We start from the raw sequence: 72,089 nt of genomic DNA on the forward strand, positions 1-72,089 counted from the left end.
TTCCACTTATTGACTTTTTTTCGGACCCACGCACTTTCTTTGTGTTGTTTTGCACTTCCGTGTTCCTTCCCTGCAAGTTTTGCACTTCTGTCTGCCTTCCCTGCAAGTTGCGATTATTTTAGTCCAATAAATATCATTTTTGTACAATACGTGCGCTCCAGCATCCATACATATAAGCTACCATGTTGTGCAAGTGCATTGTGCAGTTCACACATAAAAACAGTTGAAAATGGCCTTGCAAAGATCGCGATTCTCGAGAAAAGAACAGTTGAGGACAGCAATGCAAGTTGACAGTGTTGTGACGGACAGTGTGAATTGGCCTTTATGAATTCGTGTTATTTATTAAATAATTGTATGTTTCAAGTTTGTGAACTTGTAAACAGAATGACATACATACCTAGTGCGAAGTCAAGGGAACATTGTAATTTAAATCTTCAGTGCTAATCTTTCATACGGTCTTGTCATTTCATATAATCTGATTCAATTTCTTTTCAATTTATAACAAGTGTTACGATATGAGTAGCGCTGCTATTGACAACATCTCTATAGATACATCGAATAAATTGTGTATGCCTAAATACTTGCAGTTAAACATCAAGACTAATGAGTAGAAAAAGAATTGGGGACTAATAAACATGAAAAGAATTTCACTGGCACACTGGAAAGTTCACACAATCGATTTGGCATGGGTGCAAAATGTAATATATGCCATAAAGTAATCTACGGTTCCCAAGAAAAACGTTTCAAAACAAGTTTAATAACATGTATTTAATTTATGTTTTGCAAGTATTCATGGTGATACAGAAATCAACTGCAATTGCTGCTAACCATAGTACATTTTCCAGAGCAGAACTACTTGATATAGTGACGCACATTATATTAATTGCAATTGCTTGGCAAGTCTCTCGTGTGGAGGTGTCGAGGCGAGTGACCAATTGCAAGTGATATCGCAGCCAACGGATAGCTGTGGTCCTCCGCTCGTGTGTGGGGCCCTTTTAAGGGCGTCACTCGAGTGGCTCCATAGGAATTTGGGCGTCTCCCACGCAACTTCTATTACGCCATTTCACTACAGGCTACGACACCTCACTTTTGTTGCATGCAGGGGGATGAAAATCATATAGGGATTTCCTGTAATACAACTCATTTTGCTGCTAGGCCACTTGGAGCACTGCAAGCTTATCAGCCCTTCCTTATTTAGTTCTTATATTGATTTAAAGTTGTCCATATTTGTTTTAACCTTGTAGTAAAGAGAAAGTGATTTCGTTCCACTGTTTTTATGACTACGACTTCTTGTGTGTATTGTACTCTTTGAACTGCATTGTTGCTCGTATTCTGCCACTTTTTTTCTCACATCCGTAACTCTGTTAAGCATTCCACATTTGTTTTTGTTTCATATGTAACAGAATTTGATTTCGTCACATTATGTCTTGTGGAGTCAAGTATAATTTATCCCTGATGGCGTATCTGTGTGTCAACTGCAAGATTTAAATATTTTGTTCTAGTCTGCTTTATTTTTCTTCGCATCCACTTTCCCATACCCTCTCACACTTAAACAGGGTTCATTCACACAACAAAAGTGTCTCCACAGAGAGTGGGATAATGGAACTGCACTGCAGTTGCAAATGCGAAATGCAGATTTCAGTGGTGCAACTTAAGAGACGCAACTTTTGTCACGCCACTTGTATTTAACGCCACTTGTATTTAACGCCACTTGTATTAACGCCACTTGTATTAACATTTTGATGCGCCGGCCGCTACGGTCGCAGGTTCGAATCTTGCCTCGGGCATGGATGTGTGTGATGTCCTTAGGTTAGTTAAGTTTAACTAGTTCTAAGTTCTGGGGGACTGATGACCTCAGATGTTAAGTCCCATAGTGCTCAGAGCCTTTTTTGTTGCGCCACTTTCCAACCACCATTCTCCCTGGTGGCAGTATTTCGAAACACGAGCATTCTGTCGCAGATATAGTGCAGTAATTGCTGTTCTACGCCATTCGATTTCAATGTGTTTTTATTTTATTTGTACGAGCTGTAAATAAGTAGTTGCTACTATTAAAGTTACAATCCTCCTATTTACATGCCAGCAGTTGGTTAGTTTGCCATTGCAGATAGCATTTTCGTCTATTCGTGTTATTTCTTCTAGAAATGTATTTGTTTCCCTTGATTTATCCCTGTGCGTAATCTATTTTCTGATCCAATATTTGGATTTACTCTTCCCCATATTTAAATATTGTCACAGCTCTAAGACCATAACCATCACTATAACATTTATACCCGCCCACATGATATCAGTTGACGTCAAAGCGAAAGGTGTGCAACTATGTAAAATTTGCAGCAACCTGTGTGGACAGAATTGGCGAAGAGGCTTCTGAAAGGATTGGCATTCGGTTTTATTACTTCTTCACGGAATGAGTATGTAATTCTGCTTTGTATAGTGTTGCTTCTTTCCCAGAGTCTTCGTAGTCTTAATAACTAGAGCATTCTTCTCCACAAATTGTGTACGTGCAACAGTAGTTACACAAATTTGTTGGCACGTTAATAACAGATACTGCAAACTCTACATTTTAGCCGGAATAAATGTATTAGTATCATCTTACTCACTGCAATGAAAATTTCGTTGGCAATCATGAAAAGCGAGAAAATACGAAAAACGTATGCAAACGTATATAATGTATGAGTAGATCCCAAAACAATGATAAGATTAGGATCGAGTGTTATTGGCTATCGACGATTACATATCGATAGAGACTTCTTAATAACATCGATGACTTCTTATCGATATCGCGATTCTTTGTTAATTGTTAATTTTTGTAGTGTTTTCTTTTCTGTACACCCGCTACCAAGTACCAACCTTGCGATTGGCGTCCTTCATTATTTCTCGATGTGTTCAGATTCATTGTGAAACAATGAGCGCTGAAGCCAGTTCCTGATTTGTCTGAGCGTAACACACAACTCTTTCTCGAAGAAGAAAGGTTACCATAACCCAGTACCTGTATCGCCCACTGTCAATGTTGCTTGGTGTGAGATAAAATGAATCATGAGTTTGGTGGCTATTCTGCTTCAAGGAGGCGTGCCTCGTTTCTCCTGCAAAGTTGCTCAAATGCTCAGTCAATTGACTACCTTTTTCTGCCACCACTGGTGACAGATGCGTGTCTGTTTCTACAGGTTCACGTAAATGGGACTTGAAGTCTGCCAAGAAAAAAATGACTGTTCTTTAATATCTGAGAAAATTATCCATATGAAATATGCTAATAGTATACACGGCAGCTAACAACATTTGTATGCTACTAATAAAATTAAAAGACAATGTAATATACGAGTGGCTAGTAACACCAGCTCAAACATTAAAGACGTTATTAAGACTTTGACAGAAACCGCGGTTTTGTGGAAATTGTTTTAACGAATAACAAACAGAGAAATGAATGCAGGATCATTAAGGCTGGGATGCGTTACAACCTACAACCACGAATGGGCATCATTTTAGTTGATCGTCAGTAAACGACAAATGCTGCACACTTTCCACCTCAAGGTCATACAATGAATTTGCGCGCTACGGAGGTAGATATTAACTAGACTGACAGTAATCTAAGTAGCCTGAAGGCCTCGCTCTTGCGTAATTGAACGAGTTTGGTAGGTTTCTAGTACGACAAAAAAAGTGAAATTAGTGGGCGTCTGCCATTCAACTGTGAACAGCATTATCCTGTACGAAATCAGTCTGTTATCTTTCTTATAAATTTTAGCAATAAAAACAGTCAAATGAGGTCGGTGCTGATTACTGGTTGTAGCAGAGGCATTGGTCTCGAGCTGGTAAAGCAACTGACTGCCCACAAATCAGCCCCAGAATTCATAATTGCAACATGTCGCAAACCGGAGGAAGCAAGGGTAATGTTCCACAATGTTTTATCATAGTAATTTTAAAAGATGTAGCAAGGAAATCGCAATAGGCGTAGCTACAGAAACATGTCTCTACGTGAACTATAAAAATTGTAATTTTTCCCCCTTCTGTGTATAATCATGGGATGTATCTCTTTCTCTTTCAGGCTCTTCAAGAACTGTCTAAGAAACATAAATCTATCCACGTGTTAAAGTTAGGTAGGTGATCTAAAAACGTACCTGCACGTCTATAATTTCCGCTTCTTCTATCTCCCAGTTAACCGCGGAACACCAATTTCCGGGGAAGGGGGGGGGGGGGGGCGGGCGGCGGCGGCGGAAGAGTCGCATTATTACCAAACCATCGTACCACAAATTTTACTCCACATATTATTAAAAGGAATCATAACTTGTAGTTTGTGCATTAATTATTTGCTTTTATAAAGTCTCCTGTGGTATGTCACATGCAAAATAAACTGTTTAGCTACTTATATCGACACACAAATTGGTAACAATTGCAGTCATATATTTTACAAGAGTTAGTAATCTGTGGTCAATCAACTTTACACAAAATGCTCGTTAACGTACCAATAAAATAATAGAAACATATTAATGTACAAGGACTAGGCAACAAAATGTGTGAGCTGGAAGTATTTTTTAACTGGAACCTTAAGGAGGTTTCTGTGCTGTTCATTAGTGAGCACTGGATTCAGGACACTCAGATTTGTGCAGCAAATATACCAGACTTTGATTTAATAAGTAGATTTTGCAGGGAAACTTATAAATGTGGAGGTGTATGCATCTATGTTAGAATTAATGTTAAATCTAAGGAGGTAAAACTTAGCAAGGTGAAGTGCGCAGAAAAATAATTTGAATGTTGTATTTGCAAACTTACACACTGTCAAACTATCATTGCTTGCATCTATAGGTCCCCATCAGGTGACTTTACCCAATTCTTATATTATATAGATGATCTTTGAAATGAATTGAGAGGCAGGTCAAAATGCACAATAGTTCTTGGTGACTTTAACATTAATTTTAACAAAAGCATTAAGAACAAGGTACAATTATTAAATCTGTTTAACACATACAACATGCAACCTACAGTGCAGGAAATTACCAGATTTGGGGATGGGTCTGAAACAACACTTCATCAGATATTTACCAACAAACAGAGCTATGAGTACAATGTTGAAGTAATAGATACAGGCTTTTCTGACCATATGGCTTTAAAAATGATGATAAGTAATGAGAACAATAAGAAATACACAGTCACTGAAAAATATGCAAACAACATAAGGGTATTTAATAGTATGCTAAAAAGGGTGCAGTGGGGCATAGAACAAACTGATGATGCAGACAGAGAGTATGACAGTTTTCTCACTGATATTAAAAATTGCTACGGTGTAGCATTCCTGTTAAAAAGAATTAAAGGCAGTGAGAAGACAAACACATGGGTAACATAAGGGATTAAAAAATTAGCAACCACCCTTAGAAACCTAAGCTAAAATAAATACAACAATAAAACCATACTATAGGAAATATAGAAGGGTCTATAGGAAAGTTTTACAGCCAGCAAAAAGGGTAACCAGTGATTCATACATTAATAATGGAAGCAATAAATCAAAATCGATTTGGAAGCTTATAAACAATAGCTTAGGAAAATGTAAAACCAAGACCCATAATTTCAAAATTAAAAGTGAGAGTAAAGTGATAGAAGATGGTCAACAGGTAGCCAATATATTCAATGAACATTATGTGAACATAGCACTAAACCTAATTAAAAGTCTGTGCAATTCAAACAACAAAAACATAAAAGTACCAACTTGTGAAAAGACAGTGTTTCTGTATCCAGTAACAGAATGTGAAGTTACAAATGCTATTAATAAACTACAAAAGAAAATGTCTTGTGGGACTGATGGAATTCCAGACAAGGTAATCAAACATAGTTCTACCCGTATAGATACTCACCTAACTGACATTATTAATACTTCTTTCAGGACAGGGGTGTTCCCATCAAAACTAAAACTCTCCATAATAAAGATAGTACAACTGACATAAATAATTATAGGCCTGTGTCATTACTGTCAGGTTTCTCTAAAGTAACTGAAAGACTAATGTATGAAAGGCGGGCTGACTCACTGAATAAAAATAAAATACTGACTAATGCTCAAGATGGGTTTAGAAAGAATAGATCAAAAGAAACAGCAGTCTTCCAATTCATGAAAATGGTTCTAAATGCCTTGGACAAGAACGAATTAAGCTGTGGAATGTTCTTAGCTTTATCTAAAGCATTTGATTTAATCAGCCATGACTTATTGCTTATGAAATTAGAATGTTATGGGGTCCGGGGACTTGCCTTCAAATGGTTCAAGTCTTATCTCTCTGACAGACAACAGAAAGTACAAATACGTCACAAAGGCAAAGAGTATCTTTCAGATTTCAAAAAAACTAGCTATGGAGTGCCCCAGGATTCCGTGTTAGGCCCTCTGTTGTTCTTGGTGTACATAAACGATTTCCCAAACCATCTGACAGTTGCAGAAACGGTGATGTTCACTGATGACACTAGGATTTTTATAATGGATGATCTGCAGCAGAGTGTCTCTAGGTCAATAAATGTGGCAGGAAAATGGTTTAGTGATAATGCTTTGATCATAAATAAGGATAAAACAGTATTGATGAGTTTCAGTAATATTAAAAGTAAAGCTAGAAGAAGAGTAAAAGCTGAGTTAGGGAACTGTGTTATTGCACAAGCTCCTTGCACAAAATTCCTCGGTATATCGGTGGCTGAGCACTTGAGATGGGAAAAGCATGTAGAAATTTTGAGTAAAAAAGTAAGTAAATGCTGCTATGTGCTAAGAATGCTTCTGGAATGTTGAAACACTGAATCATTGCTGTGTGCCTATTAAGCTTACATAAACAGTTTGCTAAGATATGGTGTGATCTTCTGGGGAAATACAGGTACGGCAAAACAAGCTTTCAAACTTCAAAAAAGACTATTAGAATAATGAAAGGGGTACCTTGCAGAGTGTCATGAAGGGAAATATTTAAAGAATTCAAAATAATGACTCTTCCTAGCTTATACATTTATGAATGTGTATGATTTCTGAAAACTCACCAGGAATTTTCAACATTAAATAATCAGATTCGTAACCATGAAACAAGGAACAGGGATGATTTTCACTGAGACACCCACAAAGGAGCTTATACCAAAAAAGTGTAAACTACCAACCCAAAATACTTTTTAGTGCATTGCTTTCTACAATAAAGAAAATTAAAGAATGTCATAAATTCAAGGTAGGTCTTAAACAGTTTTTACAAACACACAGTTTTTATAGCATTGAAGAATATCTGAATATGGAAAATTAATATTATTTATATATACTGATATAAAATATTTGTATTTATTATTCACATTTTGAAACAAATTAAAGGTAAGAAGCTATATAGTAATTGACTACATCCATACAATGTATATTGTTAACGGATGAATAAAGAGGCTGATTGTTTGATTGATTGTAGTATGAAAGGAAGCAGAATGTTAACAGAACTAGTTACAGTAAAAGTAACGAAGATCCTGCGTTTAGAACAGTTTTCCCTTGGGGAAAAATGTTGATTTACAGTAATGAGCCTGTATAAAAGGCTTATGCTATTCCTGCTACCAACCACAACTATCAGCAAAGAGTAGGGCACAAATCATTTTTCGTTATCATTATTAGTATACAAACAGCATAGTGAACGCATTATTGTGGCCAAAATAGAAACGAAGCCCACACCTACTACAGTAGTACAAGTTTATATGCCAACTAGCTCTGCAGATGATGAAGAAATTGATGAAATGTAGGGTGAAATAAAATAAATAATTCAGGTAGTGAAGGGAGATGAAAGTTTAATAGTTGCGGGTGACTGGAATTTGAGAGTAAGAAAAGGGAGAGAAGGAAACATAGTAGGTGAATAATGATCGGGGGTAAGAAATTAAAGAGGAAGCCGTCTGGTAGAATTTTGCACAGAGCATAACTTAATCATAGCTAACACTTGGTTCAAGAATCATAAAACAAGGTTGTACACATGGAAGAATCCTGGAGATACTAGAAGGTATCAGATAGATTATATAATGGTAAGACAGATTTAGGAACCAGGTTTTAAATTGTAAGACATTTCCAGGGGCAGATGTGGACTCTGACCACAATCTATTGGTTATGAACTGTAGATTAAATCTGAAGAAACTGCAAAAAAGTGGGAATTTAAGGAGATGGGACCTGGATAAACTGAAAGAACCAGAGATTGTACAGAGCTTCAGGGAGAGCATAAGGGAACAATTGTCTTGAATGGGGGAAAGAAATACAGCAGAAGAAGATTGGATAGCTCTGAGGGATGAAGTAGTGAAGGCAGCAGAGGATCAAGTAGGTAGAAAGACGAGGGCTAATAGAAATCCTTGGGTAACAGAAGAAATATTGAATTTAATTGATGAAAGGAGAAACTATAAAAATGCAGTAAATGAAGCAGGCAAAAAGGAATGCAAACGTCTCAAAAATGAGATCGACAGGAAGTGCAAAATGGCTAAGCGGGGATGGCTAAAGGACAAATGTAAGGCTGTAGAGGCTTATCTCACTAGGGGTAAGGTAGATACTGCCTACAGGAAAATTAAAGAGACCTTTGGAGAAAAGAGAAACACTTGCATAAATATCAAGAGCTCACATGGAAACCCAGTTCTAAGCAAAGAAGGAAAAGCAGAAAGGTGGAACGAGTATATAAAGGGTCTATACAAGGTTGATGTATTTGAGAACAATATTATGGAAATGGAAGAGGATGTAGATGAAGAAATGAGAGATATAATACTGCATGAAGAGTTTGTCAGAGCACTGAAAGACCTGAGTCGAAACAAGGCCCTGGAGTAGACAATACTCCATAAGAACTACTGACGGCCGTGGGAGAGCCAGTCCTGACAAAACTGTACCATCTGGTGGGCAAGAAGTATGAGACAGGCGAAGTACCCTCAGACTTCAAGAAGAATGTAATAATTCCAATCCCAAAGAAAGCAGGTGTTGACAGATGTGAAAATTACCGAACTACCATTTTAATAAGTCACAGCTGCAAAATACTAACACGAATTCTTTACAGACGAATGGAAAAACTGGTAGAAGCCGACCTCAGAGAAGATCAGTTTGGATTACGTAGAAATGTTGGAACACGTGAGGCAATACTGACCCTACGACTTATCTTAGAAGAAAGATTAAGGAAAGGCAAACCTCCATTTCTAGCATTTCTAGACTTAGAGAAAGCTTTTGACAGTGTTGGCTGGCATATTCTCTTTCAAATTGTAAAGGTGGCAGGGGTAAAATACAGGGAGCAAAAGGCTATTTACAATTTGTACTGAAACTAGATGGCAGTTATAAGAGTCGAGGTGTATGAAAGGGAAGCGGCTGTTGGGAAGGGAGTGAGACAGGGGTGTAGCCTCTCCCCGATGCTATTCAATCTGTATATCGAGCAAGCAGTAAAGGAAACAAAAGAAAAATTCGAGGTAGGTATTAAAATCCATGGAGAACAAATAAAAACTTTGAGGTTCGCTGATGAGATTGTAATTCTGTCAGAGACAGCAAAGGACTTGGAAGAGCAGTTGAACGGAATGGATCAGTAACTTCAAAGGAGGATGTAAGATGAATATCAACAAAAGCAATACGAGGATAGTGGAATGTAGTGAATTAAGTCGAGTGATGCCGAGGGAATTAGATAAGGAAATGAGACACTGAAAGTAGTAAAGGAGTTTTGCTATTTGGGACCAAATTATTTGATTATGGTCGAAGTAGAGAGGATATAAAATGTAGACTGGCAATGGCAAGGAAAGCGTTTCAGAAGTAGAGAAATTTGTTAACATCGAGTATAGATTTAAGTGTCAGTATGTCATTTCTGAAAGTATTTGTATGGAGTGTAGCCATGTATGGAAATGAAACATGGACAATAAATAGTTTAGACAAGAAGAGAATAGAAGCTTGCAAAATGTGGTGCTACAGAAGAATGCTGAAGATTAGATGGGTAGATCACATAACTAACGAGGAGGTACTGAATAGAATTGGGGAGAAGAGGAGTTTGTGGCACAACTTGAGAAGAAGGAGTGATCGGTTGGTAGGACATGTTCTGAGGCTTCAAGAGCTCGGGTTAAATAACATTCTTAGTGGCATTATGTCTACTTGTAATTATACAGTACAATATTAAAATATTACATTTTATTTAGTTAGAAATTCATCTAGACTGTAAAAAGCTTTTTGTAGCAGAAATATTTTTAGTGCTTTCATGAATTACACTTGTTATGAATCCTTGTCTTTATTTCAGGAGAACGAGCATTGAAGAGTTTTGCTTCAGTGTAGTGGACACCCTTTTGCACCAAGCTCAAATTTCTGAGCTCGCTGTGTATGTCATTCTTCCTCTGTGTGTTGTGCTCATGATAACTACTGTTTGGTTGAAATATCTCTATATTTTTACAAACAAAACACATGAGAGAAAAACATCTATTTCTACACAAGTCTCTTGGGCGCAGTCCACATATAATTCTTAAAGCTCACTTCTGTGCCACGAAGACTTTCCTGGCTAATGGCTGGTTGCTCCAAAAAATAATTCCGTACTCAATGAGAGAATGAAAATAGCCATAGTATGCCACTTTTGCAGCGTTAGGTTCAACACATGTAGTGACAACACGTAACGCATAGGTAGTAGAGCTAAGCCTCTTACAGAGATCAATAATATGTGAAGGCCAGTTCATTTTCTTGTCAATGTGCACTCTGGTGGTCGTCTGAATGCTTGGCAAACTGCGTGGAATGCAGTCCCAGGGTGATGTCCATTGTTGTCATGGTCTTCAGAATTGCTGAATACTCTTCATTGAAGCTGCTCACTGCCAGGAAATTCACAATCTCCACAGTCTTCACACCAGAATGCAAATGCTTGGGGGCTAACTTCCAAACACATGCATTCAAACTTTCATTTGAATTTTGTGTATTTCCTCCCAAGCACCGGTACAATAACTCGTCCTCCTAAAAAAAAAAAAAAAAAAAAAAAAAAAAAAAAAAAAAAAAAAAACTTGTGTGTGAAAAAGGCCGATTTCAGGCAGGTGCATTTTGTTGTTCAACCGCTAATAACAAACATTTCCACTCCGTATCCAGAAAAACCGTTTCAGGGGTGGATTCTAAACACTTTTATGGATCCAAAAATGCAAGTTAAAAAAATCGATTTTTTGAATCAAAAGATAGTAAACCTCCCCTTAAGTACATCTTCAAAACTAGTGATATAGTCAAACCAATTTGAATGATTCTTACTGCAATAGGTTCTATGTAAATGGTTTATTTTTCTCATGTATTGTTCAGTTGTTTACAACTTTGTGAGTAAGAGGAGATAATCGTATGTTTTAGGTTGTAGCCTTCAATAAATTGTATCCATACTTTCAATGTGAACTGACTTCCATTATCAGATAAAATTGCTTTAGTTAGGCCTGCTGTGTGAAAATAGTCTTTTGCGATTTTAAAGCTGATTTTCTTTGCTAGTTGCTTTCTTCAGAGAGTAAAGATTTATGTGTTTACAGAGTAAATCTACCATGACAAATATATATTGAAAACTACTGATAGCTCTTGAAATTTGCCAAACAAGTCAATGTCTAATAAGTGCATTTGCTTATTTGGTATTACACTTTGCATATAACCTCTACCAATTTTGATGCTAATCTTTACCCTTTGACTTCTATCACAAATAGCAAAAACTTTCAGCGTCTTCTGGCAATGCTGTGAAAATATGTTTTCCTGAATTTGTTGAATACATTTGAATGAATCACAATTCCATAATGTTCATGAGAATATCTTATAAGTGTGTCACTATACTGGTCTGGACAATAAACTTTCTACCTGTCACTGTAAGGACTGTGTCTAAAAAATGAAATACCTCTATAAACTTGACAGTAGAGTTGTACCCTTTCTTTCCTAAATAGCTTTTTGCACCTACTTGATCCTCTGCTGCCTTCACTACTTCATCCCCCAAAGCTACCCATTCTTATTCTACTGTGCTTTTCTCCCCCATTCTTGTCAACTGTTCCCTTATGCTCGCCCTGAAACTCTGCCAAACCTCTGGGGTTAGTCAGTTTATCCAGGTCCCATCTCCTTAAATTCCCATCTTTTTGCAGTTTCTTCAGTGTTAATCTACAGTTCATAACCAATAGAGTTTGGTGTGGTCAGAGTCCACATCTGCCCCTGGAAATGTCTTACAATTTAAAACCTGGTTCCTAAATCTCTTTCTCACCATTATATAATCTATCTGATACCTTCTAGTATCTGCAGGCTTCTTCCATGTATACAACCTTCTTTCATGATTCTTGAACCAAGTGTTAGCTATGATTAAGTTATGCACTGTGCAAAATTCTACCAGGCAGCTTCCTCTTTCATTTCTTACTCCCAATCCATATTCACCTACTATGTTTCCTTCTCTTCCTTTTCCTACTATCGAATTCCAGTCACCCATGACTATTAAATTTTCATCTCCCTTTACTATCTGAATAATTTCTTTTATTTCATCATACATTTCTTCAATTTCTTAATCATCTGCAGAGCTAGTTGGCATATAAACTTGTACTACTGTAGTAGGCATGGGCTTCGTGTCTATCTTGGCCACAATAAAGCATTCACTATGCTGTTTGTAGTAGCTTACCCGCACTCCTATTTTTTATTCATTATCAAACCTACTCTTGCATTACCCCTATTTGCCACCGAACTTCACTAATTCCCACTACATCTAACTTTAACCTATCCATTTCCCTTTTTAAATTTTCTAAGCTACCTGCCCGATTAAGGGATCTGACATTCCACGCTCTGATCCGTAGAATGCCAGTTTTCTTTCTCCTGATAACGACAGCCTCCTGAGTAGTCCCTGCCCTATTTTACCCCCAGAATATTTTACCCGAGAGGATGCCATCATCATTTAACCATACAGTAAAGCTGCATGCCATCAGGAATGGCAGAAGGAAATGGGGGCCAGCAGAAATGGCATAAGAATACTCTGAAGTCTAGTGAGAAGAAGTGCCACGTCAACACTGATAACTGGTAGAATATTACTCCTGTTTGTCCAGGTTGGCATCAGCTCACACAGAATAACTGACAGCATTTTGAGAACAAAAGCAAAAATGTGAATCAGACAAGTAGACTGCTAACTAGAAACAGAGGCAGTGTCCCCTGAACAACCTCCTTCAACTACTACCAGATGCAGCCAACACAAGTCACTACAGTAGACAAGTTTTCAATTCGAGACTTTGACTACATAATCACCTAAAGTGTCATAAACTCAAGAGACAAAGAAAGTTTCCCATTTGCTGGGTTTACAACATTACTTTATATCAGAAATTATAATTAACATTCACAATCAATATAGGAAAAGCCATAGGAATGGAATTTTATTTGTCACCATTGAAATTTGATAATGAGAGAGAGTCTTTATATCAACCAAGAGGTGTTGACCTTACCTCAATCCTAAACACAACTGCACATATCAGTAGTATTTGGGGTTAAAATGAATCGCTAGTGGAGCACAGTCAGACTGCCTGGGTGCTACTTATGTGTAATGTCTGACCTTCTTAGTTTCCCGGGCATACATTTCCACTGCAGTGAAAGCTGGTTTTAACCCATTAATTGAGATCATGGTAGTCAAAACTTATGTCTTGTTATCAATTATTTTTTCACAGAGGACTTGAAAGGGCTCATCATATGGAGACTCGATCAACTTAAATGTCACATCATGTATGCACAGGTCTTTGATGGTGGCAGTGGTCCAACAGTATATATGTAGACATGCTCAAATTATTTGTTTGGCAGAACAAAAGTTTCCTAATAGGGAGTGGGGGGGAGGGGAGGTTATATGCTATTTCAGCTGGCAAGCATCTCACTGCCAGATATAATTCAAGCAGTCCTTTTCTGTATTCGGCCAAGCAATATATTGTCATTTGAAGTCCTGGATATGAGAGATTGTGAAGTGAAGAAATGGCCTGATGTCACAACTCTGTGGTAGTAAACAGATGTCCAGTGGATATGAGACATTGAGTTTGAGTCTGGTATGCTTATGTGCAGAAGTTGCATGCAGGATAAAGAAGAAAAGAGTAACTTTAATTCTTCATCCTCCTCCTATGCACTTGAAAGTGATCCAGAATTTGATTATTTTGCCGTGACCTCATTGTTAGAAAGGACATGTGCTGGTATACTCCGTGTACCATTAACACACTTCATTGTTAGAAAGGACATATGCTGGTATACTCTGTACACCATTAACACACCTGACATCAGTAGTAAATTGAGCTGTATAGTCTTGATGTTGTAGCTGGTATGATATGCTTTCTCAGATTCTGGGTGGAAAATGCATATCAGCAGTTTGTGGTCTGTGTAAAGAGTGAGCTGTCAATCTTCAAGCATGTATCAGTTCTTTTCTTATACCAGTACGTAGTTGCTAATGTGTATTGATTTATGTGTTAACATGATTCACGTTGTCCGTCGCACTTCACATAGTGTAGACCAGGAACTGTCTGCTAGGCATGCCCGATGTAAAACTGACTGGGCACGGCCCGTGCTGCCTGAGTTGTTCTTGTTCTACTGGCAGAGGGTGCAGCCGAATTCTTGTGTGCTCTCTGGTGGACGGGACTTTACTTGTGGCAACTACTGTCCGTGACGCGCCGTGCCGATGTGTGCCTCCCGCGATCTTTCTGGTGGCTACTGCAATTTGTCATGATGATCATGAGCAGAAGCTTGTGCATCATTGTAAGCATCTGATTCCACCTGTCTGTTTTGACCCATTATGTAATGACAGTGTAGTGTGTGAAGTCCCATGGCATGGTATTTTTGGGTTGGTTTGTGTTTGTAGATGTTGTGTTGTTGTATTCGATGGCACTCTCTGGTGTTGGATGTTGTGCTAAGTTTAGCGTGTGGTATTGGGTTCATTTAAATTTTGGTTATCACTGGTAACGTGAGTTTATTTGAGTCTGGATAGTCATTGCTGCAACATGGATTTGGAATCATTTGTTTGGAATCTTTGTTTTCAGTGAGGTTTTTTTTGTTACGTCTGATTAGTTTGGTGTGTATGTGTGTGTGTGTGTGTTGTTCTATAGTAATTGTGATGTTTTGTCTGTTTTTCATTTATGATATGTTGGTTGTGTTTTAATTGATCTCGTGAATATGGGGATTTTTGGGTTTCTGTGTTGTTGGGGCTTAAGTGTCAGTGTTGTTTTGTGAGTTATGTAAGTGTGCAAAATTTGTTGTTTTTTTATTTTTGGTTTTCCAAGAGGTATCAAGAGCTATATAGGTCAAGGGAAATGTCTGATTCTGTTTTTCATAGTTGAGGGTGTCATGTTTTTCGTATTGTGGGTTTTGTTTGAGCTATATAGGTTGAGTGAAGTGTACGATTCCTGTTGGTTTTGTGACTGTAGCGTTATGTGGTAACTTGAGGTTTTTTTTATTATTGATAATATTTGTTTTGGAATTGTGCAGTCTTTTGCATTGTTATATATTTAGATTGTCTCTGCCCTTAATCCCCTTTTTCTCACAGTTGCCCCATTAGTTTCATTTTATTTTTTGGAGTGAGAAGTTCTTGTGCCAGTTTTATTTTTGTTCGCATTTGTTGTCATGTGCATGTAGTGATGACATTGTCAATATGTTATATATGTTGGAAGTAGGTGTATCTGCCATAATTATGATTTCACAGGTCAAAGCAGTCAGCTGGAATTGGATGCTCCCCTAATGCCCAACTTGTAAATAGTTTACCATTGCTCAATTGTGAGCTAAAGAAGCTAATGCTGAAATTTTCAGCTTTGAATCTGATTTGTCTCCTAATTAAAAAAAAGCTTCCAAATTCTGTTTTTCTGACAATAATTGAAATTGAAAAAACTCTTATTAAAATATGTACTGCAAACATGTTGCTGTCAAATAGTTAATATGTTCTTGTAATTTCAGATGTTACAGATTTTTCCAGCCTAGGGGGGTTTGCAAAAGATGTCGAAGGAATTGTTGGTGATGAAGGCCTAAATCTGTTAATAAATAATGCTGGAATAAGTGGAAACAAGACTGCTAAACTAGCAGATCTTAAAGCAGAAGAACTTGCTGAAATATATAAAACCAACACAATTGCTCCCATCTTGTTGACCCAGGTAAGAAACTTTTTTTTATATCTGGTAGACAATCTTAGCATAAATGGTCTAGTTAGTATTTATGACACAGTATTGTAGTGATATGTATCCTGTAACTACAGAACTAGTTTGTTACCATAATTATCTCTACATGACTGTGCTCATCATTAGTTTCTACAAAAGCTTAGTAGTACCAGGGACACACATTTTTATACTTGTTTCAGCTAAGTGATGGCAAATGGTTGTTTGTACGAAATTAAACTGTCAAATTTAATGTTGGTTGTTAGTTTACTTGTGCAATGAATGAATGGACATATTTTGCACTGTACATTATAGCCAAAAATTACATTGTCATTCCCCCCTTCCTCCCACCAACTTCACTGTCTTTACATATTTTTGCCAGAATGTGTAAATCCAGAACGTTGTAACACCTTCCTAGTTCCTTGTGTGCCTCATCTCTAATGATCTAGAAATGTTAGTTACAAATCCCCTACTGAATTAAAGATACTGCTTTGTTTCTGTGGTTATCATAGGTATAAGTCTATTGGATAATACTGAATGATATTTAATTATGAAAGCTCTACTATGAGTGCAAGACTTCAGTGAGTACTCCAAAGACAAAATTATACACTACATTAGTATTTCCTGACTATTTCTACAACAAAAGCAATATGTATGTGATCGTGCTAGCTACCAGCTTTTTTTTTTTAGATGCAATACTTAGGCATTTATTGCACTTGATTTACCCCCAATATGTCTCCTTGAAATATTATTTTAACTTTGTGTATACATCTCTCAATACTTTTACATCAAGCTTGTGCTTTTGTTTCTCCACATAGCTGTAAGGCAAAGATCAAACCCACTCAGTAATCAGAGATGTTACATCCTACAATAACTCCCTTTGTAGCTAGAATTACATATAAACTTTTTCTTCTTCCTTTAAAAAATGCTTCCCTTCATCTGTTCCTTTCTTTCTGTTTTCTTTACTTTTTATTACTTCATCTTTCCTTCTTCCCAATACATTCTTCCAGTTATCATTTGACTGCAATTAATATTTCTCAGCTCTGTTGTTCTCACTCTCTTTCAAGTAAAACCAGCCTGCTACAAATGTGTCTGTCTGTAGAATACACATATATTTGTGTATCCTTTTTAATTAAGAGTGGTGAAGTGCCTGCTACATTTCTGCAGGGGAAACAGCTATGGAAGTAAGAAACAGTTAGACAAAGCTTTTGTTGTTGTAATTATGAAGTACAGACCTTTGTTCTCAGTTGCAACATACATTTGCTGAAAGCGAGTCCCCTTTCTACCCTTAATTCTACCACTTGATCTGTTCTAACAAATAAACAAAATGTCTGTAATTACCACCACCACCTTTGCCCTGTCCCTTAATTTATTTTTCAAATCTCACCTCCTTCAGGCACTGGCTTCTGTCTATCTGATTTATCCCACTCATTTGTATATAGATATTGTGGAAACTCAATCCAGCATCAATACCAAGTGGGTAAAACCACCGTCTGCAGTTTTCAGTAGTTCCTTTTCTTTATAGAAATTGACCTAGTCAAAACACTGGGATCTATGGAAGGAATCTGATCATTCTGCCAGCTGCTTAATATGTTCAGTTGCTAAAAATAGCCATTTTTTTCTGTAGAGCATTTGATACTATTAATCTCAAGGGTACTCACACCAACCTGCATCATATGACAAGAAAATAGCCCTTTTTGTTAACAATATTCTGAAATGCCAAACTAACCCGTACAGAATGCCCGTAAATCTCTCTTTGATCTACTCCAAGATTCAGAATTGAGTTGTGCACAAAACAGTAAGCATTCCAAATCATGAAAGATTGTTTCAGCCTGTTCCTTTCGAAGTCATGGATTTTGAAGCTAGAATTATATTCAAATTTGGTTACTTTACTCTTACAAAATCTTAAATGTGACCTGCCCCTGATCAGAACTTCATTAAACAGGAACTTAAATTCTTCAACAGACTAGATTCCATCACCGGTTAGTCCAACTTAAAAGAACTTTCTTCAGTTGAGTCACCCTCCAGATGTTAGTGGCTTCCATCTGAGCAGACTTAGTATGTCAATGCAAAAAAGATATTGTCATTTCAGGATCAATGACCCAATTCACTGCTACTAAGACCTTACAGAAAATATGCTATGGAACTATTTTCAGTCAACAGAAGAATGATGTTTTTAACCCTTTTAAATGATAATTCTCTTTTTTGTGGATGGCTGTCATTGGCCATTCAAGTGGCCAGCTTCTCAACTGTAGGTGATGACTGTCAGCCAAGGATTTTCCATTCTCCTGTTGCTATCTCGCATCTACATTTATGCCACTTATCTTGTCTCTTCATGTATCTGCTAGCCAAAAACATACAAACATAAACACAATAACATATTACCATAAGATTAATCATTCATCACTGGTCTGTTCTTGAGACTGCAACAACTCTTTTTCATGACTGTGACTCTCCACTTTGGTCCATCAGAAAGTGTGACAGAATACGTATAATATGTAAAAGAGGTCATAGGGAGCACTGTCGTTCTCTTTTTTCCAGACTCAGAATACTTACAATTATAAATTTATACACCTATGTGTCTGTACTCTATATTAAAAATAATATTTCAGAATTTATTGCCAGAAGGGAAATACACAAACACAACATCAGGGCTAACGGTAATTTAGACATACCGCGCCACAGATTAGCGAGAACAGGAAATTCCCACAAAGTTAACCCACTCAAAATGTTCAATAAACTGCCAGTTCACGTTCAGTCTATGGATACAAATTCTTTTACAATTAAGTAGTACAGCTGGCTGTCAGATCATCCTTTCTATGATATTAAAGAATTCTTTGAGATGCCTGAGGAGAATATAAGCATTTAAAAGTTGCCTGTAGTTAAACATATTATTTTGTGCTGTGGTTAATCGTGTGGAATTACAAAGTTTATACTGTAAACAATAAAATACCATATTATATTATATTAGATTATAAGATAGCTTGTTGCATTAACTTTTAAAAGCTATCCTTTGTAATTTGGTACACTGCCATGCTCCAAATGTATTCTATAATGTATTGACAGAAGTTTATTTTATTATTCTGTATATACTAGGACATCTTGTATGACAAAGTCAATATCATTGTAAAATGATCTACGGTGAATAAAATTCTTGATTCTTGAATAGTGAGGAAGAGATTTCAATGCGAAGTCCGTTCACATTGTCCCCATATGGGATTTTTTGTTGCAACTTACTAGTAATACTTATAGCTTGCCCTATGGAGTTGTTAGAGATGGAATGTGCAACTGAAATAGATTTTCTAATTTGAAATGTTCCATATAGTGAGTGGAATTACGTGTAAAGGACCTACTTTCAATATGGAAAGCTCTGGTAATATTCTGCTTCCTACATGTTATACCATACAGTTGGCCCACAAAAGCTTAATTGAAATACAAAATTCAAGATCCACTTATATAGAAGTTACTCTGAGTTTCTTTTAAACATAATTCAAACAGTCAATTATTTCAAACTTAAAAAAACTAAAATTTTATCATCCGAGACATTTTATCTGCAATGCAACCATAAGAGGCTCACAATGTAGATTCTTATCATGAATGACTGACTTAAACATGCTCCTCACAAAGACTAATAGTTAACGCATGTTATCTCGGCCAACTACTATTAACTGGCTGCTCCAGAGTGTTCTGAGCTATGCTCACAAGTGCTAAGAAAGCGCCCTCTCATAACAAAAAAATCAGTCATAACTTTCATAATTGTAATCTTAAACAGTTGTCAAATTTTCCATGGTTATGGAGGTTTTCAGAGAAGATGGATTAATGTGAAGCTACTACTTAAATAAACATAAATACTGTAACTTTTTAAATAGAGCTGGTTATAGACTTTCTCCTCCAAATTTGCGTAATTATAATGTACCGTACCTTGAAGTATTACATTTTCAGAGTTAAAAATTGGGACAGCTTCATGATTTTATGAGGTGGAATCCAAAATTTTTGGTTCTGGTGCTGCCATCTGGAAAGTAGGAGTAGTAGATCTTTGCACCGCTAGGTGGTGAGAGCTGCATATCTGATGAGGCAGTGTGCGGAGTGGCATTTAGCTGGGAGGACGTGTTGCGTGTCCACTGTGATTTCTGTAATACTCTGTGTTTGGTGTGTGGCAATTTTACAATGGATCCATGAACAGAACAGTGCGTGTGTATCAAATTCTGTGTGAATCTCGGGAAAAGTGCTACAGAGACTCTTGCAATGATTAAACAACTGTTTGGGAGCAGGGCATGAGCCGTACATGTGTTTTTGAGTGGCATGCTCAGTTCAGGGCAGGCAGTACAGATGTTGAAGATGATGCTCACACTGGAAGGCCCATTAGCCGCACAACGCCAGACATTGTTGTCAAACTTCAACAACTGGTTCATGCGGATTGACATCGAACCATTCAAGACATGTGTATGAAATGGGTATTGGTTATGGAACATGTCAACGAATGTTGATTGACGAATTGGGCACGCATCATGTTGCTGCAAAATTTGTGCCAAGGATCTTAACTGCCGATCAGAAGGCACAGTGTGGTGAAGTATGCACAGACATTCGTTAGACCGCATCTGACCTTCTTGTCACAGTTTATCACTGGTAACGAGAGCTGGATTTATGGTTATGACCCAGAGACAAAGCAACAATCATCCCAGTGGATGAGTGCAGGCTCTCCAAGACCCAAAAAAGCGAGACAGGTGAAGAGCAAAGTGAAGAGCATGATCATCGTTTTCTTTGATACCAAGGGAATTGTGCACAAAGAATTCATATCATCCAAACAAACAGTGAATTCCACATACTACTGTGACATTTTGCAATGGCTCTGTGGAAACTTGCGGTAATGATGGCCCAAACTTTGGCATCAGGAAACTGGCTGCTGCATCACAACAATGCGCCCTGTCTCACTTCCTTGCTCACCAGGATCTTTTTGGCAAAAGACAACTTGGCAGTTGTACCTCACCCACCGTACTTGCCAGATTTGGCACATTGCGACTTCACGTTATTCCCAAAACTGAAACTCAATTTGAAAGGCCGTTGGTTCAACACTCAAGAGAGGATTCAAGAACCAATGCTGGCGGTGATAAACACCCTCAAAGGACAGGACTTCCAGAAAATGTTTGACCAGTGGCAGAAGTGTTGGGATCAGTGAGTATGTGCAGATGGGAACTACTTTGAGGGTAATGGTGACCATTAGTCCAAAGGTAAGGTTTTCAACAGATGGCAGCACCAGTCCCAAAAATTTTGGATAGCACCTGGTACATGTCAAATGTTATGTTGACATGCCTAATCTCTAAGTTAATCAAAAGAGATTGTCAGTCTACCTTGTTTTTGTGATTTTCTACCAGAATTTCTATTTTATGATTTTGAAAAATAATAAAAATGCTTTAAAATTGACTCAAAGAGAAGGTTTTTGTACTCAACTATCAAACCTGGTAATGCTATGAAATTGCTAAACATGTTTGAGAATTAGATATAGATGCTAATCTCTTCCCAATCTCCTTCTCCCCCGGCCTCTGTTCACCACCTCCTCCCTTTCTTTTCCTGCTCCTTCACCCTGTCTGTGTCCATTACTCTTCCCCTCTACCCCCCCCCCCCCCCCTCCACCTCTCTGTCCATCATCTCATCTCCGTCTCTCTAGCCTTGAGCCTTGTTTATTGTTATTGCAAATGAGACCTTTATTGGGAATTGAAGTTGCTTGAAATGAATGAGTAAATCAGATGGGATCATTGGTATATGGTGTGTGAGAAAGACCTCTCTGGCTGTTGGATACGTGAGGACTGTAGCTTCATTGACAGTATTTTGCATGGTTTTAATCTGTGAACAAGTAGGATTACAAAGATTCATATAATTAGATTGCATAGTAATATTCCAGTTTTAAGCCAATAAGCAATACATACAAGTTCCTGTTTTCTGTTAAGACTGACTGCAAGGAAGAAAACAAAACAGCACTTTGTTGTGCAAACAATTTTTGTTTAAAATTATCTATAAGAAAAAATAATATATGTGGAAGAAACAATTTGTCTAATGATTTAAATGCCTGATTATTATAGTTAAAGCTGATTGCAAGAAAGAAACAAAACTACATATTTTCATGACACAGCAAAAAAATTTCTTTTCGTAGAAAGTTTTAACAGAATACCCATACATTGTTGTTTAAAAAGAGTTTAACTTATTTCTGTCTAAATGTTTATTAGAATACCATTTAAAAACTTGAAGTAAATTGGTGAATAACTTCTTCAGATGTTTGATAACAAAAAGTCTTGTCATTATGTAGCAGTATAGATTACACATATTATTCAATTTTCAAGTTTTCAGTTATTGTTTGTGACACACTTCAGAATTATGTAAACATCAGTTTTCTTGGAACCTACTACATGAGTTGGTGGTGTACTCAGGACACCGTACTTTTACATAAATCTAAACATAACAAACTAAAGTTTGTTACATAACAAAGAGCTTAGTGATGTGGTGTAAAACAAATGGTGGCTACCAGTACCAGGTTACAGCTTGTGTGGTGGGAGGCTGGGGACGTGCTACAGGGTGATAATGCTTACTGTGTCTGTGGCATTCAAAAAACTACACTTGCCTCGTGGGACATGCCAAATAGTGAGCACCTCTGGGGCCTCAGCATTCGTTGGCTGAACCTCCAGTGAACACCATGTGATGTGGTGGTGGAACATTGTGTGACTCGGAGAACTGGAATCTTGGTTTAACTACCCATATCCTAAAGAGGGTAGAAAATTCTATTTAAAAAAAACCTAAACCTCAAGGTATGATGCATGCCAGTGGGTTGGATGGCTGTGGAAATAGAAGAGTCATTAGTGGACAACCTCAGGGGAAGCTGCCATACCTCAGTTGTATAAGACTCACACAGGAAGTGATGTCTTTGTCTTGGTGGACTCTTTATTTCCCTAGCTCTATCCATTGGTTCAGGTCACATGTGGAGGAACTACTACTAGTAACACAGGGAGGATAAATCTGTACATGTCTCTAGGAGAAACATTTTAAACTATCCGATGCCCCTGAGCTGCATGCCTGCATCCTTCACAATTAAGATTACCTTAATTGAAAGAGAGCTACAGGAGTGGCTATGTTTATAACCTTTCCTTGCTTCTGTGTCTCACTACCATCCTGAAAGCAGTCACTTCGTCAGTACATGAGTATCATGGGTTGACAGTATGTTCTACCCACGGATTTACAAAACATTGTCTTTGTGAAACACTACTACCTCTTAACTCACATGAAGTGTTGAGTGCTGAAGGGATTTCAAATTGATTCCATATTTCTAGATTTCCAGAAGCTTCTCACACTTTACCTCACAAGTGGCTTGTAGTCAAATTGTGTGCCTATGAAATATTGCCTCAGTTATGTGAATGGATTCGTGATTTCCTGTCAGAGAGGTCACAGTTTGTAGTAACTGACAGAAAGTCGTCGGGAAAAACAGAAGTGATTTCTTGCATTCCCCAAGGTAGTGTTACAGGCCCCCTGCTGTTCATTATCTGTGTAATGATTTAGGAGACAATCTAAGCAGCTGTCTTGTATATTGTCTAGTAAAGTCATCAGATGATTAAAATAAATTGCAAAACAATTTAGAAAAGATATCTGTATGGTGCAAAAATTGGCAATAGCCTCTAAATAATGAAAAGTGTGAATTCATCCACATGGGTGCTAAAAAGAACCTTTTAAATTTTAGTTGCGTGATAAATCAGTCAAATCTAAAGGCCATAAATTCAACTAAATGCCTAGGAATTACAATAGCAAATGATTTCAATGGGAAAGAACAGATAGAAAGTGTTGGGAAGGCGAACCAGACACTGTGTCTTATTGACAGAACACTTGGAATATGCAACAGATCTTCTAAAGAGACTGCCTATGCTAAGTTTGTCTGTCCTCTTTTGAAGTACTTCTGTGGGATATGAGATCCTTACCAGATAGGATTAATGGAGTACACTGAGAAAATTCAAAGAAGAGCTGCACATTTTGTGTTATAGAGAAATAGGAGAGAGTGTGTCACTGACATGATACAGCATTTGTGGTGGAATAATTAAAACAAAGGCATTTTTCGTTGTGGCAGAATCTTCTCATGAAACTTCAATCATCCTCATGAAACTTCAATCATCAACTTTCTCCTCTGAATGCAAAATGTCTTGTTGACACCAACCTATGCAGGGAGAAGCGATCATCATAATAATGTAAGGGTAATCAGGCCTTGCACAGAAAGATATAGGTGTTCACTTTCTCTGTGCAGCGTTTGACATTGGTCTAATAGAGAATTATTGTGAAGGTGGTTCAATTAACCATCTGCCAGGCACTTAAGTATGATGTAGATGTAAAATTCAGTGACTTGTTTGCTGCGTTTTTCAACCTGTACTTCATGAAAGGCTTTTAAAAACTGTATTGTTCTTTGATGATACAAATGTACCACTGAAAAGCCAAAACTCTTCTGTAATAATACAAGAGATGGATTGTGTTTATAGCTGTTTGTGTGTTACAGAAGTCTGCAGGTGGAATTTCTTTCATTTGGTTTGTATTTTTCCTTTTAAATGGCCATTGAGTGCATAACAACTATCAAACAATAGTTTATAATCTAAATGGCATTTAGTTCTAAATTTTTGGTGACACTGTTGCAGGCTCTGGTTCCACTCTTGAGGAAAGCTGCAAGCCACAATGCATCTGCTCAGCTGGGTATTGGGAAAGCTGCCATTGTCAATATTAGCTCTGGCCTTGGTTCAGTGTCACGGAACACTTTTGGAGGATATTATGGTTACAGAGAGAGCAAGGTGCTGTACACTTCTACTAGTTTTATAATAAGCCTATCTTATTACATTCACTTGTAAGCTTTCCTGATCCTTGTACAGCAAGCATTTCTTTGTAGACCAGAAGAACTACTTTGTACCAGTAATGTTTGTTTGCAACAGGTTGCACTGCCTGCTGTCAGGTCTACAGCTGCTTTTGAATCCCAAGCAACAGTTTATTAGCAATATTCTGCTATGGTTAAGAAATGATAATGAGGTTGTGCCCATGGGCAAAAGTGACCTACTTCGAAAGTGACCTGCTGAAACTCTACGTGAATCGGAGTAGTGTCCTGCAGATACAGATTGCAAGTTTAAATACACTCCTGGAAATGGAAAAAAGAACACATTGACACCCGTGTGTCAGACCCACCATACTTGCTCCGGACACTGCGAGAGGGCTGTACAAGCAATGATCACACGCATGGCACAGCGGATACACCAGGAACCGCGGTGTTGGCTGTCGAATGGCGCTAGCTGCGCAGCATTTGTGCACCGCCGCCGTCAGTGTCAGCCAGTTTGCCATGGCATACGGAGCTCTATCGCAGTCTTTAACACTGGTAGCATGCCGCGACAGCATGGACATGAACCGTATGTGCAGTTGACGGACTTTGAGCGAGGGCGTATAGTGGGCATGTGGGAGGCCGGGTGGACGTACCGCCAAATTGCTCAACACATGGGGCGTGAGGTCTCCACAGTACATCGATGTTGTCGCCAGTAGTCGACGGAAGGTGCACATGCCCGTCGACCTGGGACCGGACCTTAGCGACGCACGGATGCACGCCAAGACCGTAGGATCCTACGCAGTGCCGTAGGGGACCGCACCGCCACTTCCCAGCAAATTAGGGACACTGTTGCTCCTGGGGTATCGGCGAGGACCATTCGCAACCGTCTCCATGAAGCTGGGCTATGGTCCCGCACACCGTTAGGCCGTCTTCCGCTCACGCCCCAACATCGTGCAGCATGCCTCCAGTGGTGTCGCGACAGGCGTGAATGGAGGGACGAATGGAGACGTGTCGTCTTCAGCGATGAGAGTCGCTTCTGCCTTGGTGCCAATGATGGTCGTATGCATGTTTGGCGCCGTGCAGGTGAGCGCCACAATCAGGACTGCATACGACCGAGGCACACAGGGCCAACACCCGGCATTATGGTGTGGGGAGCGATCTCCTACACTGGCCGTACACCTCTGGTGATCGTCGAGGGGACACTGAATAGTGCACGGTACATCCAAACCGTCATCGAACGCATCGTTCTACCATTCCTAGACCGGCAAGGGAACTTGCTGTTCCAACAGGACAATGCACGTCCGCATGTATCCCGTGCCACCCAACGTGCTCTAGAAGGTGTAAGTCAACTACCCTGGCCAGCAAGATCTCTGGATCTGTCCCCCATTGAGCATGTTTGGGACTGGATGAAGCGTCGTCTCATGCGGTCTGCACGTCCAGCACGAACGCTGGTCCAACTGAGGCGCCAGGTGGAAATGGCATGGCAAGCCGTTCCACAGGACTACATCCAGCATCTCTACGATCGTCTCCATGGGAGAATAGCAGCCTGCATTGCTGCGAAAGGTGGATATACACTGTACTAGTGCCGACATTGTGCATGCTCTGTTGCCTGTGTCTATGTGCCTGTGGTTCTGTCAGTGTGATCATGAGATGTATCTGACCCCAAGAATGTGTCAATAAAGTTTCCCCTTCCTGGGACAATGAATTCACGGTGTTCTTATTTCAATTTCCAGGAGTGTATCAACATACACTGCTCTCTGAAGACTACACAGCAGATAGGAGATGAAATGTCAAACAGAAATCACTTGTAATGCTGTTACGAAATATAAGAATGTTGACATCTCGTGGAAATCGGGTTTTCTGCCGGATATCAGCGTCTTCCAAACACGATATTTTGATGTCATTACTTGACATCTTCATCAGGTGTTCCCTGATACTGGCTGCTTGCTGGACCGGGTCGCTTATTTATGCCTGTCCGGTGCCTGGTTTTCTGTTTGCCGTTCCCCAGTCGGTCCATGCCCCGAGTCGCACTATCCTGCCACTCTAGGTGTCCCCTATTACATCCGCGGCCACTCCGGCCCCCTCCAACTGCGGTGGTGGCCTCCTGGCATTCCCTTCTCGGTCCGCACCCGTGAGTGGCGCTCTGGACATTACCTATTCTGTTCGCGCCTGCTCAGGCCGCCTCCGACTGCGGCTGAGGCTTCCTGGTGTTCCCTTCTTGGTTTGTGCCCATAGTGTGCGGATGTCTGAGGCTCGTTGTTGGTGTTGGAACATATTTTCATGCAGTGCTTAGCTGGTATCCTGCTTCCCGGTTAATCAGGTTTTGTGCCATCTTTATCTCTATAGATTCAGTGATGAAACTATCCCAGAACCTGGGGGTCTGGACCATGACCTTGGTGTTCTTATAATCCATGGAATGTTCCAACTCTAGGCAGTGTTCTTCTACTGCTGATTTTGTGGCCTGCTTTAGCCTGGTATGTCGCTGTTGTTCCTTACATCTGATTTCCACCGTTCTAGTCGTTTGGCCAATGTAGGACATACAGCATTCACAAGGAATATTGTAAATGCCAGGCGTCCTTAAGCACAGGTCATCTTTGACTGCTCCAAGTAAAGCCCTGATTTTGCTAGGTGGGCAGAAGACACTCTTGATGTTATGTTTCATTAGTATTCTGCTGATATTGGCAGAAACAGTCCAGGGCATACAGTAAAAACGCCAGCTTCTTCATTTCTTCTTCTTGCTCGTTCTCCGGTGTATCCTGACATCTGGTGGGATGTAGAGCTTTGCGGATGTCCCTGGATGAGAATCTGTTGTTAGCAAACACTTTTTGAAGATGTTCAAGTTCCCCTGCCAGGCTGTCAGAGTCAGACAGTGTCTGAGCTCGGTGTACGAATGTTCTAAGCACCCCGGTCTTTTGTGCTGGGTGGTGGCAGCTGTCGGCCTGTAGGCATAAGTCTGTGTGTGTTGGCTTTCGGTACACACTGCGGCTGAGGGTGCCATCCACCTTCTTCTTCACCAGGACATCCAGAAACGGAAGCTGACCGTTCTTTTCTAGCTCCATGGTGAATTTAATATTCGGATGCCTTGAGTTCAGGTGGTCCAGGAAGTCTTTCAGTTTTTCGCGACCATGGGGCCAAATGACAAATATGTCATCAACGTATCTCAGGAAGCATGTTGGCTGGCAAGTGGCAGTTGTAAGAGCCTCGTCCTTGAACTTCTCCATGAACAGGTTGGCCACTACTGGTGACAAGGGGCTACCCATCGCCACCCCTTCAATCTGTTCATAGAATTGACCTCCACATAGGAAGTAAGTCAATGTTAGAATATGCTTAAACAGATCCAGCATAGCTCCATCAAATTTCTCATGGATTAAGTCAAGCGTGTCCTTAAGGGGCACTCTGGTGAACAGGGAGACCATGTCAAAACTGACCAATAAATCTGCATCTGAGAAATGTAGGTTTTTAAGACGTTCCACAAAGTCCCGTGAGTTGCGGATGTGGTGTGCACTCTTTCCCACATATGGTGCCAACATTTTGTTGAAATATGTAGCAGCTGGGTAGGTGGCTTCCCCAATATTGCTCACAATGGGTCATAGTCGTACACCCTCTTTGTGGATTTTAGGTAGTCCATAGAGTCTGGGTGGTATTGGTGCCTTGGATTTCAGTTGTTTGATAACTTTCTCAGGCCAGCCAGTTTCCTTCAGCAGAGACTTGGTTTTTCTGTCCACCCTGTCAGTTGAATCCTGCTCCAGTGGTTTGTAAGCTGGGTCCTCCGGAAGTCACCGGATCTTCAGGTCATAGTCACCTTTCTGCAGTATGACTGTGGAGTTCTCTTTGTCAGCTGGTAATACCACTATGCCGTCATCTTCTCGTAATCTCCTGAGGGCCATCCTCTCGTCTCTTGAGATGTTAGACTTAGGTGGCCTGGCTCTGGTAGGGGCTCTGCACGTCTCTCTCCGAATCTCTTCAGCCGTACTTGAGGGTAGTGTGTTGACGACTTGTTCCACAGAGCTGATGAAGTTGGCTACCGCTAGATCTCTAGGAGTGACAGCGAAATTTAGGACCCTGCCAAGAACCTTCAGAGTAGCTTCATCTAGTGTTCTGCATTCAAATTTACAACCTTGCGAGTGTCATGATTTTGTTGCACTCTGCTGTTCAGGCGTTCAAATTTTGCCAATTGTCGGGCTGTAGCATTGCTCTTAATGCATGCTGCTAGTGACCAAGACACTCCATCAATTCTGTCCCAATCCTCTTGTGCTAGTTCGGCAGCCATCTACAGATGTACAGATAAGAATGTTTTAAGCTTGCTCTCAGAATTTGATTTGCAAAATTTGCAACCTGTTTACCATTGTTATGTGGTTATAAGGTAGCCCCACTATTGTTGACTTCTCAGAATCTCGTGACAGAATAAGTAGCACGTAAAAGAGTTCTCTGAAACGTAACTAAAGGCCTTTAACTGTTACATGCTGCAAAGAGAAGAAAACCTATTTCTTTGGATGACCTTATGTAAAATCCAAAATCCTGGTACTAAGTTGCTCTTAGATGGTAAAATAAAAGGCCAAAGAAATAGGGCCAGAATATGATATCTTGATTGGAGAATATAAAAAGTTGTCAGCTACTAAACTCCTTCTATACTTCGCAGTGAACAAAGATAAGATGAATCACGTGATAACAAATGGATATGCATACAAAGAAGGAGGATGTGCTTTGATAAGTGGCGATGTGATAAGGAATACCACTCAGTCCATGATAAGAAGATTGCAGCACTGCATTGATAGCAGTGGTCATCACTTTGAACACCTTCTGTAAATGGATGTTCATGCCACCTTTTTGACCTTCGTTGACCTTCAAAGACCTTACTCTTACACATCATTGGATTTGTCTCGATAGCTGCTATCAAAAAATAAGTACCAAACTATAGCATCCCATTTAAAAAAAGCAAAGTTGACCTTCATATCTCTGATGTGACCCACTTAGTAACAAAAACCCAATGTCATATTATGGCCCCCATTGTCCCATGCAACAGTTGTCCCACAAACATTTCAGCTACTATCATACTTTCAGAGTTATTCTAGGTGTCAATAGCTAGTGACTCACCCTGTATAGTAAGCAGTAATCTATGTTTTTCATAACAGAATTAATGATTCCCTTTTCCTTGTTGAGGGTCCAACTACTACTTCCCTCTAACCAGTCCTGTTGAGATATACAGGATACTGTTATAACTATTGATGATCATAGCAGGTGCTCCAACAATGCAAGCATCACAAATCAGTGGTCAACCTAACCACTTTTAAAAGGCTTTCTGTGCTTGAGCATGCTACTTTATAAAATGGCAAAGAGTGAATGCTGGGGAAGATAAGTAGCCACCATAAGGACCATGACCATGTTCTATTTCACCTTTGGTTGCCAAGTGGCAACTTCTCAATCAGTATCGTTCTTACTGACACTACACTTCTCTAAACATATTTCAGTGTACTTTCACTGAAGCAACTGCATCTTACAATATTTCCCCCAGTTTGCAAATACCCAAAAGGGAGTGGAGAATAACAATGTCTACTCACTTTACAATATTTTTAATGATATAATGTCCCTTTGTGCAGGTAGAAACTCCTCTGCACTTTGGCTGTGTGCCACAACACTCATTTCTAGAATCAACTGTGGATAGCTAAAGCTAAATCCTTACAATCTATAATTGCATTTAGCATTAGCATGATTCCACAACCCAGTGAAGAGAAGCCACAATTGACGCAGTCTTGAAACTGGCTAAAAACCCATATGAGAGGAACGCACTGAGACTAATTAGTTTTCTTGAATGAAAGGTCTACTACTGATCACTGAATTCACATATAGTCAACTACATAGGTGGCTTCTGAGCATCACAACACCACATCACTGTCCTCTTTCTTGTGAGAAAAGTTGTTGACTTAATATATTGCTAATGTATCATCATTCTGTTGTAAAGGTGAGGCATTAGAGGCCCACTTCCAGTCTTTAACCAGAACATTTGCTCTCACTTGTCACATTGTGTTCATGTTGCTGCATCCGACAGTACTTCTCATGTCATACACAGGAGAATGGGGTCTCACAGGGATCTGTGCTGAATTTGACCTCTTTTCCAATTGTAATCAGTGGTCATATGAAGTCTTTGAGACCTATGATATCACTATTCCTCTATGTTTGATGACATTTGTATTGATTACAGCTCTTCAGCTATGAGTTTCATGGAACACTAGTGGCATTACTCCATAAGGAAAGAGCGGTATTGATGTCTCACCCATGGTTTGCAAATTTCCAATATCAAAACAGGTGTTATGTAGATATCCTGCTATACTTTTCTTAATTGATTCTGGAAATTCCTTATATACTAATTCAGTTTGATCAGATATCTCTTTTTGGATGACATAATTATTCATAGCAATTTCATCATATATCTGATTTGTAAGGCCTTCTCTTGATCTCTGCAGACTTAGCCATACAGATATTTAATCCACTGTCAGCGTTTTAAACAGCAATTATTTACTTTACATGAAAATTAACAAGAAAATTTATATTAATTTTTCCTGTAAGAACTGAAAAAGTGCTGCAAAATTCTGGAAGTGTCAAGTATTGTTTTTGGTGAGTTTGTTATGACTAAACAAGGTTTTACAAGTGGTATAAGTGTTTCAAAAAAGGCTGTGAGGACATTGAAGCTGACAAACACCCAGGAAACATTATCAAACATCGAAATTGTGAGAAAAGTGAAAGAAAAGGTTATGAACAATCACTGAACCACAATCAGAGAAATTGCTGATGATTTTGGCTTATCAGCTTACTGATGTCATGAAACTGATTCCAATGTTTTGCAGACAAATGTGAAGGCATGCACACTGTGTTCTTCAGTTTCAAATGCATAGTGCATTATGAGTTCTTACCACAAGGTCGAATGGCTAGTAAGGAGTACTACTTTCAGATTCAACACCATTTGCATGCATGAGTCTAAAAATGCACAGGTTTGTGGGGACATTATTCATGGCATTTGAAAACTCTATATTCATCAGACTGTGTCCCATGCAACTTTTTCCTGTTCCAGAAAATAAATAAAACTGTAAAGAATCATTTTCCAATAAACATGAATGAGGTTAAAACTCTATCACGAAAAGAGCAGAAAGTTTTATCTAAGGTCGACTTCCAGAAGTGTTTTGGGAGATTAGAACAAGTACTGGGATGAGTGTATAGTATTTATTCCAGACTATTTTGAAGGAGATAACATTGATGTAGACAAATAAATCAGTTTCTCTCCTAAATTAAAAAAAATCCATTAACACACCACTAATGTAAGACTGTGTATCTGTAATGACTTCAAACATATGAGGATTGTTTGAAAAGTTCTCGGAATAGAATAGTAAAAAAGTACTTACATCACTAAAACTTTTTTTATTTTACAATGTAGTCTCCTTGTGGTTTAATGCACTTGGGCCAACAATGTTCCAGTGCCTTGATCCCATCTCGAAATTGACTTTCCAGGCCTGCAAAATAGTTGTCAACTCCGACTATCAGTTCTTTGTTTGAAGTGAATCTTCATCCACCAAGAAAAATTTTCAGTTTTGACCAGAGATGGAAGTCTGATGGAGCCATATCAGGTAAATAAGGTTGGTGCGGCAACAATTAATACCTTAGTTCGTGTGATTTTGCCATGGCAACAGCACATGCGCGCAGGCGCATATTGTCTTGATTGGAAGATGACTTTCTACCTTCCTAAATATGGTCTTTTTTCAATCATCTTTTGCTGCAATTTGTCCAGGAAGTTAGCATAGTATTCTGCAGTTATTGTTTGCCCAGTGGGGAGATAATCTACCAACAGAATCCCCTTTGCATCCCAGAACACTGATGCCATGACCTTTCCCACTGAAGGAATTGCCTTTGCTTTCTTTGGTGGCAGAGTATCAGTATGTTTCCACGTTTCCACCGTTTTGACTGTTGTTTTGTCTCTGAGGTAGAGTAGTGTACCCAAGTTTCATCTGTGTTCACAAACCGGTGCAAAAAATCTTGTACGTTTCTCCTAAAACGGGTCAAACATTGTTTCGATGCATCTATTCACATGCAGTTTTGATCCAGTGTCAAGAGTTGTGGCACCCATCTTGCAGATATTTTTTTTCATTTCTAATTCTTCAGTTAAAATATGGTATACCTTTTCAGATGACATCTGGCAAGCATGAGCAATTTCACACACTTTCAATCGGCCATCCTCCATGACCATTTTGTGCACTTTTGCAATGATTTCTGGGGTAGTGACACATCTTGGCCAACCACTGCACAGATCGTCATCTAAGCTCTGCCAAAAAAATTTAAATTCATTTGTCCCCTTGGCAACAGTTGAATATGAAGGAGCAGTATACTCTGGAAATTGGCATGGATGTCCTCTGCTTTCATACCTTTCTTTACAAAGTACTTAATCGTTTCTCGAATCTCGATTTTTTTCCATCTTCGCAAATCACTACGCGGGAACAACAACAGAGCCACATCACTGCCACAGCTCTCTTCCAAGAGCAATGATGTGGCACGTGTTTACTGGCAACAGTCCAATGAGTATCATGTGAACAACTCGTTGCGCTAGCACTGACCTCTCATGATGATTCTAAGAACCTTTCAAACCACCCTCGTAATTTTTGTTGTACGTAGATAATAAATCACAAAAGAATCAAGAAGTTTTCTCCAATTAAATTCTTGAAGAGACACATTTTATTACTTGTTTACATAGGACCCTAAATTCTCTTAACTCTGTGTTAATTAGTTATCAAAGATTTCACATAAACTCTTTCAGTTTTTGTATTCACATAGTTTTAAGTATTCTTTTTTAATCAAATTCATGGTAAAAGAGCACTTACACTGCCCTCGGCTGTCACATTGTATGATGATGTGGGTAGCAATTAATGTGATTAATGATGGGAACTAAATACATTGAATCTTGAATTGATTATCAATAGCGAAGGAGAAAGCTCATTCTTAATTTCCTGTGGTTTGTAAATAAAGTTGGCTGGTGTTTGGTTCTATTAGATTAGAGTTTAACCACATTGACAGAATTTTCAGCAAAATGGGAATAAGGTAAACTAATGGGGGTCAATTCTAGTGTGCAATAAACTTATGGGTGCAATTGTATTCTAGGACTTATCTGAAAGTAATACATACTGTAAGAACCTCGGAGTAACAGTAATAGTAGAATGTAGGAAACACAACAGACAGTAACAAGATGTAGCTAAAAATCACAAAAAAGTATGAATCATCGAATTGACACCTAGAATTGAGCTATGTAACTCATGTATTCAGAGTGATACAAAAAAAATTTAAACCTAAAATAAATCACACTACACATCTAATAAGAAATTATGAAAAGTAACAAAATGTGGAATGGACCACTTGAACTGAGTAGACAGAGCTGACAGAAAATAAATCCTAAAAGGAGTTATGCCACATTTGGGAAAAACAGTCAAATATTTACAAGAACCCAGATTATAAATGTGATTGCTACTTGTTTCACACACAATAATTTAAGCTGTGCTCTTAGATTCCTGCTAACCACACCTTGGAAATCGTGATGTATTTTGAATAAACAGCATAGTTTATTCTAGTTATTAAGACAACCATAGGTAACATTTAATTTTAGATTAGATAAACTTAGGATGTCATGGCTCAAAGCTGAGGATTTGAATCGCACACTAGAATTAACCCTTAGTTCCTCCCCACTCAGAACTCCACTTTTCTGTGGGTGCCCCATTAATTTGTGTATTTAGAATTAAGAATTTCAGCAATTCTGTAATTTGTGATTACTTTTTTGTGCCACGATCACCATTTTGAAATTTTGTGTGTGTTGCACCTGGTATGATACCAGTGGTCAAAGCTGACAGATGGAATCATACCCTAGAATTTATCCCGAATGGTTTATTGGTTTATTGCAATAATTAACGTGTATTTCGGGCTACACTACACATCAATGTATTATGGCACTCAAACATCTGTGTTGAAATTTGTACACTTCACCAGCTCACAATCGAATTGCCACATTCCAACCTAACCTAGGCCTTGGGTTTCCTATAAGTCAGCCCACCAGCACATCTAGGTTTTTACACCAACTCACACAACCAAATTGTCGTATTCCATCCTAACGCATACTATAGGGCTATACTATAGGGCAATCTGTCAGACCATTGAGCTGTCTTAGATTCTCCATAGTGGAAATAAATGTACTCATTTAGTATCTTCCTCTGAAAGATTATCATTGGATTCAGCAGTCTCATTAGCTACCATATCTATGACGGACATCAACAAAATGCTAACATTGGCATGTGATGTGAGAGTCATGGACACTATAAGTGTACTTTAGCCAAGACCTCACTTAATAGCACAATTTTTGTAATTGATCACTTTGAGTAAAAAAGTGTTTATAATTGGTGTGCAGAGCATTTTTATGGTCATGTTTCTGTCAGTGATGGATTGCATTAAGGTTGATGAAAATCCATTGTCAATCCAGAAAATAGGTTTGGAATATTACCTACCATGAAATAAAGGCTTTCTTAAGCATATTGAAGGCTGTAGTACTTTTGGTATAATAGTAAAAAAATACCTGTTCCCAGTGTATCGCCCACAGTTTTTCGCGAAGCTCAAAAATAGTATCACCCCACTTGAGGTAAGGAAATGTTCAAAAAATTCTTCCAAGGAAATTCAAAATATTGTGCATTATCATAACAAGCGACGAAAACTGGATGTCTTCCTATGATCCAGAAAGTAAGTAGCTGTCAACTGCTTAACTAAAACCAACCAAAGCAGTTCATTCACAAAACACTTCCAAGGAAATGATCACTCAGTGCTCAGTTACACACTGAACATGTTGTGACCATTTCTTTAGAGGACCAAAGGACAGTTAATGCTAAATAGTATACAACAGTTTATTTTCTGCAGATCTTTGATGCAATCAGGAAAATAGTCAAAATACCCACATTGGTGTTTATCATGACACTGTCAGCAGCCACAGAGCAGAGAAAGTGGTGTGTGTCAAAACAACCAACAATTGAATTGAGTGTGTGGTTAGCTAATGGATATGTTGACAACAGGAAAAGCAGGGCGTCAATATTTATGTCAGTTTTTAAACGGACAGATATTGCCACAGATCCACGAACAGTTGTTGAGTCCTGAGTGAAATGCAAAATAAAATACCATATCTTTTTGTTGCCAGTAAGCCTCACCTGTCATTTTTTTCCAATAAGCTACTTCAGTGTGTGTGTAGCTCTACAGAAATGCCTTGTGCTGCAGTGAAAGCTGGGCAATGAAATACTGTTCCAGGGAATGACCTTTGAAGAACAAGTTTTGTAGCTTAGGGAAATAAGAGTTTTGAAACACTACTATTGGAAAATAGCATAAGATATGTTGGTCCCAGTTAAGAACTATTATTTCACTATTGATACATTGTCTTCTTCTTAGATGAGCACTAGCCTAAAGCAAGCTACATCATTTCTCAGAAGCCCAGAAACCACAGTTTTGGTATTCGTGTAACTATAACCATCCTGCATGCTGAGACAATACAGAAGCTCTCTGGTAGAGAAACTGTAATGGACTCACCACTGCTCAGACAAACAAGAACATACAGAAACATTGCTATAGATTCATTTAAGTTCTTCCATCACCAACACGTGTCATGAAATCAAAATAGCTTAGTTGAAGAGTAGCCCTTCATTTAAATGAATGAGCACACAGATATGTTCAAAAGAGGCTCTCTTTTTAAATACATCTGTTCTGAAGGGTAGCAGAAACCTGAACATATTAAAAAGTGCCTTTGTCACATTGAAGTAGTTGTTACTCTAAAGTGATATATTAATTGTGCCATACTGTGAGTGTTTAATTTATTCGTAAAATTTTAAGCTCCCATGATAAAGGAAATGTTTCAATGATGTATAAAGCATTTGGGTATGGGTATATATTGCTTGAAAACAAAGATAACAGCAGTGAGCTGTCTACTTGAAAATCTCCCAGATGTCCTAAGAAGGCTAGAAGACAGCACTATATTAACCACACCACATGATTTGGCCACTCTTGAACTCATCTAGCTGGCACTTTGCTGTCAAACATGTAGCCTAGACATCGTGCACATTCTTGTGATGCTCTAGTGACACTATCCACTGTTATAGTGGCTGGAATGGCCATTTGCAGCCTTCTTGTATTAAAAAAGTGGGTATAATGTCATGGCATCACCCATGCTTCCCGAGTGTGCAGCCAACTGTGCAAAGGGAACATTGGCACAGTTGACGGTGTGCAACATATCTACCTATTTGCAGTGGACTGGTTGGGTCCTGGGTGCAGCTCTTTTTATGGTGATCAGTAAATAAAGATATTGTGACTTTTCAAGTTGACCGAATTGTTTTCATTTCTTCAGGATTTGTTTGCAATGGTAAATTACATGTTTTTATTGTTACTTATTCTTTGGTGTGAATTAAATTATCCACATTCCAAAAACTGGTGCATTTAGCCTAGGGCGTAATGTTATGTAATACTTGTTCTGTTTTAGATGTTTACAATCATAATATCCATCTTTTCAACAGACTCATTACATCCAGAGGTGTCATGGATGCAAATACTCAATCAGTTTTAGATGTTGGCTATCTCCACCATGAGGGACTAAAATGAGTACACTGTAATGACATTCAAATGAAATTAGAAACTGATCTCTTTGGAGATGCCACATTAGATTTTGTCATGTTTCGTTGTTTAATATTATAATCTTCTGCTTATGACAGTATGCTGTTCAACAAACACGTCACTCTTGGTACAATTTGTTATAATTAAATTCAGTTAATGAGACAGCAGCAGTAAATGCCTTCAGGAGATCCAGAAATGTATAACAATATTGTTGAGAGTTGTATATTTTCACCATAGTATTGTGGTTACAAACGTGGAGTTGCAGAATCAGAGAAAGTAGGCTCCCATCCTACTATATGCTAATAATTGTGTACACTTTTGCAACAGGTTCTTCAACTTTCTTATTAATGTAAGGTAAATATGTTTTGGAGAACAATCGATATTATTTAAATATAAGAGCATTCTCTCTCAGGAATGAGTTTCTTCGAGTTTGGAAAAGCCAGAATGGAATGAAACAATATTATGAAAAGGAAAGTTGTTCCAAAAAATTTCGGGAGAACTGCTGTATGTTTGTAACTTCCTGCCACAATATTTTGGTGCAGAGGTGATACTGAAGATGGCCAGAAGACTCTGTGCTGAAATATTGTGGTAGGAAGTTACAAACATCTGGCAGTTCTCCCGAAATTTTGTGGAATAATATGTACGCCGGAAAAATTTAAATCTCACAAAACGAAAGTTGCTACTCACCATATAGCAGAGATGCTGAGTTCCAGATAGGCACAACAAAAAGACTGTTCCAAATAAAGCTTTCTGGCCATAAGGCTTGCGTCAGAAATAGAGAAAACACACACACACACACACACACACACACACACACTCACTCACACTCACTCTAACACAATTGCAACTCACACACACATGACTGCAGTTTAATGCAGCTGTAGCCACACAGTTTCAACTTTATATGAGCTCCCTTCAGGTAAAAAAATTGCTACAGTCTGGAAATAACTATGCAGAGGGTGGACAGAAACACACCAAAAGCACAACATGTTGCCAGGCTCATTATGTTATAGGAAACCAATTGGCATTTAAAACAGCTTCTAGTCATTTTGGAATGGATAAATACAGGTCCTGTATGTTTTTCAACGGAATCTTACACCATTCTTCCTGGAAAGCAATTGCAAGTTTAGGTAACGATGACAGAGGTTGATGGCGAGCATGCACACTTCTTTCCAAAGTAGACCATAAAGCCTCAATAATATTTTGATCTTGTGACTGTGGTGGCCAGGAGAGATACAATAACTTGTCCTTGTATTCACAAAACCAGTTCTGGATTATGTGAACTGTGTGAACTGAGGCACTGTCATCTTGAAACAAAGCATCACCATCGGAGAACAAACATCGTGCTGTGAGATAGACCTGATGAGTCACAATAGTCACATAATCCTTGGCAGTAGTGCGACCTTGCAGAGTAACCATGGTATCCATGGAATACCATACTATGGCTGTCCATGTCATAAAAAAACGCCACCATGTGTCACTCTGGGGTCATAAACTAGGCTATAACCTGGAAGCAGTGTAAAACAAGACTCATCCAACCAACTGACTTTCTTCCTTTGCTTCAAAGTCCCAGTTGTATGGCATCAGCACAACATTTTTCCTGTTACATGCTTTTGGAATTCCAGCTTACACTGCAATTCCCAGCTCATGTATTTCCCATTGTGTTGCGTTAGTGTTAACAGGGTTTGCTAGTGCAACATTTAGTTCTGCAGTGACTTTTGCACTTGTCATCCTCTTTATTTTTCATCACAATCCTCTTCAAAGACAGTCTGTCACAGTCACTCAGCACACAGTTTCGTCTGTGTTATGATCTAGTGTTTTCACTGATCAAATATTAAATGCAATGAATAACCAAACATCACCCATTGGGATATTTTGTGATCTCTCAAAGGCTTTTGATTATGTGAATCATGAAATTCTTCTAGATAAGCTTAAATATTGTGATATGAGTGGGACAGTGCACAAATGGTTTAATTCACACTTAACTGGAAGAGTGCAGAAGGTTGAAATCAACAGTATAGATAGTCTGCAAAAACCAGCAGAGTCCTCTAACTGAGGAGGTGTCAAGAATGGTTCCCACAGGGTCCAGTCTTGGCTCCCTTATTGTTCTCAATATATATTAACGATTTGCCACTCTATATACATGAAGATGAAAAGTTAGTTCTTTTTGCTGATGATACAAGTATAGTTATCACACCTAACAAGCGAGAATCAGCTGAGGAAATTCCAAATAATGCCTTTCAGGAAATTGTTAAGTGGCTCTCTGCTAATGGACTCTAAATTTTGAGAAAACACAGTTTATACAATTATGTACTGTAAATGGCATAACACCATTGATAAATATAGACTATGAATGGAAGTCTGTTGCGATGGTAGAATACTCAAAATTTCTAGGTGTGTGCACTTATGAGAAATTGAATTGAAAGAAACACACCAATGATCTGCTGAAACTGTTAGGTTCAGCTAGTTATGTTATTTGGGCTGTTGCAAATTTTGGTGATAAACATATAAATAAATTAGCCTACTATGTCTATTTTCATTCACTGCTTTCATATGGCATCATATTTTGGGGTAATTCGTCATTAAGAGAGAAAGTATTAATTTCACAAAAATGTGTAATTAGAATAATAGCTGGAGCCCACCCAAGATCACCTTGCAGACATTTATTTAAGGAACTCAGGATATTCACAGTACCTTCACAATACAAATATTCACTTATGAAATTTGTCATTAATAACCCATCCCAATTCAGAAATAACAGCAAATTGCATAGCTACAACACTAGAAGAAAGGATAATATTCACTATTCTGGATTAAATCTCACTTTGGAACAGAAAGGGGTGAATTATGCTGCCACAAAAATCTTTGGTCATTTGCCAAATAGTATTAAAAGTCTGACAGATAGCCAACCAACATTTAAAACCAAATTAAAAGAATTTCTGAATGACAACTCCTCCTACTCATTAGATGAATTCTCAGATATGGAGCAGTTAATAAATAAATTAATTAATTACTTTGTGTAAAGAAAATTTATGTTAAAGTGACACATTCCACATCATTACGAAATGCTTCATTCGTGATCTATGGAACAAGGGTTAATGTATGTATGATGTTTTTCCACTTTTGCTGTGTAAGGTATAAAGCTTCATCTACTGTGGCTACAGATGCACCTACCTTACAAGCACCAATAATTTGCCTGAATTCGAATTCACTTAGCTCTGACATAGTGCATTTACAATGACTCAGAACACTGCTCTGATCATGACTGACACTTGCAATGTATTTAGGACATTACACAGGTACTGTTCATGTTCAAATATAAGAGTGCAACCTGACAACTTCTGCATTTATGTTCAAGCATGCATTTCTTGTGGTGTCTCCATATTTTTGTCCAACCCCATGTTTTCCAACACCAATTTTAAAGTTACTGAGAATTGTCCAGTTAAGTTGCTTTTTTTTTTCAGGCTGCTTTGAACACATCAACACGTTCTATTAGCCATGAATTAGCTGCTGATGGCATACTTGTAATGACCTTACATCCTGGTTGGGTCAAGACTGATATGGGGGGAAAAGAAGCTGATCTTACTGTAGAATTTAGTGCTTCAGAGATAGTGAAAACACTCTTCAAATTGGGCAAGGAACATCAAGGAGCATTCCTCCAGTATGATGGCTCTGTTTTGCCATGGTAATGAATGCTTTCAAAATTGCTTCATGGCAAATGTTTCTGGCTGTATAAAACTTTTTCTGTAATCACTGTCTTCCATCTTTTTTTCTATAGCTCTCACCCCAGAAATGTTGGGATTTTGATTCATTCTGATTTTATTGCACATTTCATGCTTTATTTTCAGCTTTCCTGAAGAGCAATGCCTTTCCTCCTCTGTGTGCTTTTCAGTTGTAGTGAACCAACCTCTATCCTCCCTCTCCTCATGAATTTGGTTTTTCTTCCAACATTTTGTAGTGTTTTTATTAACATTCCCTAACAATGTTTTACATTAACTAAAAATAAGCCATGGGTCATTATCACTTTCTGTCCTTAAACAATGTGACATTGAAATGTATTTTCAACGCTTTTATCTTAATCAGCTTTCAACGAGAGGGCTGTTTAGTGCACGTAAGTAACAGTTACATAAAATACAATTTCTAATGTTATCTCAATAGTAATTTTCATCTGAAATATTTTACGCCAAATGAATTCTTGGTATGGTACAAATAAAAAACAATGAAGAAAAAGTATGTAAGGAGGAAATGCCTTCTTTTTAAGGGGAAAATAAAATATTGATCGTGGCTTATACATTGAATGAAGCATATAAGTTACTATCAACACGGTGGTTTTATCCACATAAAAGGTAGATAATGCTTATGATTTATCAGAACATGACAGCACAAATGAAGTGAGATAAAACATGAAGTATTCTGTTCAGCTGTAAAGCAGTAGTTCAGCTACACAATGTGGTGTTGTGTAGTGGTTTATTACTTAAGTACCTTCAACCAATTGATTTCTGTAGTATACATTTTGTCAGTTTGTTTCAATAATATGAATGATGTGTAAATAAAAGTTATGTTGAAATACTTAACATATACATAATTTTTGAAAGAATAACAGGTAAATACTTTCCAAACAAGATATAAACATGCAATAGATACATGATTTTGTTCTGTGATATATCGGGACACTTGCTTCAGTTTCCAGAATTGTGTATCACTATGTTGTTAATTATTTTATTTTTATATATAGTCACACATTTACTTTTGCAACAAGCATAAATTTTTGTGAATGATAAATGTTTTAGGGACTTCGATTCACTATGAAACTAAGATATTTGAGAGCATTTCTTACCTGCAGTTATTGACTTGTTCTCATTGGACATCACTGCTAAAGTGCATACTCTTAACACACCTTCTAGAAAAATAGATTCTACAGTCAAAAGAGCTTAGAAAAATTGCTGTGTATGATTTTTTGTCAATGCACACTTCACACTTCATCCTTATTTTCATTTCCTTACACCCTTTGCAAAATCTGGATTTCAATGCAATAATAAAATAAAAACATGACTCCAGTGTATCCAATCTTTCCAAACTTTTTTTTTTTTTACTTTAGTTTGTGTCACAAGTTACGTGAAGCACAAAGATATTTTCCTGATATATGGTGGTTGTTCCTGTCATATTTGTAGCCATTTGGTGTGTGATTTATTATCCTTGTTTCACTGTCGACCAATATGCCAAAGCTATGCAGTATGTTTAAGACTGTGCTGTGGTTTCACCTATGATGCTTTTATGTGTATTTGCCTCCACACGAAATTTTGTTGATTTTTGAGAATGATATTTTGTACAGATCATTTATTAGTATATTAAATAGGATCCTCCTCTACTGTTAGTTGATCAGTACACATACAATGTGATGTGATTGATTTTGTCCCAGTGTCAAACTGTGTTAGGTTTTTTATTTTATTTTTATTTTTTGTGGCATTTCTTTGTATCTATCATCATTAACTCTGAGAAAGTAAAGTATGGCTTAAAGCTATCATCCTTTATTGAAGTCTTACAGTTACACACAGTCATTGCATATGTGTATTACATGACATGTGGATTTCTGTATGTCTAGACCAGTAATACATCATGATGATGAAAATGATAATGATGATAATTTCATGTGGCTCAATTGCTGGTTCATGTCTTTCTATTAACCTATGCCCATTATTCCACTGCAGCAAGGGGGTCTACAGTTTAAATTGGAATCTGAAGCATGTGTCATTATTGGTAAATCTCACATCATTGGGAGGTGAATGCTAGGTTAAAAGGCAGACAGAAAAATCTATGGTCCAATCAGGGCTAGATCCCACAACCTTTCCAAGTGTACACTTTATCGCTTTATCACCAGGCCCAACTGTAATCTGTGATGTATACTATTGAGACATAGTTGCATATCTTTCAGTTACTGTGGTGACAATAAAATTTTCTTACATCTTTGGCTGCAAAGAGTATGTTACTAGAGTAGTGTGGACATCACATCATACAGTAGAGTGTTTTCAGACAGGGACAGTAATACTAAATTTTTTAGTTATTTGTTAGTTTATGAACTTGTGTCTCAGTAAGAGGACAAGTCTTCTGTTGCAATGAAACTTAGTCAGACAATGGGGAGTAATGGCAAGTTCAGAGTCAATTAAATTGGACTGTGTCAGTAGCCTAACTGCTAAGGCCACCTGCCAGTGAAGCACTTTTATGCTGCATTTGTTACGCAGTAGAGCAACCTTTACGTTGGTCTGAACACTGTACTGCATTACTAGGCACGGTGGTGTGCCCTTGACTTCTTCCCACCCCTGAAGCATCCTGGACAGCCAGTTAGAAGGGGACCTACAGTTCAACATGTACTCCAAAACATGGTGCAACTGGACTTCTACATCTACCTACATACTCCACAAGCCACCATACAGTGCCTGATGGAGGGTACCCTGTACCATTACTAGTCGCCGTTGCACCCGCAAATAGAGCAAGAGAAAAACAACTGCTTCTATGCCTCCATATGAGTTCTAATTTCTTTCATCTGTGTGGTCCTTCAGTAAAATGTGCACTGGTGGAAGTAGAATCGTTCTGCAGTCAACTTCAAATGCTGGTTCTCTAAATTGTGTTCCTCAAAAGGAACGTTGTCTTCCCTCCAGGGATTCCTGTTTGAGTTTCTGAAGCATGTCAGTAATACTTGTGTTTGCCTACCAGTAACAAATCTAGCAGCCAGCCTCTGAATTTCTTCAATGTCTTCCTTCAATCTGACCTGGTTTGGTGCCAAAAAGCTCAAGCAGGAATCAAGAATTGTCACACTAGTGTCATATATGCGGTCTCCTTTACAGATAAAAAACACTTTCCTAAAATTCTCTCAATAAATTGAAGCTGACCATTTGTCTTCTCTACTCCAGTCCTTACTTGCTCCTTCCTCATTTCATATCACTTTGCAGTGTTATGCCTAGATATTTAATCAACATGACTATCAAGCAGCACACTATCAATGCCGTATTTCAAACATTATAGGTTTGTTTTTCCTACACGTCAGTGTTAAATTACATTTTCTATATTCAGAGCTAGCTGTCATTCATCACACAAACTATAAATTTTATCTGAGTCACCTTGTATCCTCCTTCAGTCACTCAATGACTACACCTTTGCCTACACCACACCATTATGAGCAAACAGCTGCAGATTACTGCTGACCCTGTCCAACAGATCATTTACATACATAGAAAATAACAGCGGTCCTATCATACTTCCCTGGGGCACTCTTGACAATACCCTTGTCTCTGATGAACACTTGCCACTGAGAACAACATACTGGGTTTTGTTACTTAAGGCATTCTCAAATCACTCACATACCTGAAAACCTATTTTGTTTATTCATAATTTTGTTAATGATCTGAACTGGGGTACCATGTCAAATGCTTTCTGGAGATCTAGGGATATGGAATCTGTGGTTGCCCCCTTCGTCCATAGTTTGCAAGATATCCTTTGAGAAAAGGGAAAGCTGAGTTTCACCTGAGCAATGCTTTCTGAAACATTGCTGATTTATGGGCAGAAACTTTTCCATCTCAAAGGAAATTTATTATACCTGAGCTGGTAATATGTTCAAGATTCAAAATTCTGCAGAAAACTGATTTTAAGGATATTGGTCTGTAATTTTTGTGAATCAGTTCTTTTTCCTTTCTTATATACAGGAGTCACCTGCACTTTTTTTCCAGTTTCTTGTGACTTAGCACTGGGTGAGAGATTCACAATAAAAGCAAGCTAAATAAGGGGCTAATGCCACAGTGTACTCTCTGTACAACTAAATTGGGATTCCATCTGGATCTGGCTACTTATTTGCTTTCAATTCTTTCAGTTGCTTCGCTACACCAGAGATGCTTATTACTTTGTCCTCCATAAGGGAGTCTTTACAATAATCAAACGACAGTATACTTGGTTGATATTCCTGTGTGAGTGATTTCTTAAATACAAAATTTAAAACTATGGCTTTCCTTTTGCTATCTTCTACAGCAACATCAATGATTTTACATGGGGTCAGAATTTTTTCGACTTCTCAGCAAGATCTTTTACTAAGTTATGACAGTGGTAGTTGTTGTATGCTTCTCGCATTGATCTTTTTACAACCATCCAAATTTCTATTAACTTTTGCCTGTCGTCATATGTGCATTCTCTTCTGGCCTTTAGTTCCTCAGAATTTTCCAAATTTCGTTGTTAAACCATGGTAGTTCTTTCCCATCCCTAATCTGTTTACTCAGTGCAGCTTCTCCTGAACATGATTTGCAGTCCGTTTAAACTTTGCATATAACTCTTCTACGTCCATCATTCTGGAACTAAATGATTCAATTCATTGTCTAAGTAGAATGCTAACAGCTGCTTATCTGCTGTTTCTAGCAGAAATTCTCTCCCAGCTTTCTTGATTAATTTATTATCTTTCATAACCATCATCCCTATGATGACAGCTTGGTCACTAGTGCCTGTCTCTATACTGATGCTGCCAATAAGGTCAGGCCTGTTTGTAGCTGTTGTTGTTGTTGTTGTGGTCTTCAGTCCTGAGACTGGTTTGATGCAGCTCTCCATGCTACTCTATCCTGTGCAAGCTGCTTCATCTCCCAGTACCTACTGCAACCTACATCCTTCTGAATCTGCTTAGTGTACTCATCTCTCGGTCTCCCTCTACGATTTTTACCCTCCACACTGCCCTCCAATGCTAAATTTGTGATCCCTTGATGCCTCAAAACATGTCCTACCAACCGATCCCTTCTTCTAGTCAAGTTGTGCCACAAACTTCTCTTCTCCCCAATCCTATTCAATACCTCCTCATTAGTTATGTGATCTATCCACCTTATCTTCAGTATTCTTCTGTAGCACCACATTTCGAAAGCTTCTATTCTCTTCTTGTCCAAACTAGTTATCGTCCATGTTTCACTTCCATTCATGGCTACACTCCAAACAAATATTTTCAGAAATGACTTCCTGACACTTAAATCTATATTCGATGTTAACAAATTTCTCTTCTTCAGAAACGCTTTCCTTGCCATTGCCAGTCTACATTTTATATTCTCTCTACTTCGACCATCATCAGTTATTTTACTTCCTAAATAGCAAAACTCCTTTACTACTTTAAGTGTCTCATTTCCTAATCTAATTCCCTCAGCATCACCCGATTTAATTGGACTACATTCCATTATCCTCGTTTTGCTTTTGTTGATGTTCATCTTATATCCTCCTTTCAAGACACTGTCCATTCCGTTCAACTGCTCTTCCAAGTCCTTTGCCGTCTGTGACAGAATTACAATGTCATCGGCGAACCTCAAAGTTTTTACTTCGTCTCCATGAATTTTAATACCTACTCCAAATTTTTCTTTTGTTTCCTTTACTGCTTGCTCAATATACAGATTGAATAACATCGGGGAGAGGCTACAACCCTGTCTCACTCCTTTCCCAACCACTGCTTCCCTTTCATGCCCCTCGACTCTTATGACTGCCATCTGGTTTCTGTACAAATTGTAAATAGCCTTTCGCTCCCTGTATTTTACCCCTGCCACCTTTAGAATTTGAAAAAGAGTATTCCAGTCAACATTGTCAAAAGCTTTCTCTAAGTCTACAAATGCTAGAAACGTAGGTTTGCCTTTTCTTAATCTTTCTTCTAAGATAAGTCGTAAGGTCAGTATTGCCTCACGTGTTCCAACATTTCTACGGAATCCAAACTGATCCTCCCCGAGGTCCGCATCTACCAGTTTTTCCATTCGTCTGTAAAGAATTCGCGTTAGTATTTTGCAGCTGTGACTTATTAAAGTGATAGTTCGGTAATTTTCGCATCTGTCAGCACCTGCTTTCTTTGGGATTGGAATTATTATATTCTTCTTGAAGTCTGAGGGTATTTTGCCTGTCTCATACATCTTGCTCACCAGCTCGTAGAGTTTTGTCATGACTGGCTCTGCCAAGGCCGTCAGTAGTTCTAATGGAATGTTGTCTACTCCGGGGGCCTTGTTTCGACTCAGGTCTTTCAGTGCTCTGTCAAACTCTTCACGCAGTATCGTATCACCCATTTCGTCTTCATCTACATCCTCTTCCATTTCCATAATATTGTCCTCAAGTACATCACCCTTGTATAAACCTTCTATATACTCCTTCCACCTTTCTGCCTTCCCTTCTTTGCTTAGAACTGGGTTGCCATCTGAGCTCTTGATATTCATACACGTGGTTCTCTTCTCTCCGAAGGTCTCTTTAATTTTCCTGTAGGCAGTATCTATCTTACCCCTAGTGAGATAAGCCTCTACATCCTTACATTTGTCCTCTAGCCATCCCTGTTTAGCCATTTTGCACTTCCTGTCGATCTCATTTTTGAGACGTTTGTATTCCTTTTTGCCTGCTTCATTTACTGCATTTTTATATTTTCTCCTTTCATCAATTAAATTCAATATTTCTTCTGTTACCCAAGGATTTCTAGCAGCCCTCGTCTTTTTACCTACTTTATCCTCTGCTGCCTTCACTACTTCATCCCTCAGAGCTACCCATTCTTCTTCTACTGTATTTCTTTCCCCTATTCCTGTCAATTGTTCCCTTATGCTCTCCCTGAAACTCTGTACAACCTCTGGTTCTTTCAGTTTATCCAGGTCCCATCTCCTTAATTTCCCACATTTTTGCAGTTTCTTCAGTTTTAATCTACAGGTCATAACCAATAGATTGTGGTCAGAGTCCACATCTGCCCCTGGAAATGTCTTACAACTTAAAACCTGGTTCCTAAATCTCTGTCTTACCATTATATAATCTATCTGATACCTTTTAGTATCTCCAGGGTTCTTCCACCTATACAACCTTCTTTCATGATTCTTAAACCAAGTGTTACCTATGACTAAGTTGTGCTCTGTACAAAATTCTACTAGGCGGCTTCCTCTTTCATTTCTTAGCCCCAATCCATATTCACCTACTATGTTTCCTTCTCTCCCTTTTCCTACACTCGAATTCCAGTCACCCATTACTATTAAATTTTCGTCTCCCTTCACTATCTGAATAATTTCTTTTATTTCATCGTACATTTCTTCAATTTCTTCGTCATCTGCAGAGCTAGTTGGCATATAAACTTGTACTACTGTAGTAGGTGTGGGCTTCGTATCTATCTTGGCCACAATAATGCGTTCACTATGCTGTTTGTAGTAGCTTACCCGCATTCCTATTTTCCTATTCATTATTAAACCTACTCCTGCATTACCCCTATTTGATTTTGTGTTTATAACCCTGTAATCACCTGACCAGAAGTCTTGTTCCTCCTGCCACCGAACTTCACTAATTCCCACTATATCTAACTTTAACCTATCCATTTCCCTTTTTAAATTTTCTAACCTACCTGCCCGATTAAGGGATCTGACATTCCACGCTCCGATCCGTAGAACGCCAGTTTTCTTTCTCCTGATAACGACATCCTCCTGAGTAGTCCCCGCCCGGAGATCCGAATGGGGGACTATTTTACCTCCGGAATATTTTACCCAAGAGGATGCCATCATCATTTAATCATACAGTAAAGCTGCATGTCCTCGGGAAAAATTACGGCTGTATTTTCCCCTTGCTTTCAGCCGTTCGCAGTACCAGCACAGCAACGCCGTTTTGGTTAATGTTGCAAGGCCAGATCAGTCAATCATCCAGACTGTTGCCCCTGCAACTACTGAAAAGGCTGCTGCCCCTCTTCAGGAACCACACGTTTGTCTGGCCTCTCAACAGATACCCCTCCGTTGTGGTTGCACCTACGGTACGGCCATCTGTATCGCTGAGGCACGCAAGCCTCCCCACCAACGGCAAGGTCCATGGTTCATGGGGGGGTGTTTGTAGCTACAAGATGTAAAATATTTCCATTGTGTATGGGCTGTCTAACTAGCTCCTCAAGACAGTTTTCAGAAAACATGTTCAAAAGTAATTTACATGACTGCTGTTTGTACTCCCTGTACTGAATCCATAGACATCCCAGTCTATACTCATTAGGTTAAGGTCGCCCCCAACTAAGATTGCATTATCTGGGTATTTCCATGATGGTGACCACAGACTTTCTTTGAATGACTCTAAAACTATCACAACAGAATTGGACGGCTGGTAAAACATCCAAAACTTTACTTGAGTCCACTTAGACCTGTTACATGACCAGATGATGTCACTGTCAGGCTCAACTCCAACCTCAATAATAACAATATTTTTGTCAACTGCAATGAACACTCCCATTCCTATGGAATCTTTGTGATATATATTCCATGGATTGCTAAATATCTCAGAACTTTCTACTTTGGATCTCTGCCAGCTCTCAATTCCAAGCATAGTGTGAGTGCAAGATCTTTCCTGGAGGACAGTAAATTTGAGAATGTTATTACAAATACTTCAATGATTCACCGATAAAGTTTTGGCAGTGAAAGTGTCATTACTCCGAATATGGTCTAGTTTCACTATCTGAGTGTTATCTGGCAAGTGTTCATCAGAGTACCTCCAACTACCGCCTAGCCTGAAGGTGACAGACCATAGACGAAAGCACATTCAGCTGTTGGTAAATAGACAGCTCCTCCAGAGTCCACACACAGCATGCTCACGTCCTACCCATCCTAGTATTACTAACTTAAGGATTTACTATGAAAGCACAGTCAGAATCCTAGATATGCAGCTTGCTTCCCTCCTGGCATGTCAGTAATGGAGGGTGATGCCTTATGAGCTGTGTAGCTGGGCAACTGTGTTACTGACTGGCACTTACAAAAACACAAGATTACACATCTCAAATAGGAAAACATGCACAGGATTTAAGAAATATGCTAGCAGGAAAACACAGTAAAAGCTAAATACTCAATTTGGTGCTCCACAAGCATGTACCAGGCAACAGTTGGTGTCTGACTGATTGGCTTACTAGGTTGAAATGAATAGTCCCTGGCTCTTCAGAACAGACAAATGAATAACTAGTGCTCTATTTAAGACTGCTTGAACTCACACTTACAGTTACAAAACACAAAATTATACCACTTAAATAGAAAAACATGCAAAAAATTAAGAAATAAGTTACTAAGAAAACTCAGTGAAATCTAAATACATAACTTACCACACTGCAGGCTTGTACCAGGTGACAGTTGGGACCTGACTGACTGGCACACTAGACTGTATTCTCATTGTTGCAGATGATAGAAGTGATCACTAACTAACCTTCATAATTGTAGTCTGGAACTTAAGCATTGAGCCACCAACGTTTTTCTGATCAAATCATTGATAAGTTATTTATCAGACAGACACTTCACTAGCAAAGGAAACAAGCACTAGTTCTAGACTTCTGTAGAAGAAGTGAACAAGGAAATTATAGTGACATTCTACATTATTCTTCATTTAAGTTAGGAATAATTTATTTGTGAAGAAATTTATTTGAATGATCTACTTATCTGAATAATTATCTAGCAGAAATTAGTCTAGTAATACCCACCCCTGCTTACCATTAAATTTTGTGCTTTCTTCCTCTTTTTCTTCAGTGCAGTTAACATTATTAAGTGTAATGAGTCCTATTACCTCATTTTCAAGATTAACTCACGAGGTGCAACCTACAGTGTACCTTGATTGAATTTTTTTATTATTATAAACAAAGTTGACAATCATAATAAGTTGTGACACTTCTCAGAATAAATCTTTCTCATTTTTTTCTGTCCAAAATATGTCTGTGTCGGACTAATTTTAGCTGCAAGCATTATTTTAACAGCTATTCATTAACCATCAACAAAAATTTACAGCTCCACAGCTGCCAGAAATTACCTTCAGTAACATTCAGTATTTGATTGTGTCTAATTTCGTTATATATAATAATACTCAGTCGCTGTGGTAGTATTTGATGGATCATAGATATACAGCATACACTTCCTCTGTAGGAAACATGACAAATTGACAGCTACAAGGAAATTCTAATTCTAATGCATTCCAATGCTTGATGGGCTCATTAGTGTTAATATCTTGTGATGAAGCTGCATTAGAGTGTATGTTTCCTTAGCCATGTGGCTGGGCCACTTAGTAAGCAGGATACCAGGTACAGAAACACCAACCGCGCACTTCCACAATGCATGCGAAGTGAGTAATGGGCAGTGAGTGCTGCTCATACAGTTTTGCCATGTGTATGCTGTACTCTAGTGTATTTGTAGAACTTTAAACAACTGAAATGTTATTAACAAGAATGAACTCTGTTATTTAGCATGCGAGGTACTTCTGGCACTAATAAGCAAGTGAGCAATATTACCATCAGTGGCACTGTACGCCGACAATGGATGACAAGTATATGAAATAGTGTCATTTTGTGCTATGTGATGGCTGAAGTACAACTTGATATTTCTGTTCTTTCTTTTAATAGCTTACACATTTTTATGAAGTATTGTTAATTGTGACCTCCCAAAAGATCTAGCTGCAGCTCTCATTGAAATGTGCCGTCCTAATTTTCTTTCTTATGTGATTATCATCCAGCTTGTAACGAAGCAGGTGGATTTCCCCCGTTTCAGTTTTCTTTCCCCCAAAATTAATCTTTTTCTTTTTGCAAAATATTTTCAATAGTGTCATTTTTTATGACAATGTACACAATACCAAAAATCTCAAATATTAACTTGGGGCTTAGCCAACATGACTTTTTATCCAGTACATTCATTTAACAGTGTAGAAAAAGATGGATTGCCTCTTACTATAAAGAAGACACATTAAGTTACGGACAGGTGTGATTGAAAGACACCCACATAAAGCTTTCAGCTGCAGCCTTAATCAATAAAAGAGAAACACACATATTCATACACACAAGCAAGCACACCTCATGCACACATTACTGCAACTCTAGCAGCTCAGCGTGGTTAATCTGAAACTGAATCTGTTGGTAAGATTAGTTTATGTACAAATTGTGCTCTTTGCAAAATATCAGTAATATAAAACTTCGTTACCATTGTTCATATGTAAACATATACCCAACTGCTAAATTTCAGATAAAGTAGATCAGAAGTATTTATAGATAATTATAGCATTTATACAGCTAATCTTGGAAAAATTTGCTTTCATATAGTTCAGAGTAAATACCGTTTATAGTTAAAACATTATTACTGGAGTAGAATACTATATTTTGACAAACTAGACAGTGAAATGCAATAGCAGTTATTATTTATCTAAAAGTTCACATTTAGAAGAATCTATCCACACTATTTGGTTAATCTGGAGTGTAAATCTCTAATTGTAATTTACAAAGAGACAGCAGGCATCAATAGATGAATGTACTGCTAATTATTACAATCTGATAAAAGAAAGGCTACAGGGAGCCATTCAGTCAGTCTGTAGAAGTGAATAACGTGAGGAAGGTCTGTATCCAAACTTATTGCACAATGTATTGCAGACGAATTAGCACGAATTGCAATTCATACAATGTGCTGAGTTTTATATAAATTTTGCATCCAGGGATCTTTCTATAGTTTAGTGACTGCTTTCAGTGATTGACTGTAAACTTGCAGTTAATCTCAAGAGCTGTGTTAATTCTCAATAATATTTCCTATGAACTATGACAACAATTGTTATTTCCAAATTATACTTACTGTGCATGTCATTTTTGTTTTGATATAACTACATATGTGGAAGGACGGTGTAATTAGCGAATGTGTTAGTGAATCACTTGCCACATGTTAATTATTGTGAATCTGCATTATTGTAGATTTCAGCACCTGAACAATCATCATCATTATAGGACATCAGTTGAGTGTAGTATGTGGCTTACCTGTTATCTGTACATAAATAACAGTGAATGAGACTTGACCTGGCCATAAACAGTTAGTTATTTAATATCAAAGTACAGTTAAAATGTTTTAGACTGTAAACCTGATACAGACAGCAACATTTGAAATACTCTACTTTCGACAATTGCTTTTCAGCCAGATTTGATGGACGTGCAGCTACTGGAGGCATATTAGTGCAGGTAACATAATAATGTTACATGCTAAACTTTTGCTTTTCCTCCTGGAGTATGGATATGTAAAACCTGCACCCATGTTTCAACATAGCAATTTGTGAAATTCTGACTAGTTGTCAGTAACCAGTCTATAGTTTTAATTTTAAATTAAGGTGACACATAGTGCCATACATTATTGCCAGAATCGCATTGCATATAGGAGCTTGGCCAAAATGTAGTGTGCTATACAACTAGACGTGAAGGCAAGGTTGAATAGGTAGCAATAAAGTGTTCTGAGTCACACCACAAAAGTTTTTTCTTTTTCTTTCTTTGTTTGGTCATGTACGAGTGCAAGTCAGTCACTGCAGGAGTGAAGTCACACTGAGATCTTCGCCAGCGTGCCATAACAGCAACACCGAGTTCTTTGCTGACATGCTGTAGCAGCCACAACTAGATCTTTGTTGACATGCTGTAGCAGCCATGCTGAGATCTCCACCAGTGCCATAGCAATTACACACCATGGTCCTCAACAGCACAGCGCATGGGAAGTAAGTTCCAAGCCACAAGGGTTGCAGGGCTTTCCAGTGCGCCAACACATTGATCGCATGATACCATGAGACTCTGACAGCACGTAGCAACAGGGCAGCTATATAATATGAAGTTAAGTGGAAGCAGCAATTGCATTTGTCTTGTCACAGTCTGTTAGTCATGGCTGAGAAAATTAAAATGTTGCCAAGAGAGTATGGCTCTGAACAGTTATGAAGAGGAATGAATAACTATAGCAGATCAGAGGGAGATATGCATGAATTGTTGGTAGCACGAAATTTCATGGCACAAATTCTGTTTATTATGGAGAAGTTGGGAGCATTAGGTGTGATTATAAATCAAAATGAAGAAATTGTGATAAAACTGATAACAAGAGCACTCAAAGACTTTTGAAGCAGACCAACAATAAAGTAGATGGCATAGACAAAAAGTTGAGGTAGTAGATTAGTGCAGTGGAGAAGGATTTGGGGGAGACGATGAATGCCATACAGAAGGAATGTGTGGGGAAGGTGAGTGAATAAGAAATCACACTGAGAACAATGTCTGAAAATGTAGAAATGATGAAATGGGCTTGAGAAGGAAGCAGAAGTTAGGACAAAAAAATCATGTCTGTTAAGGCCACATTACGTTATGTAGCTAAGAATCAAGGAGGAGTAACAGTTTTGCAGTTTGTGGCAAGCCTAAGGACAAAAATTTTCAGTGTGGAGAGTAAGTACCATGTGGTTAACCGTATCACCTTACGTAAAGACAGTTTTGTCGAAGCTACAGCTGACAAAGCAAAAGTTATGTCGACAGAAGTGTACAAATGTGTGAATCAGAATATGGGTACGTTTTGTGATTATACTGCATGTGAGCCACTGCTGCTGAAGTATTTTTGACCCTCTTCTGATATGTCTGGAGTTGCGTAAGTACACTCACGTTTTTCTGTCACCCGACGTATTGGGTGTTAGTTTATTTTTAACGTAACTTGGTTGTCATTAATTATCTTCTTTATGTGGAGGTCCTGGAAAGTGGTATCTCCATGGAGCCATTGATATCTGTGTAAAGACTTGAACTCTTCTCCTTTGTGCCTGTTATTGGTGGATGGAAAAAAACATATCTACTCTGATTATAAAATGATGTAAACATTTCACCATTCAGTGTCTTGTATTTGTTTCAATTGCTACACAGATCTCAATTACTCCATAACTTGGAGCAGGTACAATTTAATTCAACCATAATGTCTCCTTCAAACACTCCACAAGTAGTAGTTCATAAGTAAGTAATTTCATTTTAGAGCTTCCTTCATTTGTTGCTGTTTACATTATTGGAGGGGGTGTCTACTCCTTGACAGTCAAGACACCACCAAGCCACTATGTCAAAACATAAAAGACCTTCTCCACAGCTGGAGAAGACATTTCCTCAACATTGTGCCTTGTCAATTAATCGAACCACACACCTCTCTGTTCAGTGTTGCACAAACATGAAACAAAACAACCATGCTCAGTATGTGTTTCGTAACTTACTCCCTACCTAATATGACTTTCCTATTTTGCATGATCATATTTCCTTGCCATAAATAGGAAATATCGTGTGCCTAAACATTGTGATACACTAAATATTTCTCCACTTAAAGGAAAGATGTCAGGACAGCTCTTTACTCTGTTTGTTACAAATGAATTCACGTAATATAGAACTATAAAACACACTATATACACATAGTTCTTACCACTATGCATTCTGCTTCTGCTTATTGATACATATTTTCTTTTCTTTCACTCTTACATCTACTAGACTTAGACAACACTTGACTGTTTGAGCATATTCAACGTCCTGTCACTGCAGCGAGTGACTGTCTCAGCTGTAATGTCCACCATGGGTACTGTCTCAACCCAATGGGTGACATGGTCGATCATGGAAAGCATGTATTTGTATCCCACAGAAGGGAGCAGTGGATCAACCACGTCAATGTGCATGTGGCGCAGGCAGCCCATGGGGACATCGAACTGTCCTACAGGCAGTTGCACATGTCTGCTCACTTTGCTCCATTGACAAGGAATGCAACCGTGTGACTGTGAGCGGCAATTGTGCTGCACAACCAGCCAGATAAAACATTCGGTTATGAGGTGTGTCATTGTCCATGTTCTGGGATGAGCAAGATTAAGTAATGCATCAAAAATCCTGTGCCAAAGGGGGGAAGACACCAAGGGGTGGAGCGAACCAGTAGAAACGTCACAGATGATGGGAATTGACGACCAATGCAAGGCAATAGGTTTGATGATGAGCGAAGAACTGTCGTCCGAGAGCAGACATTGAGTGTCCATGTCTTCAGCCTGCCGTGTCGGTTCCTCTAAGTGTAATGTGGCGGAGATCATCAAAATGCAGGAGAGGTAGTCGGTGACTATGTTTTCTGCACCACAGATGTAACAAACATCCAAATATTGTTGGCAAATAAAGTCAATGTGCCAGAAGCGGCGCGGTGGGAGATCTTTCGCCAGGTTGGAGGACAGCACCTATTGCCGACTCACTAGTGTCGGTAGTGATAGAAATCCACACCTCGGGTTCAGGACGCATGAGAGTGATAGCCTGCTCGATGGCCTATTTTAGTTGTCGAAAGCATCCTGCATGGGCCTAGTCCAGTCCAGTTTATACTTTCCAGTTGTATTTTTACCAGAAAGGGCGTCAGGTAGAGCCAACTGGACAGAAGCAGCCCGAGGTATACATCGCCGATAGAAGCTCACCACCCCTAGGAAACAGCATAGTTGTGCATAATCCGTGAGACAGGCAGAGCGAGGATGTTCACGATTTGTCAGTGAGTAGGGCGAAGGCCATCAGCCGAGACCGTATGGCCAAGAAAAGTTACAGATGTGAAAGAGAGCTGTGATTTGTCATTTTTAATAACCATGCCATTGGCCACAAGAGCTGCATGAATTGCATCAAGGTGAAATTTGTGATCCCCCGCAGACAAGGAATAGATTAGTATGTCATCCAAATAGGTAAAAGCAGAAGGAAGTGGTAACAAAATCGAATCAATAAAACATTGCCACATCTGTGCAGCATTTTTTAAACCATATGGCATGAAGCAATATTCGAAAAGGCCAAAAGGTGTAATGATTGCCATTTTCGTAATGTCCGGCAGGTGCATCGGAATTTGGTGATCTTCAAACAGTCCAATACAGAAAAGAACTTCAAGCCATGCAGTAACTGCGTGAAATCCTGTATATGAGGGGATAGTTGTCTTTAAGAGTTCTAGCATTAAGGGACCTTTAGTTGCCACACATGCAGAGCAAACCGTCTTTCTTAGGCACCAGGAGAATGGGGGATGACCAGTTCCTGTCAGAAGATCGAAGTACACCCGAAGCCAGTAAATTCTGAACTATCTCTTTCACTCACAACAATTTCATAGTGTTAAGACATCGAGCTTTGTGACATATGGACGGGCTGTCCGAGGTCCAGATTCAGTGGCAGGTGTTGTTGGTGATTGCTGAGACCCGCAGAGGGAGGCATGCATGGTGGGGCGAGAGGAGGGGACATGAGCAGTGGCAGTTGACTGACCTTGGAATGCCGGGATGACATACATGAAGCGGCAGCAGAAGGCAATAGCTGAGCACGTGGCGCGGTAGCCACGGAAAGTGAGCAATCCTGCGAAGCAGGGAGATGGACATCCGAACTGGGCCAGATTGATATGGGTGGGGCCACGGTGAGAGACGGTGACAGTGTGTGTGTGGCACGTGGTTAAGCTGTGGGCTAGATGCGGTTCGCGTCTGACGGTGCTTGAACAGTGATTGTCAGAGAGCACAGAACACTGTTCTCGTGAACTCTTCTTCGACACGAAAGATTAAACTACATGGAATGGGCTGTGGCATGAAAACTAAAGGTGTAATGAATGTTGTGGTTAGCTGAAGTCTGTGTGGTTGTTGGCTGCTTCATGCAAGATGTATGACTCTTCAGGTGTTGTTCTGTTGAAAGTTGAAAGATGAAAGTGGGTAGGACGGCTATGCCACGAAATTGAAAAGTTAAGAAACGGCATAGAGAGCTAGGGATGCGCGCGATTCCCGGTCGCGTCGCACAAAGTGCGTGCCTTGCGGATTGTCCTCTTGAAGTTAGTTGAACTAGATGTTGTGGCCAATACTGGTTAGCGCTCGCATAGAGCGACAGCAGAATCAAATGTTACTTATCGTTGGCAATCACCTTTCCCACATGATAACCCATGAACAATGAACGATGGTGCTTAATTGTAAGAAGGGAAGAATGATATTTCATTTGATGTGGCTGGAAAGGTAGATAGAACCAGTACTGTAAGAACAAACTAGCAAGCTGTTCGCTGCTTGGTGGAATAAGAAAAACAGGATAGTTTCCATGATTCCGTAGTGGAGTAAGTGATGCAGGGGAGGACAAAACACCTCGGCAGACATCATTTTTGGCTCTCAACTGAGTTGATTCCCAGCAATAGCAGATCATTCACTTAATGTGTTAAGGAAGTGGAGAAAAAAAAAACGAATCACAGAGGGTGCCTTCATTATTCAATCAACATCAAGAGGGGAACATGGTAAGCTGACACAAGAGCTGGAGGGGATTGGTTGCCCTCTAGTTTATCTAACAAACAAGATGGATGGCCAAAATTTCTTGACCGGTGGGGGTTATTTACTCCATTTACATTACCTACAGTAGGGAGGCACGTGGCATGTCCCTCCAAATAAGCATTCAAACACAAATTAAATAAAGCATGATTAAATCTTAAGTTATCCTTCCAAAATAATTTCTTAGTAAACACTTAAATAATTGGCAATACTCGGGAACTCACTCTGGTATAATTGAAATCCCACAAAATAAATAACTACCGTCATAACTTTGGTAACAAATTAACACATGGAAACATTAGGCTTATTGACACAAATGCTAAATTGCTGGTGCCGGCAAAACTCTAGGGGACTGCCTTGGTAAATAATTCATAATAAAACATAGATAAAATTAATACTGAAAATAGCATATAGACATAAGTAATTGGCAACCCATCGCAGTGACACACACAGTGGCAAAACCATGATAGAAGCAAAAGTATAAAATACTATCTCCCTTACACAAAACTCCCTTATTGTCCAGTTATATTTTGTAGCAAAATAAGTATAAGTATTCACTATTATTCTCTTTACACTTGTGTTTGTATTGTCATACTGATTGACATGTCTTTGGTATGTCTACCTACGTGAATGCTGTTGTTATGTTAAGCCAATGTTATCAGTAATGCTGCGTAATTGTACAATGTCAAGTTAATAGTTCCTCTAGCAATGTTTTAGTTTAAAATGGTTTCACGTCTCCTTCAGTTTTCAGATTGATAATTGCCATTTCCCTCCTTGATATTATTAATCGTTAACCTCTTTTGTACAATATCTCCTGCTTTAATTTGTACTCCTTGTCTCATCACTATGTAATGTTGGTTGTTGGCAGCCTCCTAACCAGTTGTGCTGAGTTATAATTGTTGTTCCTTTTGTTGACTTTCTCACCTACCTGCTCCCTAATACTCATTGACGATGGTTCGACGATACTGGTTGACATCGAAATAACTTACCTGTCAGTGTTTTTGTTTTTGAATAAAGTTAGAGTCCATTTGCCATGTGTAGTAGAGTCGAGCGGTCTAAGGCGCTGCTGTCATGGACTGTGCGGCTGGTCCTGGCGGAGTTTTGAGTCCTCCCTCAGGAATGGGTGTGTGTGTTTGTCCTTAGGATAATTTAGGTTAACTGGTGTGTAAGCTTAGGGACTGATGGCCTTAGAAGTTAAGTCCCATAAGATTTCACACACATTTTGAACATGTGTAGAGTGTATAGGAAGGAAGATAATTTCCTTAGTGTCGAAAATAGCAGGTGTCACACTCGCAAGATTGCAGAGTGCTGGCATTATGGATATGGCTGGATCTAACCAGTGCGAGAGCAGCGCTAGCATTCATGGCTAAGAGGTCTGTCCTACTAGCAAGACGTCGAGGGCTAAATAACTCCAGAATAATTCTCTGCAAAACGTGGGTTCAGTGATTGTTTTATAGTAGTAACGGTGACTGTCAATGTGACTTGTATACCTAATGTCATAGATAGAGGCATAGATGACTTCTCATGTAACTCTTTGCAGGTCATGGGTTCAAAGCTAGTAGGTGCTGTTCTTTCCCAACTGAAGTATGCGGCAGTTTTATATTTAACTTTGACTATTGCTCTGTTGAAAGTCACTTGCATGCTGTTCAATTTGAGCTTTCATCTCTTCCTTCTTTACAACTCCTGATTAGTATGTACATAAAACACTCTCAGTGATACTGTTGCAACAGATTAATGATTAACTTCAGTAGTAGTCATATTAGCAAAGGTAAAAATGGTCTCGTATAAGGTGTAGATGCTTTTGTGTACTTCTTGCTTTTGCTAACGTTTATCATAGCCATAGCTGTATACTGCACTAGGGGACACGACTTAGATGCTTAGGGAATGCAGGGGTGTGAGCTTTCTTAACAGTCGTTTCTCTTGCCTGTGGCTGGATACAAAACAGATGGCTGGGCTTGGTCCCAATGGGCGGTGGGGCGGTGGTGGAGAGCAGAAAAGGGCTTCTGTATGTGGAAGCAGGGTAGCCTTCCTCGCTACGTGCAAATTTCTCTGGGTGGTTACTAAATTTCTTCCACGCTTACCTTATTTCGTTTACGACATTTATTCGTGGAGGGCCTTCTTTTCAAGGGACACAGATAACTCAATCATTAAAATTCACGGAACTGTCACGATTCATTTACTCACTTAGACACTTTGTTCTTCTAAAATGTATGTAATTGATAGATTTTATATTTCTGCGTGAACTGTGATGACGACTTGACTCTCTTAAATATTGTTTACTTGAAACTCGGGGCTAATAACTTCTGAAATTGACAGTGGGGTATGCAGTTACGACTGTTATTTTAGATTGATATTAACTCGGCTTCCTTGGCGCCATATAGATCTGTTTATTAGCCGTGAGAGTGGCAATACAACATAGCTTGAGACCAATTTGAGACCCCAACGTCTCCTATTTTGGTGGATTAGGCCGCATCTAAAAAAAAATCTCTGACTGAAAATTGAAATAAGTGACATGAATAGATTTCTATCCTAGAGTAAAACTAGTAGAATCTGAGGGGAAATATTAGGCTGGTGAGTTTATTTTTATAACTATCTTCTTCGGGTCTGTTGGTTACATTGCAACCGTATGGTGAAAGGTGCGGAAACGTAGCGTGGGGGCTTACTCCACCATGGCAAAGGCACGCGGCCTGCGGGGAGGAGTGAGGGGTACCACGTCACAAGGTAGCGGGGAGGGGCAGAATCCTAATGGCAACTCACTTGGCGGGAGACAGCAAGGCTTGTGGTTTGTAAACAAACTGCGTGCGTCTGTCGTACTTGGCATTAACCAAGCGACTTACTGTTTTGCATTTCGTATACAGAAACACGTAGTATCATGAAAACTTACCTTGTTGTCTCTCCAGCGGCATATTAAGAAACAATATAATAGCACTTAGGGAGGGCTCCTTTTAGTTTTAAAATAACATATTTGATATTTAACTTGAATGTATATATTCTTGTTAATTGCAGACACTGTGTGTCTAGCCCGACGTTCAAATTGTTTTTTCGCTTTTTGATATTGTTATTATGGGTGTCTGAACTCTTAGCATAAACATAGGCATAATGTGGCGTATCCCGAACTGTAAGCCGAGGGCGGCGGGGTGTCGCTGATCTTGTGCTAGTGGCAGTTACGAATAGAAGCTACTAGCATGCTTTTATGGCAAAGCTTTAACAACTGTTCCTGTTTACTGTTCACTAAATCAACATGTGAAGTGTCATTCCATTTGACATATAAAAGATTATTTGATTCTTACTCTGTGTGTTCTACTGACAAGGAGAACTTTTCCAATTAATTAAATTACTAATGAGTGATTGTGTTAGCGGCTCTTTACCGCTACATCGACGTTACTGGAGACATTGAATGATGCAAGACAAAATGATTACGAAAACTCCAGTCCGTTCCCATTAACCTATGACATCCTAACTTCTATTACAAATGGTTGCCAATACTTATGAATACTTACAAATAACATGCACAGCTTAAATGAATACATTGCAACGGCAGCAGTTTCCCGTCAGTTAATTCTTTTGCTTCACTAAAGACTTTTCAGATTAAATATATGGCATGCTGGACCTAGTACCTGGATCGTAATCAGTAGGGATGTTTTGATCTTAGAGCATATGTAGGTCATGCTATAGTGGATGCACTACTTTCTTTCTTGTCTTCTTGGCTAGAACTACTTGTGTAGCAGGCTCTGCTTCACTGTCAAGCGGAGGTGACTCGGAACCCTTATACAACTTTAACCAGTCATAATGAACGATCACTGTCCATTCTGCGAACTAAATTTCTGAATTTACCGACGAAGTAAGCTGAATGGACCTTCATACATAGGAGTAATCTCCTTCATCCTTCCCTTCTTAACTACTGGATTGTGCAACATCACTAAATCTCCTACCGTGTACTCGGGCATTATTGCTGTCTCATTATTACTTTTTAACTGTTGATCCGTAGCTTTTACTTTTCTCCAAATAGCTTTTAAACGTCGTGCCAAACCTTTCACGTCTGTGGATCTAATCCCCGGGGGCAGTTTGTCAATCTCAAAAGCTGAATTCATGGGTCGGCCATATACTGCCTCATAGGGGGAGTATCTGGTGGCCTCATGGACACAGCTATTATATGCTGACGTGATGTACTGGACGTACCTGTCCCAATCAGAATTATTTTTATTGACATAATAAGAAAGTAAACTCGTAACTGTGCGGTGAACTCGCTCTAAGTATCCGTTAGTCTTAGGGTGTAATGGGTCATTCTCCACTTTTTGATTCGCAATAGTCGACAAACTTCTGTAAATAATGCTGACATAAAGTTCATGCTTCGATCTGTAAGTACAGCTTCAGGACTTCCATATGGTAACACCAAGTGGGTGACAAATGCTAGAGCTACGGTTTCTCCTTACATGTCCAGTATGGGGACAAGAATTAGGAATCTGGAAAAATGATTTATAATTGATAATATGTATCCGTTATTCTGTGGACTCAAAGGGAAAGGACCGACAATAACTGCTGCTACTAAAGCCCAGGGGCAAGTGGCTTCTGGCACTTGTTGTAAAGCTACCTTCCTTCAGGGCAGCAATTACCTCCTAACGTAGGGCAAACAATTTTGTATGTACTTTTGCACATCTCGCCGTCTGCCTTCCCAGAAATAACAGGCGGCTATTCAATAACTGGTGGATCAAAGACCATTATGGCACGCTTGCAGGCTATCATGACATTGTACTATTATCTTGGGATGTAATTCTATTGGGTTCACTACCCGTTTACCCAGTGGGATTTTTCGATACAAAATTCCATCTTCGACAGAAAATTCGGGCAAAGTTTCATATCTCTGGCATTCAATACCTATTTACTGGACTTCCCTCAATTCTTCAATAGAAATATCTTTGGCAAAAATTACTCTAACCTTCCGGCTTAACGCATCGGCGTTTTGATGCAAATTGCCTGGCTTATGTTTTACCTCGTATTCAAATTTGCTCAGTTTTAAAGCCCAACCAGCTGACCTGCTGCTGGGATCTTTCAAGCTTAGCATCCACTGAAATGTGTCATGATCCGTAATGACAGTAAATAGAATCGGAAGCAGACTACTCCGCCAAACATGAGCACTAAAAGTTCCTTCTCTGTCGTACTATAATTCAATTCCGCTTTGTTAAGCAGTCGAGATGCATAACCAATTGGTCGCTCTTCTCCATCGATTTCATGTGACAAAATGGCAACTATGGCATAATCTAAGGCATCTACTGACAGAATAAATGGTTTTTCAAAATCTGGGTAGGCTAGTACAGGGGCTCTAGTCAAAACATGTGAAATTTGTTGCATCGCTTCATCACTTTCCTTGGTCCAGGTGAAACTAACTCTCTTCTTCATTAGTTTAGTCAGGGCTTAGCAATGGTAGCATAATTGTACACAAAACGTCTATAATAATTAGCAAGGCCTAAGAATGACAGTAATTCTTTGATACTTGTTGGTGTTGGAAAGCCCTTTACTGGTGTGGTCAAACAGGGGTCCGATTTGACACCTTCCTCACTTATTATATGTCCTAAATATTGTCCTTGCGATTCGGCAAAGGCACACTTCTCCATTATCACACTCATGTGGGCTCCTTTCAACCTTTCCAATAATTCCCTCAATCTCTCTGTGGTTTCCTTCATGTCGTCTAAATATATGGGTTTTAGTCCACGCAGCAACAAGTCTGCAAATCTCTGGAAAGTGACGGGTGCATTCCTCAAATCAAATGGCATTCTTACAAATTCATATAGCCCCATAGGTACAACAAAAGCGTGCAACAAGTATCTGATGATAGCCAAAGCGCAAATCAGATGTGGTGAAATACATACAGTTGCCAAGTCAGTCCAAGGTATCATCGATACGTGGTAGGGGATATGTGTCCGGAATAGTTACTTGGTTCACCACCCTCATATCGACACATAGTCGATAGGCTTTCTCGCGATTTACTGAATTCTTCAGCACGACGACCACGGGAGACGCCCACGAGATTGAGGAAGGCTGAATAATTCCTTCTGTTAACTGCTGCTGAATCGGATCTTCGACTGCTGATTGCAAATGATACAGTAAACGATATGGCTTTTGAGCAATCGGCCGAGCTTCACTGGTTGGAATGTCATGCTAAACCAAATCCGTAGCTGGTAGAAACTGCCTCTCTTCAAGCAACCAAGAAAACTCCTCTAACTTTGGCTGTAACATCTTTTTCTCCTCAGTACATAAATGGCTTAACTTCTCTGACAAATGATTCCATAATGGCGATGCTACATAATGCACTTCTTTAACGGGAAATTTCTTTTTCTTCCGTCTCTTCTCTACTTTGTTGAATCCTGGCTCGTCCTACTTCTTCCAAAATCTCTTGTCCACTGGCGACAATAGTACCTTTCGGTATTATAACATCTTTCAAGTCAAAATTATCTATACTCACAGGTATTGCAAAACTTTTCTGTTTTCTTCCTGGTCGACAAATACTTCTCTTAATATGAACTTGTTGACGATCTAACACATCATTCTGGATGAGTGGATCGACCAGTATGCCTGTCTTCGGCTGCTTCCGATTCTTGACATCCATCCAAAGAATTTTTCCACTTCTGCCTCTTATCTTTGCAGGATCAGTGGTTCTTATTGTCCACATTCGCGGTTTTATGGGAGACTGTGAACGTCACCTTTCGATATCCCCTGATAACGGTGCAGGAGGTCATTCCCTAATATGATGTCGAAATCGCGTTTCTTTAACCTCACTAGTTCCGTCTCCTGACTGTAACTATTCTCATCTATTTGCAGGTTCACCATACACGTACCTGCAGGGACAATTGTTTCTTCTCCAAGACCACTAATGTGAAATCAGGATGGCTGCAGCACCCTTCGATCATTTTTATCTACAGATAACACACTAACTTGTGCACCAGTATCAATTAGAATCTTAACTAATTTGTTCCCGAGTGTGCCACTTACACTAATATGTTCCACCTCTTTACTCACTCCAGTCCTAACCGGGTGTATTATTCTAGTCGGGGGCGAGGGTGGGTGGCGGAGCCTCCCCCCCCCCCCCCCCCCCCTCGATCGTTTACCTGATTTGACCTCGCGCTGCGGCGGTGACCGCGCATCTGATAAGAAAATAGCGACTTTGTTGGGCAAACATTATTGAGATGGCCTACAGTCTGTCAAATAGTGCAGAGAGGTGTGCGACGGCACATTGCCATGTGGTTGGGCCTCCCACAACACTGACAAATTACTTCTCTTGCTAATACTGGCAATGGCTCCGGCGGACGCAGTGCGGCAGCGGGCAGCGTAGAAGCACAATACATCTTTGCATACCACTGCCAAATGAACAGCATCAAACAGAGAGGCAGGATAGGCCGCTTTAACTTCTCAACCAATTTGGGGGGCAATGCCGCGAATAAACACATCATAGGCAAGAGCTTCTGCTTCCGAAAGCACAAAATTCTATTCTCACTGGCGTTTTCACTGAGCTTGTAGGTAAGACAATAGACAGCTCGTATGCAATCTGCAAAAGCATCAAAATCCTCGTTAGGCTTCTGCCTAAGAGTTGATAACTGATCTCGGTAGTATCCAATACCTCTGGTGTCGGAATAATGAGTAATTAATCAGAGGGCCAAAACTTCAAAATCATGCATATAACGCAATTCGTCTACTGTCTCTATGAACATTCTTGCTTCCTGTGTCAACTTCAATCTAGCTACGTTGACGAACAGATCATCCAGCCAGGCACAAGTACGACCCACATCACGAATATTCTGTACAGACATAACCACATTTTCATGGGACATTCCAGAAAATATGGAAATGAAAGAAGCCACAGAAAAATTGCTTACACTTGCCATGTTTGCTGAGGTTGTGGTAGTTGTATTATTGACAAAATTAGTATTAGCTGTCTCAGGTTGTACAGTTGTTACGGGTGTGGAGCTAGCCACAGGCACAGAAGTTCAGATGGTGGCTTCCAGTGTCTGTTTCAAGACACGGTTTTGCTTGACTAACTCTTGATTTTCATGAATAATTGGTTCATTATAGCATTGATAGCCTTGAGCAGGTCTTTGAGGCAGCTGCCTCTCTGGGAGTATCCCGTTCCATTGCTCGAGTTCCCATTGTCATCTTTAGAAAATCAGGGGGCTCTAGTTACCATTAAATGAATGTTACAGAAAAAAGAGCGGCCACAAAATAACTATTTCAGCGGTGTGGACAGCCCACGATGCTAAGGTTTGAAGCGACGCTGTGACTTATGTTGAATTTGAGTCAGCACAATGTGCTGGCGGTGGCGACAGCGTGGTGAAGTGGTCACTGATGCAGGCTGGCTGCTACTGAACTCACGGGGGTGGCGGATGTGTTGGCGGCTGATGACGGTAGCTCGCCCGGCAGTCGGCTACATGCCCCTCATGCGGCTGTAGACGGCACGGCGACGTCCGTCTCGTGTCGCTGATTTTCTCGGACTAAAGCGGCAGCGTCACTGCAGCGTGCGTCCTGTGTGTTTCTACTGACACAGCCACGTACCGTGTAGTGTGAACGTGGCGGCTGACTGGCGCATTCTCTACGCACGAAATGCTCGGCGCTAAAATCGTAATGAAGTGGAAGGCTCCACCATGGCGTACCGCTCATTGTCCATAGAAAAGTGCTAATAATGTTATTACACAGAGGTACTGCCAAGATACCCTCGCCAGAAGAATTTAAATTAGCGACAAAGTCGCTATGGGAACGAATACCGATTCTGACACCAGTTTGTGCAGGAATGGCTCTGTTAGGAGTGGCGAAGGTGGTGGATGAATGTGTTGAAAGAAATTGTTCTGACACATTTTCTTGAAATGAGGCCATTTGTTGGCAGAAAAACCAACAGATGCGAATTCAAATGGGCAACATGAGTCAGGCCTGGGGAGGCGAGGGTGAGCTAAGAAGTAGTGATGGGCGAAATATAGTTCACAGCAAACTTAGGCGAAGTTAAAGAAAAATGGTGGCTGCCATTTGGACAAGTCCAAATGGCGTGGCAGCTACAGAAACAAAGTCCTCGGCGCCGCAGCACCGGGAAGAGAAGATGATCTTCACAGACACAGGGTGTGTGGCAGACAGCGTATTCGGCCAACGGGTGGCAGGGTACCTCCAGCACGGCCACGCGATTTCCTCCGTCCTGATTGGCCAGGAACCGAGGAAACCGTGGGGGCAGCATGGAAAGTTCTGAAGGGTGGCTTGGTCAGCTTCGCCTAAGCGGCGTTACCTCGCCAGCACACGAGGGAGATGCGTGAATGTGATTGCCCACCTCGGTGCTGACTTGCTGCTGCCAGACCAGGGATGAGAAAATTGCAGTCATCTGAAGCTACCGGATATTGCTTGACTGTAACAAGAGAATGAAATAAACCTTTTGAATTAAAATAAAGGTAGAATCCCTTACTATCTGACTCAACCTTACATTAAATCCTAAAAATGGATCAGCACAATCTACTTTATCCATAAATATTTTTTTCGTTAACAGCTATACTTAAAATTTTATCTGCTTTAATATGGATATTTGCATTTTTCGAATGAATATATTTCTCAAACTATATTGACCAACAGGAATTTCTATTGTTTTTCCATCAGAATAAAGTTCATTATTTTGTGGCTAATATATTTCTAATTAAAAAAGTTGAATAAAAGCAAACTAGTCAAAAGTTTTTATAAGTTTCCGTTATTGGGACAGTTAACTGTTTTTTCAGAACACAAGAACTATCACTCAGTTAAAATAATATATTCATTTTTATTACTAAATATTATGTAAATAAATGACAGATTGGGGACCAAAAATAAGAATTCAAGAAAAGAAATCAACAAAATAAACATGGTAAACTTTTACCAAATTCTATTCGATGTGCACTTGTAGGACCAAGTGGTTGTGAAAAACAGAATTTATGATTGTCAACTATATTTTAGCATCATGATGGTTAAAAAGGAAAAAGATTATCATTTGTATTTTTATTCAAAAAGCTTAGATCAACAAAAATTTCTAGAATTTATAAAAAGAAAAATATTGTTAGTTATATTTAAAAAATGCTGAAATTATTCCATTAGATGAATGTGAAAATAACTCAGTCGTAATTTTTGATGCTATAATTCTTGAAAATCAACATATAGTTAGAGAAAATTTTACTAGACGAAGACATAAAGGAATAGATCTTTTTTATTTAAGTCAAATATATTTAAAATTCCAAAACAATTAGTTAGAGATAATCTTAATTTTTTTAAATATTTTTTGACACCATAATACAAATTCAGATCATATTCATCACAGATTTATTGGTTATGATCGAAAGTCTGACGAATTTAAGGAAATATGTTGTAAATGTTGGGAAAATAATAAATTTGGTTTTGTAACTACTGATGGAGAAAAAAATCACGAATTTTTAAACAATGAACAGAATCATTGAACATAAAAATGAACATAAACATTTATATTTAATGTTTTACATACAAGTTACACATAAAATGTTGAACATGAGCAATAAACATAAAATGTTGAACATAAATCATAAACATGAAAGTTAAATGTAGAACACAAATGATTATCATTTTTTTAATCTTAATAAATTTTTCCAAAAATGATGCATAATTGTTAAAAACGCCAAACGAAATGAAAAAGTAAAAGAACAATTAAAAGAAGAATTGAAGAAAACGAAAAAAAAACAAGAACAGAAAATGAAACATTTGCAATAGAAGATCAACCAGTTAACGATATAATTTAAAAAGTTAACTAAGGAATTGAAGGATTAGGAAAAAAGTTTTAAAAGGAATTAAAGAAATTATGGAAGCAGAAAAAAATGGTTCCTTGTAATCTACATTATTGAGAAAATTTTATGATATTCCAACATTTAAACATTATGAAAGTTGACATGACAAAATATGACAGTTTGACAGCAGTTTAAGTGAATCAAAAATAAATAGTTTGTTAGAGAATTATGATTAAGAAAGAAAATTTAAAAACGAGGATTTCATAAATATAAATATAAGTGAAAGAATGTTAGATTTGTTAATCATATTGAAGATAGTGTTTTTGGATTTAGACCTGTTGGTCGATTTAAATTTGTTGGTAAATTACCAGTTAAAGTCAATGGTCATAAATTAAAAATCTATGATAAGTAATTTTGAAGAAACAAATGATCTAATGAAACTTATAACTATAAAACAAACAAATATGGATGATTTAGGAACAATTTGAATATCATGATTTACACAATTATGCAAGAAGTTCATTTTATTCAAATGCTGTACATAATGGTAAAAATCTGAATAAAATATAATCAGATAAAGGTATTAAATATGGTGGTTTGATAAGAACAATTTTGAAGAATATTTTAGTAGTTTTTCAGAAAAAACTCTTGGTGTCACATTGGATTAAGTTGGTGATGGTTTATTAAAAAATACTCAGAAAAAGCAATCGAATATATTTGGATGAATGATGTTAGAGATTTAGTTGATAGATTAACAGTAATTCATGGTGGAGAATTAGCAGGATTTAAAAAGTAACACAATTAAAAAGTTGGAATAATACAAATGTTAACTAATAAATATAGTGATTTTATTATTAATGATCCAAAAGGAACTCCTTATTTAATTAGATTTTTGACTAATTTATCATATACATTATGTAAAAGTGAAAAATATGGAAAAGTTTTAGTTAATACATTAATTAACAAATTACCATTTGAGATGCATCTTAAAGCCATTGATTTTGCTGCCTGGGAAACAAATTAGAAGAAAGATTAGCTAGAAGAGATCAAGGAATTAATCCACTAGATGAAGCATGTAGAGAATATGATATTTCTTAAATAGAGTATAAAGAATTGGATAAAAAACTTGAAGCTGATAAAAATTTTTATTAGCTCTGAAAGAATGTATGCAGGCAAATGAAGCTTCATTAGCAGAAAAAATATCTACAACTGCAGTTACAGGAACAATTTAGAGAAAACCAAAATTATGAGTAGGTTTAAATGTTGGTAAAAATGGATGGGGTTTTTAAAAAATCGTTATGATTTTTTGAACTATAAACGGAATAACTTTTCGATTTATTATACACTGTTATCTACTGGCAAAACTAAACTAAAATCAATTTAACTTACTCAATATTGGATAATTAAATAGTACTGAATCACTTTTAACTGATGTACAAAAACGAAAGGTAGAAAAGCAACAAAGTGTCTAAAAACTGGTGGAAAATTGCCTAGAACATTAAGTATACCTGTTGAGTAAAAAATTGGTTAAGCTGGATTTTACCTTTATTAGAAACTGTATTTGATATTATTATTTAGTGGTTCTATGGCATCTGTAGCATTCGCAAATCCATTTATAAATAAGAAAAAAGTGTTATAGAATTACAAGAACAAAACTCAAAGAAAAATCGAAAAATTTAATAATGCTTTGCCTTATTTAAAACATAGAAGAATTAGTTAAAGAATTAAAAATTCAGCATTTTCTTGGCGTTTCTATGATTGATGCATTAACTAATGAACTAAAAAATTTAGAATGTGGAATAGTAAATATAGATACTTATGATAATGTTGGACCTCATTAGATTTGTTGTTATAAAATTAAAGATATTAAATTTGTTTTACCTAAACAACTTGTTAACTGTTTCAGAAAATATAATCTTTACCACAATTTCGTAAGAATATAAAATTTTGATGAATTAATTTGTGGACATTCGTGTTTATTTGTTTTGGAATAATATAAATGATGTAAATTTTTAGTTGACAAACCAAAATAACTCGGAGAATAAGCTACACACGAAAAATGTGTAGAATCCAAAGTTGATTATTTTCGAGGGGGACATCTATTGGTGCTAAAATTAGCCTGCCACATCATCCCCCTGGGGGTTGGGTGGGAGGCAGCATAAATATTTCAAATGGGAACCTCCATTTTTAGTTGCAGAATCGGAGTCTACATAAGAAACTACATACATGTTGTCTAAAACAGTTGTTTAGATTCTTGGTAGTTGACACTGTAAGTCAAGAAAATCCGTGTTCTCATTTTAGCGTGGAAAATGGTTATGGATAAATAAAAAATACTTATTTACTTCGTACATTTTGATTCACTGAAACTAAAACTCTCTCTCTCTCTCTCCTCATAGGGTGGGGTTGAGAGAGAGGTATTAGAGTTTTATAAATGTTGATCCAAATATTAATTTTTTCCGCAAATTTGGATAATTTTTTGTTTGTTTTGTGGTCATGAGGCCACACAACTTTTAATTAATAAACACATGATCTGACTAGCTAACTAACTTACGAAACATTCTACTTACGAGCGAATGAACTCATTAAAGACTAACTGAGGAAAAGCCTAACCCACTCGCTAACTAAAGATGAATGTATTCATGTTTAAGATCTGGTGGTCCTGAAAAGGAACGATTTGTTTCCTTTTATTAGTGATCATTTGCAAATACTTGCAAGTAAATGAATTTTGGGTGTTTGTTACCAGTGTCACTTTTGGACTGCTTGTTGTCTGTAAATCCGTTGCATCTCACCGTTTTATGAAATCAAATGTTCAAAGTGATGACCTC

General features: G+C 38.6%; 1 protein-coding gene across 1 annotated transcript; it reads left to right on the top strand.

The window, feature by feature from the left end:
- The first annotated feature begins 2,770 nt into the window (after positions 1-2,770).
- LOC126272503 (C-factor-like) lies at positions 2,771-42,073 on the top strand. The gene is made up of 5 exons (XM_049975397.1): positions 2,771-3,878; positions 4,037-4,088; positions 15,827-16,020; positions 24,678-24,827; positions 40,969-42,073. Exons 1-5 carry the CDS (start codon positions 3,753-3,755, stop codon positions 41,191-41,193), a joined length of 747 nt encoding a protein of 248 aa, XP_049831354.1. The 5' UTR covers positions 2,771-3,752; the 3' UTR covers positions 41,194-42,073.
- Positions 42,074-72,089: the final 30,016 nt, after the last annotated feature.

The sequence above is a fragment of the Schistocerca gregaria genome, chromosome 1, assembly GCF_023897955.1.
Source record: "Schistocerca gregaria isolate iqSchGreg1 chromosome 1, iqSchGreg1.2, whole genome shotgun sequence".
Taxonomy (NCBI): domain Eukaryota; kingdom Metazoa; phylum Arthropoda; class Insecta; order Orthoptera; family Acrididae; genus Schistocerca; species Schistocerca gregaria.

Bases quoted from the DNA above. Each gene is read 5' to 3' on its own strand.
- LOC126272503 (XM_049975397.1), top strand. From the start codon at position 3,753: ATGAGGTCGGTGCTGATTACTGGTTGTAGCAGAGGCATTGGTCTCGAG. The intron at 3,879-4,036 runs GTAATGTTCCAC...TTTCTCTTTCAG, and splicing joins GCAAACCGGAGGAAGCAAGG to GCTCTTCAAGAACTGTCTAA. The intron at 4,089-15,826 runs GTAGGTGATCTA...TTGTAATTTCAG, and splicing joins TATCCACGTGTTAAAGTTAG to ATGTTACAGATTTTTCCAGC.